Raw genomic sequence first — 72,089 nt, forward strand, 5'->3', positions numbered from 1 at the left:
TTGGCTCATCGAGTTCCCCTTTAACTCGCCGAGTTCATACGTGTCCAAGAATTGGGAGAAACCCTAGACGACTCGCCGAGTCTTCGAACGACTCGCCGAGTTCAAGGCATTCTTCAACGGACTCGCCGAGTTGTTCATCCAACTCGTCGAGTTCATGACCATCTTCAACGGGCTCGCCGAGTTGTTCATCCAACTCGCCGAGTCCTTGCAGACCTTTATCCATGCAGACGCTTTTTAAGCCATGGCAAGGTTCCAGATTACAGATCCAAGCTTCTAGGGCATGTTTATCACTTAAAGTCGCAAACTTTACATGCATGCAAAGCTTTAAGACCCTTAAATGGCAAAACTAAGCTTGCAATGAAGTCTCACACTTGAGGGAAGGCTCCTACTAGACAAAGCTGATGACTTTATGGATCCAGAGGTCAAAGGGAGTCCAGATCTGAAGTTACAACTTCAGATCTAAGCTTAAACATGGGGAGCCTTTCATAAAACCCATCCAAAAGAGGTTAAAAGAGAGATGAGCTAAAAGAACAACTTAATACCTTCCAGAGAGTGACAACTGATGAATCTCTTAGCTCCCCACGAGTTCCTAGCCTTGATTTCCTTGCTTCCCCAAGTGTTTCCTTCTCCAAAGTTCTTCCTCCAAGCTTGAACACACCAAAGAACACACACACACACGATTTAGGGTTTGAGAGGGACAAGGGGCAGTAAAGGGGAGGCTGGGGGAGGCCAATGATCCTTTAAATAGGGTGCAAAACCCCGAGATTTAGGGTTTCATCTGCCAGCTCCTACTTGTCGAGTCCCTTCTTGGACTCGGCGAGTAGGTCATTAAAATACGTGGACCATCCCGCTGCTACTCGACGAGTAGGGCAATCAACTCGTCGAGTAGCCCTTGAAATCAAGAACTCACACATTAAATCAATACCTGAGAATCGGGGCGTTACAACTATACGCCACATCATCATTCCAGAAAATAAACAATGCATCAACACAACCATTAGATCAAAACAAATATTCCATTAGAAGATATAAGTTGAATTCTTGTTAACAATGATTCAGAACGTCTAAAAGACAGAGTATTTTTTCAAAACGCTAACATAAACCAAATTTATGTTTAAACAACCGAAAACAAAAAGTTCAAATACTTTCATGTCAATATGTATCTTCAAAAAACCAAACTACCACTTCAAATGCTTACCGGCGACCCTTTGCTTTTCTCTTTTTCTTCCTATTTTCACCTGACTCTTGAAGAAGCATAGTTTGTTCCAAAATATCAAGCTTACGAAACGCTTCAAAATCTTTAACTACCATACTCTTATACTTGTTGAAGTCAGGTGTCAACATTCTTGCCATGTATTTCGTTCTTAATTTACCTATAGCACTCACATCGCCAGGCATTTTACCTGTAAGACCACACTCCCAACGCCCTTCATTTTCCCCCATGTAAATTTCCATATGCCTCATAAGGTAGACTCCACAATCTGTTCCAGGTTTTTCTACTTGCCAATATATGTTCATCACACGACCTGCCTTAAAACTTAATGCTTTTGCCATTGGATAATGTTGTGATGTTAAGTAGTTGCAAAAAAGTTTTTTCTGTCATCTAATACAACAAATACATCAAACATAGTTTTATAACAAATTTTAGAATGAAAACCGAATTTTCAGAATTATATTGATTATCTTACCACCAAATTTGGTATCATGCCATATTTCCTATCCAAAGGTCCTGTTCGCTTCACATGATCTACTATGTAGTATAAATTTGATCTCATATCAAATATTAGTAAGTAATACTTCGCATCATCGACTATTGGAAAGAATACCTTGTATACATTAAAAAACAAAGATAATTTGATAATAAGTGATGCAACAATTAATGCATTTACTCATTATACTTACAAGCACAACATCTCTGAAACTTGGTTTGACATCAAATTTCTTAATGTAGATTCGCAATAGAGCAGCAAAAAGCCTACATTTCAGATCTTCCGTAGTTAATTCATTCAACATCTCTTATGTCTGTAAAAACCCACATCACCATCAATATTAATTCTAAAAAAATAAAATGGAAGTTAAACTTAATTTTAAAAAAAAAAATCATACCACAATAGTTGTATCGAAGAAAAATCTTGAAAGCGATGATTCATCCTTGTAGTTCTCCATTTTATTTAAAAACCCAGCCCAACAATGAATTACTTTAGAATGTATAAACATTCCTCCATTAAATTGATATGCAAAACCTTGGTGCAATACTTCACCTGTTCCAATGTCCCAAATCTCATCACTGTAACAAAAATTATATTTAAAATCAATCTATATACATTTACATTGGTATTTAAAAAAAATACTAAGCGAATCACATATACTTACCCATCATCTCTATTAGATGCAAAAACTGAATTATTCCAATTTCATCCTTACTCAGTTTATCCCCAACCTTAATAATTCTTTCAATGTAGGGGGAATGAAATATTTTTGCCTTTTTAGGGATACGTTTTTCTCTTTTATCATTATCATCATCTTCTGCAGCATTATCAACATCTTTTTCCTAGATTTCTTCCAACCACATTATCCTCATTGAATCCTGACATTAAGTTTTTCCTTCTATACACTTGTAACTCTGTTTCATCCAACAACTTAACCATTTCATCATTCACCGCCGGAAGTGCATGAAACTGACTCATTGTTAAAGAATTAATATCAACAGGTGTACTATAATTGACATCTTCATGTACATTAACTTCATTAATTATCAATCCTCTAACAGGTGAACTATTTCCTTCAATACCATCACCTATATCATTCAGATTTAACTCATTATAACCCTGCGGCTCATGCACGATTTCGTTGTTTGCCCCTTCATGCACTTCAATAAAAAGCTCATTCATCTTTTCCATCCACTCCTTCAGCACCATACTAACAGGGAATTTTTCCAAACCATCCTTCAACGCAACTTCCATAGTATGTTTTTATGTTACAATTAACCCATAATTATGCTCTAAAATAGCAGCGTACGCCTGCAATACACATAATTAATTATTAATTACATTACAAGAATATTTCAACAACTTTTATATGAGAAATATATAGTCAGTTAAATATTCTTCCAGAATGTTTAATATATATTCTAAAAGAATATTCATTAAATTATTAATTACAATTAATACAAATTAGCAAAGTATGCAAAAAAAATTATACTATTACCTCCTCATCTCCAAAATCCCTCTTAAAACTGACCAATTGTTCCTCTTCACCTCCTGTTTCATCCTTCATATCAACATTCTCATGGTCATCCCGAAATTGCCTCCTGAACCCTCCCAAACTAATCTCCAAGCGTTGAATCTCTAATAAATTAGCACCAGTAATATGCCCAATAAAAGGAAGCCTTTTATCTAACTTTATAGCATCCTTCATGTTATACACATACACCAACTACAAAAAAAACAATAAGTTAATCAATACACCAATAATATATTACTACGAAAATTATATTTTCGTATAACACCATTTCACACTTAATATTAGGAGTGTAATAGGACCACTGTAGTAGCTTGATTTGTCATCCCTTTTCCATAGTTTCTTCCTTGATCCCAAACAGTCAAGCAAATATTTACACCAGTTTAACTTTGAAAAGTCATCTACCAACACCAACTTCCTTACCACTTTGATTTGATTCATCCCCATCAACATTGATTCTATGAAGTTGTTAATGAAAAGGGTCAGAAAATTAAGCCTAAACATCAAACTATCTTCTGTTGTAGCCTGAATCCTTCTTAAATACTCTTCACCATTGAACTTATCACCAGTATATTGTCCTTTCCATTCTTATAGAATTTGATTCCCCTTATCACACAACGGAAACTCATTGATGTCTTCTCCACCAATTGGCAACCCCATCATATCATGCATTGTCTCTTATGTGATCTCAATAACAGAGTTTTGTAAGACAAGACTTCTACTATCTGGATCATAAACATCTAAAAGATAGTAGCTTAGTTGTCCCGGATAACTTGTTATATTCACTTGCAGAATTGATCCAAAACCCATTCTTAAGATCGCTTGTTTTTGTTCCGGTGACATCCCCTTAACAGCTGCAGTGATGTTATCACATTTCATTCTTGTTGGAAGGTTTCTTAAACCATGTGGATACTCCTTACTTGTTTTTCTAACCTTATCTTCTTGTTCTTCCTTCACAGATTCTTTAATTCCCTTATTCTTTAAATTATTTACAATTGGAACTTTCTCATTTTTTCTCTTTGACCTTATCTCTCTTTCCATGAAAAGTACATTCAAAGGTTTAGGAGTGTTCTTTTCTGGAACTGATTTATCAAAAAATTTCTTCGACCTTATTTCTCTTTTCACGTGTTGTTCTTGTTCTTGTACTTTTCCTGCTATAACACAGACTACATATTAGAATGTCTAGTATAATATATATTCAATTCATCACTAAAACAAAATATGTTAACTAATGTTTTAAAATAAAAGAAATTATTTTTATTCCAGCTGAATAAAAATATATTACAATAAAATAAACATACTATACATATAATTGCAATTCTAACAGAATTAAAATATACTAACAGAATAAACATACTATACACATAGTTGCAATTCTAACAGAATAAAAAGATACTACCGGAATATCATACATGTCAATTTGATACCTAATCCACTAACCATTGAAATACTCACATTCATATATATAGTTGCATTCTACCATCATATCCTACATATAAAGTCTATCATTCTACAATAATTTTAAATGTTTCAATTTAATTTATTATTCTAACAGTGAAAAATATACTACATAAAGTAAACATACTATACACATAGTTGCAATTCTAACATAATTAAAAAGATACTAACATAAAACGAGCATGCTTATACAACATTTAATTCTACTAGAATATCATACATGTCAATTTTAAACATAAGCCACTAACCATTGAAATACTAAAATTCATATACATAGTTGCATTCTACCAGAATATCAACGTATAAAGTCTATCATTCTATAAGAATTGTAAACGTTTCACTTTAATTCGTTAATCATATACAGATTTTGATTCCAACAGAATCTCAAATCATTATACCCTGCTACATAACTCTTTATTTACAGAAAATTTCATTATAATCTTAGCGCATACATCAACACAATTTATTCTAACAGAATATCAAACACTTTACTTTTACATGCATCAAATATTCTAGCAGAACAAGATCCATAACTAGTTGATTCTATCAGATTATTAGGTTTTTTTTGTAAACGTCACAGCAGAATCTCATAACTAGTTAATTTTCTTAAGGAATTAAACCAAAATCACACCTTCTGGTTGCAAAACACAAATCCTACATGCATAAATCAGTCTAAATACATTTATTACAGTATAATCATCATTCTTAATGAATACATACACAAATCCGTACCTTCAGGTTTCGAACAGAAATCATTATCGTCATCATCAAGATTCAACACCAACTCTGTTGTGTTCTTGAACTTGGACTTGAATGAAGTCGATCTTGTACTCCTCATTCTTCAAGAATAAAGTTCACAGAAAACCCCCAATGCCTTCTCCGTGTTCTAGGGTTTAATGTCGATATTTATATTAAATACCTTCACAGAATCTTTCGATTTTGAAGATTGATTACACAAAATCAGAATATGTTTTGATCTCCGAAAGCAATGGGTTTTTGATTTTGATTGTTTCCGAGATATTTGGGATGATCGGGTGAATCAGTTCCAAAATAAATGAAGGTTTCCTATTAAAATGACGAATGTAATGTACGATACTACCCTTCCATGCCTCGTCATTTAATGAATTCCTATTAATTTCATGTTTTTCTATTTAATTTTAAAGGAAAATAATTTTCTTAATTTAGCACAAATGATTGGTCTAGAATCATTTACACATGCACACAATACTTAGCAAAAACAAAATAACTTAACCATATATATATATATATATATATATATATATATATATATATATATATATATGTGTACACATATATATATATATATATATATATATATATATATATATATATATATACATATATATATATGTATATATAATGACGAATGTAATGTACGATACTACCCTTCCATGCCCGATCATTTAATGAATTCCTATTAATTTGATTTTTTTCTATTTAATTTTAAAGGAAAATAATTTTCTTAATTTAACACAAATGATTGGTCTATAATTATTTACACATGCACACAATACTTAGCAAAAACAAAATAACCTAACCATATATATATATATATATATATATATATATATATTGTAACATCCCAACCGTCAGGTATTATTAATTTTTTTTCCATTTAGACTTCATGTCAAAGGTCCACTCGACGAGTTGGCGCTTGACTCGTCGAGTAGCAGCGGGCCAGGACACGTCAATTAATGAGTGACTCGTCGAGTCGACATGAAGACTCGACGAGTAGGAGCTGGCAGTGGAAACCCTAATTCACAGGGTTTTGCACCCTCTATATTGGACCATTAGCGCCTCCCACTGTCCTCTATCACCCTCTTGAGACCCAGAAACCCTAATTTCCATGAGTGAGAGCTTGGAGAGTGTTTTGGAGCTTTGGGAAGTGACTTTTGTGAAGGAAATTTGTAGATCAAGATGCTAGCATCAAGATTTATGTGTGGATTCAGAGTCTACTTCAGTTTGGGCACGTTTTGGATGTAACCAGCTGTTACCTTAACCTCTTTTTCTTCTAGAATCATTCATATGTGGAAACTAGGGCTTTCTTTAGTTATTCATGAAGGGATTTTGGTGTGCGAGCTAGATCTGAAGTTGAAACTTCAGATCTAATCTCTTTTGAGTCCTAAGTCCATAAAGTTTCCAGCTTTTGCAAGGATGAGACTCTCCTATGGTGCAAAGCTCCATTGGAAGCTTAGATTGGTCATTTAGAGCCTTTAGGGCCTTGCATGCGTGTAAAGTTTGCAACATTACGTGATAAACATGCCTTAGAAGCTTGGATCTATAATCTGGAACCTTGGCATGGCTTGAAAAGTATCTGCATGGATGAAGGTCTGCAAGGACTCGGCGAGTTGCATAGTTAACTCGGCGAGTCATATGAAGATGTTCATGAACTCGTCGAGTTGATGAACAAACTCGGCGAGTCCGTTGAAGATTGTCTTGAACTCAGCGAGTCGTTCGAAGACTCGGCGAGTCAGCTAGGGTTTCTCCCAATTCTTGGACACGTATGAACTCGGCGAGTTAAAGGGGAACTCGATGAGCCAATCAAGGATTTCACGACTTCTCGAGTTCAGGAAGGACTGTTGACTAGTTCATACATAACGCTGGACGAGTTGAATCAACATGGACTGTTGACTTTGACTGTGGACTTTGACTTTGACCAAGAATTGACCAGTTGACTTCTGAAGGTATTCTGGTAATTTTGAAATTTATGAAAAAGGGTTTTATGGTAACTATAGGTGGTGGAGTTCGTGTTGGTGATCCGGGAGTTGAGCTTTCTAGTTTCAGACGTCAGTTGCAAGGTGAGTTATCCTCACAATATCAACAGGGTCTAAGGCACCAAGGCCGGCCATTATGGATTTGTATTTGGATTATTACATAATATGTGCATTGTTTCGCATCCTGTTAGTTAGGATGGTGATATGCTTATGCTTAGTGACCGGGTTCGGTTGATATCCTAGTTACAGGATTATGCTATGATATGACCTGGGTAGGTCGGTGTCCTAGTTTAGGACGTTGCTATGCTATTTGATCTGTTAGATCGGTTTGTTTGTTATTATGATAGCCTATAAATGTATATGCACATGTTGTTTGATTTGGGTGTTGGGTTGAGGTGGTCCTGCTTTGTTCTAAAGGCCAACATACCCAAGGCGGTCCGGATAGACTACAAAACCCAAGAGGGTATGATAGTCAGACCGAAGGCCCGGCGAGCGGTCCGGATAGGCTGAAGGCCCCGCGAGGCGGTCCAGACGCGCCGAAGGCTCGGAGAGCGGTCCAGATAGATTGAAGGCCTGCGAGGCGGTCCAGTCAGGCTGAAGGCTCATTATGCTTGCTGTTTGGTTATATGTTTATATGGCATGGTTATGTGGTTGGTATTTTGGGGGATAGCTCACTAAGCTTTCAGGCTTACAGTTTCAGTTGTTGTTTCAGGTACCTCTGGTGATCGCGGGAAGGCGAAGGCATGATCGTACCGCTCCTCTCGCTGTTATGACTTTTATGATTTGATATTGGGATACTCTGATAACTGTATTTTGAAAACAAACTATGTAATGACTTAATGGATTAAAATGTTTTAAAAAGTTTAAATTGGCTTGAATTTTTGGGTGTCATAAGTTGGTATCAGAGCCTTGGTTTGAGTGAATTGGAGGAACATGCGTGTGAATCCAGTCTCAAATCAAGGAAAGGTTTTCAAAATGATTTCTAAACGATTTTCAAAATAAGCGAATGCGGATGCAGGATGTACGATCAGCCGGAGCCAGTAAGTATCCCCAAAATACCATATAGTTATTTGATTATGTGATATGTTAAAACAGCATGTTAGTACTAGGCTAGGGATCTTCAGGAATTGCATGATAGAATTTCCTGATTACATGATGCCTGCTAGCCTAGGGTTATCTTTATATGGGATTGACATCATTACTGTAGTTGCTTAGTGTATGCATCACGGCTATACATAACTAAGATCTTATAGCCTGAGAATGTTTGATTTGGCCTTATGTTCTGTTCTTGTTTGATTGGGAGCTTAGGGTAGAATTGGATATTCGAAAGTCTATAGGGTCCAGCGTTATGTATGACTAGCATACACTAGTGCTGCAGGTTTGGTGGAAGTTCCATGGACGGGTGGGTTGTGTGAGGTCGGGAGGCCAGTTATGAGATATTTAGCATTTCCTCTAAGAGTGAGGATTGAGCGCTTGCCATGTTGAGTATTCAGTTAGGGCATTGTGGTGATGCTTGAGGCAAATATGGGTAGGTGTGGAAGGTAGTATGGGCCCATACTACTGAAAGCACAGGACCCATACGCGTGTCAAGTAAGTCACAATCCCTAGGGATTAGTAGGGAGTTGACTCCCAGTTATTTATATGGATTATCTGATATCTTGTGCTATGTTTCAGAATGGTGATGACAAGGCGCTTTGTGGCTGGATCCGGTTCGGGATCAGGATCAGGGGACGGAGGCTAGGAGGGGCCAACAGCACCTGAGCCGGTGGTACAGATGGGTACTGACGAGTTGGATGCCAGGATTCGGGAGATTCTGCATGATGAGATGGCTGCTATGTTCCGGGCACAGCTGCCGGAGATGTTCGGGTCGATTAAGACCGCCATGGTTGAGTACTTTGATGAGCGCTATGCGGCTCTTGCAGAGACAGCTGCCGCAGCAGCTGCTTCAGCTGTATCCGCGGCAGGGGGAGGAGTCAGTAGGGGTTTCCAGTACCGGGACTTCGATAACACGAAGCCCCCAACATTCGACGGTACACAGGACCCTATTGAAGCCATGAGGTGGTTATCCGACGTGGATGGTTGTTTCTTCACGTGTTCATGTCCTACTGACCAGAAGGTCAGGTGCGCCCTAAACATGCTGAGGCTCGGGGCCAAGGACTGGTGGAGACTGACGACAGGGTCATACACGGATGAGCAGAGAGTTGCGGTTACTTGGGAGTAGTTCCGGGACATGTTCCGCGCCCGTTACATTCCGCGGGTCGAGCGGGAACGTTTGGCACAGGAATTTTTGACTCTGAGACAGGATGGAGAGACGGTGACGGAGATCACCCGCATGTTCACTGATAGGGCGATGTTCTGCCCTGAGTTCGCGTCTGAGCAGGCCCAGATGACACGTTATCTGAGCATGCTCAAGACTGATATTCGACAGTTTGTTGCCACACAGCGATGTGATACTCTATTGGAGTTACAGGAGGCCGCTAGGCGGCGTGAGTTGGATATCGAGCTGCAGTTGAGGGAGCAACGGTTGGCCCCGGTGCAGTTGCAGCCGGCGCCGAAGCGGTCTAAGACCGCTGATTCTAGGACCGGGGGTCAGCAGCGCCGCACTTGTGGAAAGTGCGGCAAGGGTCATACTGGAGCTTGTCGATCTAGTAGCGGGTGCCACAGGTGTGGCAAGGAGGGGCATTTTGCTAGGGACTGCCGTCAGTCTGCCCCTGCCTCGGATATGAGGATATGCTATCATTATCATCAGGTTGGTCACGTGAAGACCAACTGTCCACAGCTGGCAGCCAAGCCGGAGCAGGCTCCAGCGCCGGCTACACTGAGGATTACCGATGGGAGACAGGGTACGGCAGAGCCCCCGAAGGCTCAGGGGCGCGCCTTTCAGCTTACGGCCGAGGAGGCCAAGGCAGCACCGAACGTGGTTGCTGGTATGTTTCTGTCCTTTATCTCATTTACTATATTTGTTGTATGCTTATCTGTTGTACCTGTGATTAGGTACGTTTTTAGTGAACTCTTTTCCTGCTTTGGTCTTATTCGACTCGGGGGCGAGTCGGTCCTTCGTATCTCAGTCATTTAGTAGGGAGTTCAGTGTGCCAGTAGGTGAGTTAGAGTGTCCGTTGCGAGTGTCTATCGCCAACGAACACGGGGTTTCTGCTTCTTCAGTTTATCGAGGGTGTGATTAGAGATTTTTAGGGTGTCCTTTCCGATATATTTGATTCCGATCACCATGGGGGAGGTGTGCGTGATTGTAGGCATGGATTGGCTCAGTCGGTTCGGTGCTATGATTGATTGCGAGGGCCAGCGAGTGGTAATTCGAACCCCAAGTGGGGGAGAACTGATTGTATATGGAGACGGCACCACAGTGGGATCAGGGTTTTGTTCAGCTGCCAGGGCTCGGCAGTACATTCAGCACGGGTGTGCGGGTTATCTAGCGTATGTGGTAGATACGCGGGTCAGGGATCAGATTTCGGTTTCCGATGTATCGGTGGTCAGGGAGTTTGCAGATGTGTTTCCGGAGGAGTTGCTAGGGATACCTCCGGAGAGGCAGGTCGAGTTCAGGATCGACCTGGTGCTAGGTGCGGCCCCTATCGCTAAGGCGTCGTACCGATTGGCACCACCAGAGATGCAGGAGCTGTCGTCGCAGCTACAGGAACTGTTGGGCAAGCAGTTCATTCGACCTAGCAGTTCCCCATGGGGAGCGCCGATTCTTTTTGTCCGGAAGAAAGACGGTGCGCACCTGATGTGCATTGATTACCAGGAGTTAAATAAGTTAACGGTGAAGAACCGTTACCCACTCCCGAGGATAGACGATCTCTTCGATCAGTTGCAGGGTGCATCTTGGTTTTCCAAGATAGACTTGAGGTCTGGGTATCATCAGGCCAGGGTCAGAGAGGAGGACATGGAGAAGACCTCGTTTCGGACTCGTTATGGACATTACGAGTTCGTGGTGATGCCGTTTGGGCACACCAACGCGCCAGCAGTGTTCATGGACCTGATGAATCGGGTCTGCAGACTGATGCTCGATCGCTTGGTCATAGTGTTTATAGATGATATCTTGGTGTATTCCAAGACCTGAGAGCAGCATGAGGAGCATCTGCGGGAGTTATTGGGAGTTCTGAGACGATAACGGATGTACGCCAGATTCTCGAAGTGTGAGTTTTGGCTACGAGAGGTCCAGTTCCTCGGACATCTCGTTAACCAAGAGGGGATTTTGGTCGATCCGGCCAAAATCGAGGCGATTATGCAATGGGAGGTTCCGAAATCTCCCTCGGACATCAGGAGCTTTTTGGGATTGGCAGGGTACTACCGGAGATTCATACAGGACTTCTCCAAGATTGCGGTACCCCTCACTCGTCTGACGAGGAAGGGGGTGGATTTCCGGTGGGGCCCTGAGCAGCAGAGGGCGTTTGAGACACTCCGACAGCGGTTGTGCGAGGCCCCAGTCTTGACACTCCCGGAGGGAGTTGAGGATTTTGTGGTGTTTTGTGATGCATCCATCACAGGGTTAGGGGCGGTCCTCATGCAGAGAGGACGAGTGATAGCTTATGCGTCGCGGCAATTGAAGCCGCATGAGACAAGATACCCTACGCATGACTTGAAGCTGGGGGCGGTGGTGTTCGCCTTCAAGATATGGATACATTACCTTTACGGGGTCTGTTGCACCATATACACGGACCACAAGAGCTTGAGACATATCATGGATCAGCCAAACCTGAACATGAGGCAGCGCAGGTAGCTGGATGTAGTCAAGGACTACGACTGCAAGATCCTTTACCACCCTGGTAAAGCGAATATGGTTGCGGATGCTCTGAGCCGCAAGTCAGCTGGGTCTTCCACCCCAGCGGTATGTATGAGGATAGCAGTAGACTCTCCGCTTGTGAGTTTGATCAGGGATGCCCAGGTTGAGGGCATGCGACCGGAGAATTGGAAGCTGGAGAGGATCAAGGGTGAGAATGCCCGGTTTATGCAGGATAGCCAGGGATTATTGACCCGATGCGGTCGGGTCTGGGTTCCGATGTCTGGTGGGGTCAGGCAGACGGTCATGGAGGAGGCTCATAAGTCTCATTTTTCTATTCACCCGGGGGCCACCAAGATGTACCAAGATTTGAGTTTGAGCTATTGGTGGCCGTGCATGAAGCGAGAAATCGCTTGGTACGTCGAGAGGTGCTTGACCTATAGGATGGTCAAGGCCGAGCATCAGAAGCCGCATGGCAAGATGCAGCCCCTAGAGATTCCCATGTGGAAATGGGAACAGATCACGATGGATTTTATTACCAAGTTGTCGAGGACGGCGAAGGGGTTTGATACTATATGGGTCATTGTGGATCAATTGACCAAGAGTGCCCATTTCTTGGCCATACGGGAGAGCTCATCGGCCGAGAAATTGGCCGACGTGTACGTTCGCGAGATCGTGTCTCGCCATGGGGTTCCCGTTTCTATTGTCTCTGATCGGGATGTCAGGTTTACCTCCCGCTTCTGGCAGAAGTTTCACGAGGAGCTGGGCACACGGTTACACTTCAGCACAGCATTCCATCCGCAGACTGATGGTCAGAGCGATAGGACCATTCAGACCCTCGAGGATATGTTGAGGGTGTGTGTCATTGATTTCGGTGGGAGCTGGGATTCCCACCTACCGCTTACAGAGTTCGCCTACAACAACAGCTATCATTCCAGCATTGGCGCCCCGCCATTCGAGCTGTTGTATGGGCGGAAATGTCACACCCCGGTCTGTTGGGGTGAGGTTGGTCACAGGGTGATGGGTCGGACGGAGGTGGTCTTGCATACTACCGAGAAGATTCAGCAAGTTAGACAGCGGCTGCAAACCGCTCAGAGTCGGCAGAAGAGTTACGCTGACCGACGCCGATCCGAGTTAGAGTTTTAGGTCGGTGACATGGTACTCCTGAAGGTCTCGCCCTGGAAAGGCGTGATCCGCTTCAGGAAGAGGGAAAAATTGGGTCCCCGATATATTGGGGCGTTCAGGATCATTGCCAGGGTTGGCAAGGTGGCTTAAAGACTAGATCTGCCGGAGGAGCTTAGTCGGATCCACAGTACTTTCCACATTTCGCAGTTGCGAAAGTGCATTGTGGACCCGGAGGCAGTGGTGCCACTGGATGACATTCAGATTGATGAGCGCCTGAATTATATTGAGAGGCTGATTGTCGTTTTGGAAAGGAAATTGAAAGTCCTGCACAACAAGGAGGTTCCGTTGGTAAAGATACAATGGGAGCATCGGATCGGATCCGAGTGGACATGGGAGTCGGAGGCTGAGATGCGGGAGCATTACCCGGAGTTATTCGCAACAGCAGACTTCGAGGACGAAGTCTAAGTCAAGTGGGGGAGAATTGTAACATCCCAACCGTCAGGTATTATTAATTTTTTTTCCATTTAGACTTCATGTCTAAGGTCTACTCGACGAGTTGGCGCTTGACTCGTCGAGTAGCAGCGGGCCAGGACACGTCAATTAATGAGTGACTCGTCGAGTCAACATGAAGAATCGACGAGTAGGAGCTGGCAGTGGAAACCCTAATTCACAGGGTTTTGCACCCTATATATTGGACCATTAGCGCCTCCCACTGTCCTCTATCACCCTCTTGAGACCCAGAAACCCTAATTTCCGTGAGTGAGAGCTTGTAGAGTGTTTTGGAGCTTTGGGAAGTGACTTTTGTGAAGGAAATTTGTAGATCAAGAGGCTAGCATCAAGATTTCTGTGTAGATTCAGAGTCTACTTCAGTTTGGGCACGTTTTGGAGGTAACCAGCTGTTACCTTAACCTCTTTTTCTTTTAGAATCATTCATATGTGGAAACTAGGGCTTTCTTTAGTTATTCATGAAGGGATTTCGGTATGGGAGCTAGATCTGAAGTTGAAACTTCAGATCTAAACCTCTTTTGAGTCCTAAGTCCATAAAGTTTCCAGCTTTTGCAAGGATGAGACTCTCCTATGGTGTAAAGCTCCATTAGAAGCTTAGATTGGTCATTTAGAGCCTTTAGGGTCTTGCATGCGTGTAAAGTTTGCAACTTTACGTGATAAACATGCCTTAGAAGCTTGGATCTGTAATCTGGAACCTTGGCATGGCTTGAAAAGTGTCTGCATGGATGAAGGTCTGCAAGGACTCGGCGAGTCATATGAAGATGGTCATGAACTCGTCGAGTTGATGAACAAACTCGGCGAGTCCGTTGAAGACTGCCTTGAACTCGGCGAGTCGTTCGAAGACTCGGCGAGTCGGCTAGGGTTTCTCCCAATTCTTGGACACGTATGAACTCGGCGAGTTAAAGGGGAACTCGACGAGCCAATCAAGGATTTCACGACTTCTCGAGTTCAGGAAGGACTCGACGAGTCGGTAAACTACACTCGATGAGTTGAGTCAACATGGACTGTTGACTTTGACTGTGGACTTTGACTTTGACCAAGAATTGACCAGTTGAATTCTGAGGGTATTCTGGTAATTTTGAAATTTATGAAAAAGGTTTTTATGGTAACTATAGGTGGTGGAGTTCGTGTTGGTGATCCGGGAGTTGAGCTCTCTTGTTTCAGACGTCAGTTGCAAGGTGAGTTATCCTCACTATATCAACAGGGTCTAAGGCACCAAGGCCGACCCTTATGGATTTGTATTTGGATTATTACATAATATGTGCATTGTTTCGCATCCTGTTAGTTAGGATGGTGATATGCTTATGCTTAGTGATCGGGTTCGGTCGATATCCTAGTTACAGGATTATGCTATGATATGACCTGGGTAGGTCGGTGTCCTGGTTTAGGACGTTGCTATGCTATTTGAAATGTTAGATCGGTTTGTTTGTTATTATGATAGCCTATGAATGTATATGCACATGTTGTTTGATTTGGGTGTTGGGTTGAGGTGGTCCTGCTTTGTGCTGAAGGTCAACATACCCAGGGCGGTCCGGATAGACTACAAAACCCAAGAGGGTATGATAGTCAGACCGAAGGCCCGGCGAGCGGTCCGGATAGGCTGAAGGCCCCGCGAGGCGGTCCAGACGCGCCGAAGGCTCGGAGAGCGGTCCAGATAGATTGAAGGCCTGCGAGACGGTCCAGTCAGGCTGAAGGCTCATTATGCTTGCTGTTTGGTTATATGTTTATATGGCATGGTTATGTGGTTGGTATTTTGGGGGATAGCTCACTAAGCTTTCAGGCTTACAGTTTCAATTGTTGTTTCAGGTACCTCTGGTGATCGCGGGAAGGCGAAGGCATGATCGTACCGCTCCTCTCGCTGTTATGACTTTTATGATTTGATAATGGGATACTCTGATAACTGTATTTTGAAAACAAACTATGTAATGACTTAATGGATTAAAATGTTTTAAAAAGCTTAAATTGGCTTGAATTTTTGGGTGTCATATATATATATATATATATATATATATATATATATATATATATATATATATATATATATATATATATATATATATATATATATATATATCCATTTTAGAATATTTAAATCTAAGATGATTTGTGCAAAGCTGGGAAAAGGACCAAACTACAATGATCCATTTTGCAAATTTTGTTAATTATAATTCAAGAACAAACAATAATCATTCTTGCACATTTGTAGATATGCTAATTTCAATTAATATACTTTTCAAATTGCTAATATTTTTGTATTTCTTTTTTAAATTTGTACTTTTAATAGTTTAATATTATACACTTTACTAAATTTTGTTAAGATAACTTCAATATCAAATTATATATAACTAATGACTTAAATGAGATTATTCTTAAATATACAATAACTAAAAGTATAAGAAAAAGTAGTCGGCTAATATATATATATATATATATATATATATATATATATATAATAACCTTATAGATGATTTAATTTGTAAGAACGTGTGATAATGACAATAGTTATGTAAGTTTGAACGTATTCACATTATCAAACAACATATTTTATTTGTCATTCTCACAGAATAACATTGTCCACACGTCCGAACAATAGATGTCAATCCACATTTGAACTTAGCTCCCTCTCTCCCTCTCTCTCTCTCTCTCTCTCACTTTCTCTCTCTCTCTCTCTCTCTCTCTATATATATATATATATATATATATATATATATATATATATATATATATATATATATATATATATATATATATATATATATATATATATATATATATATATGGTAAAGTTCAATATAGAACCATAGTTAACAAGGAACCAAGGAACCAATCGTGAACGTCGGAAAGCATAATGATCAACAGCCAAGAAAATAGATGTACACTTGTACATTGGACGCACACGCACCACATTTTTTATCGAAAAAAAACCGAATATACTGTTGTTCATGATTTTTCGTCTTCTTTCCATAAAGATCCATGTTGATATATAAAAAAAACTTTTTTTTCGAAAAGAAACCCACTTCATTTTGTTATTTTTTCCAATATTTAAGTTTATTTTTATCCAAAAAAACTAATTATACCAAAAATATTAATTTTTTGTACTGTATTAATAAATATCAAACACCGATTAAAAAAAACTTGATTTGTTCAGATTCACACTGTGAATCTAAACTTTAAATATTTCAATTTGTAATATTCACAATGTGATTTGACTTACCATTTCAACTATTTGATCATTTACAAGTTAACTTAGTGAAATTTACATATGAATCGAAATATATTCGATGTAGTTTTAATAATATTTTAACGTTTTCATTACTTATAAATTAGTTTTGTAAAATCAACAAATGGATTTATTCACATTGTGAATCTGACTTACTATTATTCACACTGTGAATCTGAGCAGGTTCATAATGCGAATCTGAGCAGGTTCACAATGTGAATCTGAACAGGTTCACAATGTGAATTTGCACTGAAATTTCGTTTTTTTTTTAATCATCAATATGAATCTATGTTTAAAGAGTACAAAAAATATGAATTTTGATATATTTATTAATTTTTTTCTACAAAAAATAGACCTTAACTTTTCAACATAAAAAATGAAGTGGGTTTTTTGAAAAAATTAAAGTTCATTTTTTATATATCAATATGGATCTGTATGGAAAGATGATGAAAAATCACGAACAATGGTATATTCGGTTTTTTTTTCGATAAAAAACATGGCCTAAAAAAAGGAAGTAGGTTTTGTTATAATCTGGTGCATGTGCGTCCATTGTAAAAGTCTACAACTCTTTCTTTTGTCGTTGATCGCTTTAAATTTCGAAGCTTTTGATTGGTTCCTTGGTTCATTGATTAATAATTAGGTTGGAATTGGTACAATACCAATTCATTTTTCTCTAAACCGTGTATCGTACCAACTATAATTGGTATAAAAAAATTGTTACCGGTACCGTACCAAGTATACTTGGTACCAATATATTTGGCTACCAACAAGTTTGGTTGGTACAAATTGGTAATGTTATATACCAACTTCTTTTAATTTTCTATTGGAAGATTTAAAAATAAGCAAAGACATAGGGTAATTTTGATGTTTAGTATAGAAAGTAGTTATGTAGTTCTTTTAGTTTACAAAAGAATTTTATTGATGTAACGCTAAAGCAATGTTCTAATTTAGTGCTTTAATGTGGTAATAATTGTTGACTAATGCGACCAAATGACTTATATAATGTTCCTAAATCTGTACACAATAAACACAATTAACAGTTGAAATATACGATTTCGTTTATATATATATATATATATATATATATATATATATATATATATATATATATATAGGGCTAGGTTATAATGTGGATGGACAACTATTGTGCGGACATGTGGACAATGCTATTTTATGAGATTTATTAAAAAAATAAGTTGTTTAGTAATGTGAATACGTTCAACCTCACATAATTATTGTCATTTCCATGCATTCTCACTAATTCTTATTCATTTTTGTTCTCATGCATCATTTTACACTCATTTTCATTCTTACAGAATACGACTTAATAAACATCCTCATAACATTCTGACAGAATGAGAATAATAAAAAAAAGTCTATAATAACCTTATAGACGATTTAATTGTTAAGAATACGTGATAATGACAATAGTTATGTAAGATTGAACGTATTCACATTATCAAACAACATATTTTCTTTGTCATTCTCATAGAATAGCATTGTCCACACGTCCACACAATAGATGTCAATCCACATTTGAACCTAGCTCTCTCTCTCTCTCTCTATCTCTCTCTCTCTCTCTCTCTCTATATATATATATATATATATATATATATATATATATATATATAATAAATGAATTGGTTGGTACGGTATTACCATGGTATTCATACTTTTGTACCATTACCGTACCAACATTGCTCAATTGGTACGATACTACCAACCGAACATGTTGGCTACCAAGTATATTGGCTACCAACTTTCTTGGTTCGGTTGGTAAAATGTTGGTTGGTTTTTGTGGTACAATTTTTCCAGCCCTATTAATAATGGTTCTCTATTAAACTTATATATATATATATATATATATATATATATATATATATATATATATATATATATACAGAGAGAGAGAGAGAGATAGGTTCAAATGTTTCTCACATTTATTGTGTGGTAGAATGCACCAATAAGAATTTGGTAAATGATATCCATAATTATATATATATATATATATATATATATATATATATATATATATATATATATATATATATATATATATATATATATTAAATGATATCCATAATTATAATTCTTTTTTATAAAAACTAATTAAATTCGTCATTAATGTCAGCAATAATATTCTTTCGGAATGAATTCGTATATAGAATAATGACATTGTATTCTAGTAAAATGAGATTGTATTCTAGTAGAATACACTCTCGGTTTTCATATTCTATGCAACTTTATTGTATTTTAAGTGAGTGTGTCGTGAAACCAAAACACGAATCCATATATAAAAACCTAGATGTGAATTAATTTTAAAAGAATGTTATTTTTGACGAATGTAATTAGTTTCAATAAAAAGAGAATTATAATTATTGATATCATTTGATATATATACAATTATGGAAATCATTTAATATCTATCTTTATTTAAGTAAATAATTATTTAATTTACTAAATTGCTATTGGTGCATTTTGGTACACAATATATGTAAGAAACATATTAACCTAGCCTTATATATATATATATATGTGTGTGTGTGAATGATCATTTGAGAACTTATAGTTTCCCGAGAACCCGAGAACTAAACAATATCCATTAGATTAAAACAATAGAGGGTTAGGATGTTTTGTGCATTTTCGTAAATATCTGAAAATAAAATGGTGCGGGGGCATCTTATTGAAATAAATCAGGGACATTTAATCACGTCAACTCTCTATTCCATCTCTCTCTCGATCCTGCCTCTCTCTACCCTTCATAACACCTCTGATCTAAAATCGTCAGATCTCAAATCCAGAAATCATCGTCGAAGTGTGAGAGGATGTGAAGAACTGCATCGTCTAGTTGATCGGAACCTACACTGATCATCTACAAAGAAACATTAGGTCAATCGCTTTCTTCTGAATCTGATCTTGACTTGTCGATTTGGAGAGGACAATCCTATCAAATGTCCAGTTGGAGTGGAATCGGCCGTATAGAGATCCAATCGAATGTCCGGTTGGAGAAGACGATCCTCTGTCGATCGAGTATTACAGCTCCTCCGATGGATCGATTTTTTGACGCCTTCTGATCTCACCAAAAACATACTCAACTACAAATCTTAAATCGACTGTAGCCAAAGATCTCTCCTTCCAGTGAAATACCTCGTTCTTATGTCTTCTTCCTCGATTGATCAAGTCGCCGAAGATTTATCCTTCCTGTGGTATAAATCTATTTTATTCTATTTATTTTAATCGATTGATTGAGTCACAGAGTCTTCATTAAGACAATTACTCAAATGTAATTGCAATTACAAGGTATTTTGAACTGATAGAAACATACATCTAATGAGACCTTGAAAGTCTCACAATTTCGCTAAGTTGAAATAGTAAGTTCTTCGTTATAAAGTTTGAGGCTTTTATTCATTATTATCTGTCATAGCATGAACTTTTGAAACAATTAGGTCAACAATGTATTAAGCAAGTACAACTGCCACTGTCAGGCTATTTACTTGGTTATACACTTTTTGTTGCTTGTAATAATAATACATGATTTGATTGATTCAAGAGCATCCGCAAAGGGTCTCATCCATTTGATTCGTCATTTTTTATGCTGAATTTGATAGTAACTCAATGATTTTTGTTCCTGGCAGTGCCTTTAAAAAAATAATGAACTATTTCTTTTTTTCACTTAATGTGTTTAAAAAAATACATGATCGTTTCTTTTTTATTACTTATGATATCCATAGTGAATGTATTAAGCAAGTTCTAGACCACATGTGCACTTTAAATTCAATGAAATGAATAGTGAAAGTTTGTAGAAATGACATCGTCTATGTGACAGTGAGAGTATAAGTTACATATGATCAAAACTCACCATCTGAAATACTGCAAAAATAGTTAATTCAAATCTGAATGCTACATCTTAGTTACTATTTGGTCTTTAAAGTTGCATATGAGATGCTTCTTTTGTTTAAATCATTAATGGTTTCTTTCTCTTTGTGTAGGAGTACAAAGCTTTGAAAAAAAGATTTTCAGGACAGGATAGGAACTTGTTCCAGTGCTTCTGTCTTGTTGCTGTAAGCCTTTTGAAAATCCACTTTAAATTTTTTTTCTAAATTAATGACAATTTGGTCCAAAACCAAACCAAATGTTTGACCGAACAACAATCCAATCTATTTCCTATTGATTTTTGCTTTGATTCACTTAATTTTTATAATACAATCTCTAAAACATCCTAATATGATTTCCTACCATACTTGGGCAACTAATGAAATGATTAGCCCCAGGCCCATCAACGAAAACCTAATTTTTTAATATATATATATATATATATATATATATATATATATATATATATATATATATATATATATATATATTCCTTTTGCAAAATTAGAACATAACTTTAGTCAAAGAAATTATATTTCTATCTTATGATATCACAAAATACATGAAGAAAACAAGTTTGGAATTCATATTGATGCATTTGGTGATTTTATACCATGCCCTTCATCAAATCAAAACAAAAATTTACATTGCCTCTAGAATGGATAAATAGACAACATCTTATGTTTTTTTATTTGTTTATCTTGTTTTTATTTCTACAAATTAAAATCTCAAACAAAAAGGAATGAATTCAAATGGCTTCTCACCAACAAATCAATATCCCCAATGATCAGATCTGATTTCATCATCAAACTTCTTCTTCAACTCTGCGTGTTTCTCAAAGTATTCATTTGTTATCATGGTGCTAAGTTTTTTTTCTGTTACAATCATCACATCACAAATTGCCATAAATTTACGAATAAACCCTTGATAAGGATCTCTAGAGGTCAAAGTCAAATATTTTAGTAATTAATGGGAAACAGGACTATAAGTGTGTAGTGATTCACATGTAAATCACAAGTGAATCACATATGAATTACATGTGATTCACATGTAAATATCATGTAATTCACATATGAATCACATGTAATTCACATGTATATCACAAGTGAATCACATATGAATTACATGTGATTCACATGTAAATATCATGTAATTCACATATGAATAACATGTAATTCACATGTAAATCACAAGTGAATCACATATGAATTACATGTGATTCACATGTAAATCTCATATAATTCACATATAAATCACGTGTAATTCACATGTAAATCATAAGTGAATCACATATGAATTACATGTGATTCAAATGTAAATATCATGTAATTCACATCTGAATCACATGTAATTCACATGTAAATCACAAGTGAATCACATAGAATTACATGTGATTCACATGTAATTCACATATTAATCACATGTAAATCACAAATGAATCACATATGAATTATATGTGATTCACATGTAAATCACATATTAATCACATGTAATTCACATGTAAATCACAAGTGAATCACATATCAATTACATGTTATTCACATGTAAATTACAAGTGAATAACATATGAATTACATGTGATTCATATGTAAATCACAAGTGAATCACATATGAATTACGTCTATATGCACACATGCATTTTGTGTATGTGTGTGTTCTTCGTTAATTATTTTTTAAAATTTTTTCTTGTGAGTTTCACATTTGAATCTTAAAATATACAATTACATGTGAATATCACATTATATAATCACATGTGAATTTTACATGATATAATCATATGTGAACCTTACATAATATATATATATATATATATATATATATATATATATATATATATATATATATATATTTGTGAGTGTTCTTGCATTAATCAATTTGTTTTAATTTTACTGTAGATTTTGAAAATTTTGTGGAAAATACTGAAGAGGTGAAAGTGAAAAATTGAAGAAAAAATATGGAAATCTTGATATGAAGAAATGACAACACTGTGAATCTTTGTAACATTTTTTATTTTTTATATTTTATTTTGTATCGAATAAAATACTTGTACTATTATGTTTATATATTGGTTAATAAAAATGAGATATTTTATTATTTACTTACGAATATTATAGTATAACAAATATTCATATATGCATTTGAAAAAATATGCATATATACACCTAAAACGTTGATTTTTTTTGTTAAAAAAATTAGAGTTTTTTTTTTAAAATTTACTGATTTTTAAAAATTTATTTTTTAAAAAAATGCAGTTTTTTCTTAAAAAATGCAATTTTTTTGAAAAAAGTTGCAGTTTTTTTTAAATGCAGTTTTTTTTTTTTTGAAAAAATTGTAGTTTTTTTAAAAAATTGCAGTTTTTTTGAAAAAAAAACTGCAGTTTTTTTTAAAAACACTGTAGTTTTTTTAGAAAATTGCAGGTTTTTAAAAAAATATTTTTTTCAATTTTTTTTTAAAATATCATGTTTTCTTAAAAAAGTAGAAAATCTTCATTTTAAAAAAAAACTAAAATTTGATTTATTATTTTAACTTTTAGAACATTTTATTAATATTTTCAATAACAAAAAAAATTAAACATTAAATGAGATCGGTAAGATGATAATCATGCCCTTAATGAATTAATTTTGAGTTGTCAACCGATCTCACCCTCTATATATATATATATATATATATATATATATATATATATATATATATATATATATATATATATATATATATATATAATCCCTTCCATTTTAGAATATTTAAATCTAAGATGATCATCAATGGAACTAATTAGAAGTGCGCAGTTCGTGCAAAGCTGAGAAAGGGACCAAACTACAATGATTCATTTTGCAAATTTCGTTAATTATAATTCAAGAACAAACAATAATCATTCTTGCACATTTGTAAATATGCTAATTTCAATTAATATACTTTTCAAATTGCTAATATTTTTGTATTTCTTTTTTAAGTTTGTACTTTTAATAGTTTAATATTATACACCGTACCAAATTTTGTTAAGATAACTTCAAAATCAAATTATTTATACCTAATGATTTAAATGAGATTATTCTTAAATATACAATAACTAAATGTATAATAAAAAGTAGTCGGCTAAACAAGAAAGAAGAAACATTTACAATATATATATATATATATATATATATATATATATATATATATATATATAAACACTTTAACTGAATGAGAATAATAATAATAAAAGTCTATAATAACCTTATAGACGATTTAATTAGTGAGCATATGTGATAATGACAATAGTTATGTAAGATTAAACGTATTCACATTATCAAACAACATATTTTCTTTGTTATTTTCACAGAATAACATTATCCACACGTTCGCACAATAAATAACGATCCACATTTGAACCTATATATATATATAAGTTTATAAACTTTCCCTTAAAGCTGTCGCTATATATATATATATATATATATATATATATATATATATATATATATATATATATATATATATATATATATATATATATATAAAAGGTCAGTAAAATTAGACAAATTAAAGGTATATTATTATTTTATAAAACTACTATGATTTATCTTTTAATCATTTTTAAATTTAATACCCTTTTAAATTTTAGCTTTTGGGTTTTAACCAAAAAGTGTTGTATTATATGGTGTGAATGTTCCATGTAGGTGCATGTAGTTTCCTTTTTCATTTGAGGCCAGATTCATTGCATTCATTTCCAAAAATGCCGTTCTAATGAATAAATAAATTCTTTTTTTTTCCCCAAAAGTCAAGGCCTTCCACAATCGATTCAATTTTCTTTTTGGTATCATGGTTACATGTAATGTTGATATTTTGGATCATCTTAATCAACTTGGGTCATCCTGATAAACGTGATGTATGTAAGACGACCACAATCAACTATTTATATTAAATTTCTCTTTATGATTATCTTTCAAGCATCTCCAACCCATTCCAATTTTCCATTATTTTTCTAATTTGTTTCTCTATTTTTTACAACCCTATCCAATTTATTATCCAATTTTAAGAGAAATGAATAGTATAACACCATATTATTTATTTCTTTCAAATAGAATTAACTTTGAGTTGTCGGTTTTAGTCCATATATTTATATATTTATATATTTCTAGTTTATTTTTATCTACTAATTATAATTTAAATGTAATATTTAATACTTATAATATTTTGTTATATATTAATTAATTATAAGTATAAAGTTTGTTTTTTGTTTATCAAATTCATATAAAAATATAAATACATATTCAAATTTTAAAATACGATAACGTATTTTACAAAAGCTTATAATTAAGTGTTATAAATATATTTTATTTATTTAGTATTATTGTAATATATATATATATATATATATATATATATATATATATATATATATATATATATATATATTTGTTAAAACCAAATTATTAAAAAGGGTGTGTTTGACAATTTATGTAAGTTGGAAGAATTTGATATATAAGGAATATATTTTTTGAAGGTAAAAATAAGGTAAAAAATAGAATAAGGTTGGATATGAAACACTATTTATCTCATTTTTACTCAATTTTTAGGGAAAAAAATAAAAGTGGGTTGGAGATGATCTTATATGTATTTTACTTGCATTTAAATCTGGTATAATTACAAAATTTTCCAATAAGAATAAAATCATTGACAAAATACTATTTTATTATATGTTTGACACCAAATTTTTTAGACTTTTATATATTTTATTTTTAGTAAATAATTTCAAAGTAAATAAATTCTTTTGACTGGAAGTAGAAGTACAAACTAAAAAAATTATTTTAAACAAAATTCTTCTAATCATAAAGCTGTTTAAAATTGTATTTTATAGTTTATTATTTTCATTTTTTGATATTTTATGTCATTTTATATATTTCAAAAGATTGAAATTATTTTTATTGAATATTTATACACAAATGAAAGTTATAGTTTCAAGCTACCAATTAATTTTAACAAATATAGATCTTATGGTTTCAAGCTACCAATTAAGTTTAACAAATATAGATCTTAATATATAATGACCTCATTACGAATTACAAAATTTTGTTTTAATAGCCCCTACCATAAAAACCTTCAAAAGATATATTGATAAGAATATCAAATATTTCATAATTATAAATATGTATTTCGCAATCGATGAATATATTAGATTATATGAATGTGTATTGCATAATATATCATTGTATTTCGTAATTTCTATTTTTTAAAAACTAGTTATTATGTTTTTATTTTTAAGATTGTTGTTTCACGGGCCATTAAACCCGTTGCGAGATTAGTAATAATTAGGTATTATAGAGTAACAAGTGATCATTTTATTAAAACACATCATCTCTTTTGGTCATCACTAATTCTTTTTCTAATACCATGAACGTATTTAAAGTATGTTAAAGGAATCAATCTTTATGAATTCAATGATAGACACGCATACTAAAAAGTTAAAAATAGATAATTGAAACTTTCTTAACTATCCATTATATCCTTAAGAGTATGCGGTACGGGTCCAAACGAGAAGAAACGCGGATGAGGTGGCACCCCTCAACGGCGTTACGACGAGCTGCACACCGCCCCCCATCTTGTTGTTGCTCGTTGCGTTGATTCTCGTTGCCATGGAAACGAAGTGTAACGCCCAAAAAAATAACCGTTGTCACTTTAGACCGTTTGAAAACGGTCAAATTCAAAAAAAAAAAAATTTACCTTTTTACCTATATATATATATATATATATATATATATATATATATATATATATATATATATATATATATATATATATATATATATATATATATATATATATATATATATATATATATATATATATACTCATTTTATTTCAAAATTTTATAAACATTTCTCTCATTCTCTCTATATCTTATACACATATTTTCTTAAAATTTTAAAAAATGGAGCAAAACCCAAACACCCCCCCTCCATCATCAAACCCAAACACAACCTCGCCTCTCAGATTTGCGGGGTATGAAAATTATTTCAACCTTTTATCGTCTCAAGGTTCACCACAAATCCAATACCAAGACGCCGCTTTCAATCCCGCTTCACCGCCACTGCAATTTCCCAACTCACCTTACGTTCAACAAAATCAATTTGGGGGGCGGTGCTCGACAAGTTTCACGCTATTTTAAAGAAAAATCCGTATCGCAACAATGACATGTTGAGCAGCAAATGGGGTATGATAACTAAGCGGTGCAGCAAATTCAACGGTATTTACAACCGGCTTGAGGCGCAACAACAAAGCGGAACCAACGACTTCGATTTGTTCAAATCTGCTAAGGAACAATATCGGGTTGAAATGGGTCATGTTTTCGACTTTGAAAAATCATGGGAATTGTTGCGAGCGGATCCAAAGTGGAATAAAACGCCTACATCGTCGGAGGTTCAATCCAAAAGGTCTCGCAATTCTAGCTCGGTCGACGTGTCGGACGCACGGACTAACATCGACCTAAACGCCGACGACGATGAGATCCCGGATGATATCCAAGAGATATCCCCACCACGACGACCGCCCGGACGCGACAAAGCGAGGCGCGCTGCAAGACATGCGGCGGAGGTGGAGACAAGAGCAAAAGATGCGGCGGAAATGAGAGCGAAATTCGACGAGCACAATTTATTAATAAAAGAAAAAAATGAGTTGAAACGTCGTCATTTGGAGTTCCTGGAAAGGCAGGCACGGGAGAAGCAGGAGCAAAAAGAGAGGGAACTAATGACATATCAGTTGTCAATTCTTCGGACGAGCGAGGAGGGTTTGGCGCCTGCTGATCTAGCGGTGCTACAAGCGATGAAGAAACAAATTAGGAAGAAATATTTGGGTTAATTATGATTGTTATGTGGTTTTAGTAGTAATCTGAATGATATTTTAGTTATAATATTAGGTTTAAAATTATGTTTTTTTTAATTGTAATCGTAATTTTATATTTTAAATATTATGTCTTTTTTTTTTTGTTTTTAAAATTTTATTTTTTATAAAAAATATATTCATGTTAGTGATTAAAAAAATGCAAAACGAAAAAGTAAAAAAAAAGCGAAAAAGTAAAAAAAAAAAAAAACCCAATTTCGGAAAAAAAAATAAAAAAGAAAACATATTTATTTTCAAAAAGTTAGTGTTGTATCTTGTTGCTCATTTCCCCACTTGGTGTTATAACACCACTTGCTTATGTGGCATGTGAGGTGGCACAACTTGGTGTTGCACCTTGTTGCCCACACCTAATGTTCTAAGATTGACATTGACACGTTATAACTAGTTTATTGTTTTTTTAGTTTTTTTTAAGTTGTTATGGTTAGAAGCTAAAAATTAGCTTATAAGTTATTATTACAAAAAAAAAAAAAAAAAAAAAAAAAAAAAACTAGTTATACTAACTTTTCAAAAACTTTTTTTAAATATTTCAAATATATTCTTAATTAATTATAGAAAATTTATTATCCTATATGTATTTTTATGTCATTTTATTTCTAGCTAACTTATAAATTAGTTTTTTTTTACCAAACGTTATTTTGTAAAAAATAAATTATTAGAAACAAACAAGTAACAATCATTCACAAAATAAAATCTTCATTTTCTACGATTATTATGTGCAATTTTGAATAATCTAAATAAATACAATGACAACTTAATATATAACATACGAGCCTTCGTTTGGTAAACAATTTCACACTAATGGGTGCAATATATGTATGATATCCCTATCCTAATAAAAGAATAAGTTTATTCTCCTTTTGACATGTGTCACACTATTACAACTTTTCATTAATATTATCTATTCAAATTAAAAAATCATATCTTTATTTTGAATTTAAATTACCATTATTATCTAATAAAACCTACTTAATTTAAAACGTCTAATTTGAGATTAACTCCCAATAAATCACACCTATAAAATTGTCCATAGTTTTATATCTTTATAAAGCGTATTGGATATCAATATTTATTCCATTGTCTTTTTTATTCTACTCTCACCATTTTTGCTTTGCTTACACATCTTACATCACAACGAAGACATAAACAAAAACATCAAAGAACATCAGGTTAGTACTTCTTATTTAGTTTTTCATAACAGTAATCTACTTTTATTTGAATAATTTTTAATAACATTGTTATAATGTACATTTGTATAGTTTACTGTTTAATCATTATCAAATACAGTGTGAGTTTAGAAAGATTTACTGATTCATTTTTTATCATATGATTACAAGATTTAGTTGAAAAGAAACGGTAAGAAAAACTCATAAAATTTATTACGAAGTTTCCAAATTTCCTAACCCTAATGTTCTCATTCCCATAATATTAAACTAATGTTTCATGTGTTGAATCTATGTTGTGAAGTAACAAATTACAGAGTTTGATAGTTATAAATAATATGCTAAAGTAAAATATGGATAGTTCTAAGGTTGGAGAATTTTATCCTTTATATCATTATAAACCATGAGTTGTTAGTTTTACTGTTGGATCTAGAAAAGACCATATAATATACATTAAATGGCAACATACTTTGAAAGTACCCTGCCATTTTGTGTTTATTACATGCTGATGACAAGGTAGTTTCATAACAATCAAAATTTCTATGAATTTTGAAATACCAAGACCATTTATGTCAAATATATTTTCAGTGAATTTTTAACTTTATACCCTAAAATAACAAGTAATTTTTGTTACTTTTGAAAAACTAGGAACCATTTCTAAATATTGTTGTCATTTATTTAAAAAAACAGTTTTACAACTTATAGCAATGTACTTTCAAAGTACATTGCTATAAATTATAAAAAAAATGTTTTTTTTAAGTAAAAGACAATTTTCCCCTTTCATTCATTACAAAACAGGGACCATTTACTTTGTTTAGCAAATAAATGCAACCTACTTTGAAAGTAGGTTGTTATAAGGAAAAGTTAATTAAAGTTCCCAACAACAAAATACTTTTTTATCTGTTAATAACAGCAAAAAACTTATCTCTCTATATTTTTTTAATAATTATTAAAAACATAAGTTGTTAGTTTTACTGTTGGATCTAGAAAAGACCATGTAATATAGATTAAACGACAACATACGTTAATATATTAGATTGGTTTATGTGTGAAGGATTTCAAGGATATGGAACATATCTAATATTTTAAAAAATTATAAATAGACAATATCTTCAAACATAATAAAATTTTAAGAATAAAATAATAAGTCTAATAAATCTATTGGTGTGAAAACTCTTATTTATTTATTTATGAATTGTGGGTCACCTTTCTAAAGAGTTTATTTAAAAATATTTTTTAAGTTTTTTAAATATTCATTCTAAAAAGAGTTTATTTTAAAATATTTTAGTTTCAAAAGTCGGTTTTTCGGTTATATTACTAATGGTTATGTTACTAAAAAACATCCATTAGAAAATGGCTTATGTAATGAGACTAGATTTCAGGTGATATCATTAGGCAATCGAGTCATTGAAACAGTGGTCATTACTACAAGCAATATTGGACATCACTGTTTTATTTTAAGATTATCTTTAACACCTTCGGACATAAAATTTCCATTCAAATTCAAAAGAAGACAATTTCCCCTAACAGTTTATTTTGCTATGACTATAAATAAAAGTCAAGGTCAATCATTATCAAATGTTGGGTTGTTTTTGCCAATGTTCACACACGGCCAATTATACGTTTCTTTATAGTAAAGAACAGAGAATAATCGAAGTGGTTGATTTTAGATAATGATAGTAATTTGACCAATAAAACTTCTAATATAGTATAAAAAGATGTGTTTCAGAAGTTATGTTAAACTATTATGTTTATTTGGCTTTTCACATTATTGCATGTTTTCTTACCATCAAAGTAACACTATTTTTTGTTGTTGATGTTTTATATTATTTTTTGTTTATATAATAATTATAAAAATAACAACCATGGTTTCCACGGGTTATAACTTAGTTAAGGATACGTTTGGTTTGGTTCGAATATTATACCTTTAGGTGGAATATTTCCACGTTGTTAATAGGATGTTAGGTTCTAGATACTAATTTCTTCAGGCCTGGTTTAGGGCAGGTGCCAAATGGGCAATGGAACAGGGCCCAAAATTTAAGGGGCCCAATTTTTTTTTTGTGTAATCCGTCAGCCCCAAGCAATCCAACACCATTCGAATCTCAAATTGGGAAATCGGCGTCAAACAGAAAGCGAACAACAGCGAATCAGCGATCGATCGATTGGTCTTGCTCGTTATCCTTCAAAAAAAAAAGTCGATTGCAGCAATCGACAATCGTGGAAGACTGGAATCAGGGCAGGGAAACGATCAAACGAAGGGCAGTGGCGCAGTGCATCAGCGGACAGCGATCCATCAGGTTAGCGACATCGACAGCAATCAACAAGACAACAATTATCATTCATCATCCTCCATCAGTCCAAATCGATACAGCATACAACACTACAGCAGTTTCTAACTTTCTATTTTCTAGGTGAGGGTATTAGAGTCTTAGACAATTAGAATATTAGAATTTATCTATCATGTATTCCTATTCCTGTTATCAATTTATCAATGACCCAATTATCCATTCATGATTTATCCTGTATATTCCTGCTAATGTAATAGATTATGAGAAATTAAGGAATTAGAAATAAGGAATTAATGATTATGAGTTTGTAAATTATAATTCTCAATTCAATTGCATACTTGAATGAGTTGAATGTATTATCAAATTTTCAGATTCTTGTGTAATTGTTTAGATAAACAACTGTTTAATTTTCAGATTCTTGAATGTGATTCATGAATTTTTAATTGTTTATCACTATGTCGTATTGTCATTATGTCATATTATCATATTGAAATCTGATTGAATGATTCACAATGTTGAATGAAATCAATGAATGATTTTGAAATAGATTATTAGAAACATAAATTAAATTATGAGATTATGTTTATTGTATAATTGTTTATCAGAAATTTGGAATTCAGAAACCATAGTGTTTAAAGAATCAAATTATGTTTATTGTTTGAAAAATTGTAGAGATGAAGTCTAAACAACCATCCGGTAGTCAAAACGTAAAAAAAAGAAAACTAGATGAAGAAAAGAGAAAGGCTGACGCCGGTGCTCTAGATAAGTTTATCCATAGACAACCTATTGAAGAGCATGTTGAAGAGCACATTGAAGAGCACATTGAAGAGCATGTTGAAGAGCACATTGAAGAGCACATTGAAGAGAATGTTGAAGAGCATGTTGAAGATAAAGAGCATATAGAAGTAGAAGAGTCAAAAGAGCAAGAGCCCGTTAAAGAGCTTGTTGATATATATGATCCAAGAAGGTGGGAAAAACTTAATTCTGAGGAGATTAAACTTTTGGTCCAGAAAGGCCCTAAAAGAGATAATAGTATTATGTATGGTCCCTACGGTAAATTTGATAGACGGTTTTCTGCAGCTTTATATACAAGAACTTTACCAAATTTGGAAATGTGTGATAGAGAATGGCTAGTATATTCAAAAGAGCTAGACAAAGTATTTTGTTTCTGTTGTAAAGTGTTTAGAAAAGGGAGTTCAAAAGGTAAATTGGATGGTGAAGGTTATGCAGATTGGCACCATGTTACCACTAGGGTTAAAGAACACGAAATTTCATTGGATCATCTTACAAATAGGAATAAGTGGTTTGATATGCGTAAAAGATTGAACTTGAATGAAACAATTGATAAAGTTCAATACGAGCAATTCAAGAAAGAAAGAGATTACTGGAAACAAGTCCTTTTGAGAATCATTGCAGTAGTGAAGTTTCTTGCTAAACATAATTTAGCATTTCGTGGATCCAATGAAAAGTTGTATAAAAAGGTAACTATAAATTATACTTTTTTTGTTCTAATTCCACCAAATACCTTTTTGTTAATTATTATGACTGATTTCACTTCTTTTTTGTTAATTGTATGTAATAGGTAACGGAAATTTTTTGGGTGTCATTGAAATGTTGGAAGAGTTTGACCCGGTTATTAAAGAGCATGTGCGGCGGATCACAAGTGATGGGCTTCATGTGCATTATCTTGGCCACTTAATCCAAAACGAACTAATATCTTTGCTAGCTCAAGAAATTAAAAAAGAACTTATCAAGAAGATAAAGAAAGCAAAGTACTACTCAATCATACTTGATTGTACTCCCGATTCAAGTCACCAGGAACAAATGACTATAATAGTGAGGTATTTAACATTATCATATAATTTTGTTACTGTCGAGGAGTCCTTTTTAGGTTTTTTGAATGTTGATGATACCTCTGGAAAAGGACTATTTGATATTACACTTGAGGAGTTAAAGTCTCTTGGTCTTGAAATTGATGATATGTGTGGTCAAGGCTATGATAATGGAGCAAACATGAAAGGAAAACACCAAGGAGTGCAAAAGAGATTTTTAGATATAAATCCTAGAGAATTTTACACTCCTTGTGGTTGCCATTCTCTTAATCTAACATTATGTGATATGGCTAACAAGTGTGTTAAAGGAAAGAACTTTTTTGGATTCATTCAACGCATTTATACTATCTTTGCAAATTCTACTAAGAGGTGGGAAATTTTGAAAGATAATGTTAAAGCTTGGAGTCTTAAGTCATTGTGTCAAACTCGTTGGGAAAGCCGGGTTGACAGTGTAAAGGCTATTAAACTTCAACTTGTGGATGTATGGGAAGCTTTACTTCAAGTTGGAGAAAAAGATAATGATGCTGCAATTGCAAGTGAAGCAACTTCACTAGCAGAAAAAGAACTTGGTGACTTTGAATTTTTGGTATCAACTGTTATTTGGTATGAAGTACTAAACCATGTGAATATTGTGAGTAAGAAGTTACAATCAAATGATATGCATCTTGATAATGCTATTACAGAAATAAACAAATTGATTGGGTACTTCAAGAATTATAGAGAAACTGATTTTTCAAAAGCGATTGTTGAAGCTAAGGAGATTGCTATTGAAATGGGTATTGATCCAATATTTCCACAAAAGCGTTTGATTGAAAGGAAAAGAAGGTTTGATGAGAGTTCAACTAGCGAAGAAGTTTCATTTACACCTGAAGAGAATTTTAGAGTCAATTATTTCTTATTCATTGTTGATCAAACTATTTCTTCTCTTGAGACAAGATTTGAACAATTCAAAGAGTATGACAAAGTATTTGGTTTTTTATTTCCACATAATTTAAGGGGAATTGAAGATAAAGATCTTAAGTCGTATTCTCATCGTCTTGAAAAAGCACTCAAGTTTGAAGAAAGATCGGATATTGATGCCGATGAACTTTATACGGAGTTGAAATTATTTGAGACATTGGAAACCAATGAATTTAGCAACCCTATAGATGTTTTGAAGTTTTTGAAAGAACTTGATTATTTCCCAAAATGCAAGCATTGCATATAGAATATTGTTGACTATTCCAGTAACGGTTGCATCTGCAGAAATGAGTTTTTCTAAATTGAAGTTTGTGAAATCTTACTTACGCTCCACAATGACACAAGAAAGACTTAGCGGTTTGGCAATGATATCTATCGAGAACGAAATCTTAAAGAGTGTAGACTATGAAGAGTTGATCAACCAATTTGCAATCAAGAATGCTAGGAGAGCTTCACGGATCGTCGGTTAGTTGTTAGGATATGTAATTACTCTTTAAAATACTATGATTTTGCTTTGTTTATTGCTATAAAGTTTATCGTCATTTTAATAAAAATATTAGTTTATGTAAGTTAATTTATTACATGTTAAGGCCTAAGGGTCTTTTTTTATCCATCTCGTCCTGGGCATTTGAATCCTCAGAACCGGCCCTGAATTTCTTTCACATATTTTTAGATGATATGATTCTTTGTTAGGTTGAAAACTATTTATAGTCGTTTTATCAAGTTGATTTTTTTTCCTATAGTAATATTAAAGAATTCAAAGGTTCGTACTAAAAAAATTCCATGGCTAGAAAACTAATAAAGCAAGTTTGTTTTTAGGAGATAATCATAAGGGACTCTTCTATATGGTGTCCCACAATGACACCGACAACGTCTGACTTCCCGTGTATACAGTATAAAAAGTTTTGAATTTTTTTTTTCTACTGTTGTAGCACTACTAATTTTTCCTGTGCATCACCTAGTATGAAATCTTGTGTCCGCATCTGATAGTCTTACGTTGTGGAACAACTTTGTCCCATTTAACTTCAATGTTTTGGCTTGAAAATACGACTTAATGAAGTATCCACTAGAGTGTAGATGTGTAGGGGTGACAATTGATGACACAACATGACAAAAATACACGACACGAAACGGAATTATGACGAAACTGAAATTCGTGTTCGTGTCGTGCTCGTGTCAAGTATAAAGCCACAATGTCGTGTCTTGTTTGTATCCAAAATTCGACACGAAATTAAGACGATTTAACACTTATTTGTCATGTTATGTATGATTAAATATTAATTAAATAAACTAACTGTTATTTTATGTTATCTTCGTTGTGTCATGTCATTTTTTTAATTAGTTCATTATCGTGTTAGTTAAAGAAAACACGACATTTTATCGTGACGTGACAAACAAAAACATTGTCCGATTTGAAAAATGTGCCAATGTGGATTCTTTTGTTATGTCCAATTTGTGATACACAAGTAGAGTCTGTGAATCAATTGGTGTGTTGTTGCTCTGTGATATGTTCTATCCGGAACCAAATCCTAGATTGGTTGATCTTCTATATATTTTTTTTGGGCTTTTATAGGAGCAATAATGTTAAAATTAAGTGGCTTCATTGGCTACACAACTCGATAACTACTATTGCGTTTGTGTAATGAATTTTTTTTCTAACATTTTCCTAGCGTTTAATAAACAAAATCCTTTGTTCCAAAGAAAAATATTATGGATTTATAATAACAGGTTCTAAAACACTACAGGAATATTTGTGTGTGTGTTTTTTTTTTCTGAAATAATGGATTAAATACAAAAATAACAATATATTTTTATTGATTTGCATATTGTCGTAGGATCCTATTTTAATTTTTGTCTATTATGATATTATAATTGAAAATCAATCTAATTATAGCCATATTATCTGGATACAAAATACTTTTTGTTATTACTATCGAATTAAGTTTTTAAATTATAATTTTTTTAATCCATAAAAATAAAGAGAAATTCTATCATTCAATTCAGATGGTTTTCTAAAATACCATATTATCCAGATACAAAATAATTTTAATTCAATAATAAACATCAAAGATGTATTACAATAAAAAACATTGAAGATATAACATGAAAATATATAAATAAATAACAATATATTTATTATTTCATACGTTTGGAATTAAAATAAAAAGGTGTTAATGGTGCTAGTGGGCCTTGATCGTGATATTTCTTCGGGCCCAAGCTTTTCATGGTTTAGCCTTGTCATGTGATTTTACATGTGTTTTCTGCCGCAACCAAACAAATGTACAAAGACTTTTGACACAAAAAGGTGTTTTTGAAAAAAAAAGATTGGGCAATTTTTGTCCTTGACGACGACATATTTGATATTCCTTTTAATTTTGTCGCATACGGGATTTAAAATTATGATTTACAAGTCCAGGTCACGGAAATCGTATGATTCGGTTAAATTAAACGTTTTGTTCACTATATATATATATATATATATATATATATATATATATATATATATATATATATATATATATATATATATATATATATATATATATATATATATATAGGAGAGGATAAAATGAGAACACTTAAAAGGTTGAGAACGCGAAAACAGTTATAGACCAATCATTTTATAAGGGTATATTAGTAACTTTATATAAATATTAATTAATGATTTCCTAAAATCTAGGGATAATGATTTTAATTATCTAACAAAATTAATATTTTCTTTTAGTTAATGAAATATATATAAATATTTTTTTTTATGATTTTTCCCAAAAATTATTTATGACCGTTTCAAAAAAATCACCTAAAAAAATTAATATTTCCTTTTATTTTAAATCTGAAAAGAAAATCTTAAAAAAAATATTATTTTCTATTATTTCATGTTTTTGTTTTTCAAAAAAAAAATGAATAGAAATCAAATCCCAAATCAATACACTTCCAATCATAAATGAAAATACATCAAATTACAAATAATTCAATGCATTTTTCATAAATTGAAAATAAAAAAAAAGTGTAAAAATTATCATTTTTTCATAAAATGAATACCTCTAATCATAAATAAATACACTCATTCACATGAATACACTAATATTCATAAATAAATACAATCATTCACACATGAATACATTGCAATTCACAAATGAATACACTGTTATTTATAAATTAATACACATTCTATCATAAATGAATACACGTGCTATTCATAAATAAATACAACTATTCACACATAACTACAATGTTATTCATAAATGAATACACGTGCTATTCATAAATAAATACAACCATTCAAACACCCCCTTCAAGAAATTATTACCAAAAAATTCGAAAATTAGGACTGTGTTTCTTTCTTTGCCTCTGTTCTTCAGAAATTTTTCCAGTTGGTCCTTCCATTGCAACCATTCTACCTCCTGAACACTCAAGCAAAGATTAACACTCAAACAAAATCAACACTCCACGGTAAAACCAATATGTATAATTATAAAATCTTTTTGTGAGATATGGATGATCAAGAAACAAAAACTCACCGATTCACTGTAAAATATCAACACCCAAATATCCATACCTTTATCAGTTTCTATCAAAACAAACAAAGAAAAAGGAATTTTCGTTATTCTTCTTTTCATCTCTATCAATTTCTGTCAAACAACCAAACCCAAACACCCATCTAAACCTATTGATTAAACTTCATTGATTTACAGTCAAAATAAAAAGAAAGAAAGACAAAATAGCAGAAACCTTGTGGTTTTGAGTAGACGTTTTCACGATAAGATCTTGTGGTTTAGCATTGGATACAAAGATCAAAAGAATTTGGACTAAGAAAACTAGTGTAATCTTTAAAGAAAAAGTTAAGGCCGGAGAAACTGTCATTTTTTTGGAGAGGGATTCAAGGAGAGTAGATTCACGTATGAATAGAAAGAAAGACGAGTAAAGAAATGGAAATTACCAATAAGGTCACTGGTTAGCAATCCATTGGTACACCTCCCTGTCGCTTTTTGGTTTGCAAAATCTCTCCCATAAGGTGGGAAATTGCCCTTGAAAGGGGTCAGAATGTAGTTGTTGTTTCCAGGATCAGAAGTGGAGTCTCCGAACACCAAAATAGCAGAAACCTTGTGGTTTTGAGTAGACGTTTTCACGATAAGATCTTGTGGTTCATAAAACTTAATTCCATAGCTAGATTCACGTATGAATAGAAAGAAAGACGAGTAAAGAAATGCAGTTGATTAAACTTCATTGATTTACAGTCAAAATAAAAAGAAAAGAGAAGAGAATCATTACCGATCGAAGCAACTGCCCCATCGAGACCCCTTCCATCATTCCAGTCGAAAATGCTCTTCTCACAGACATTTTATCGAGCACCTTATGTGCACAGTTCATCGCCTTTTTTTAAAAAAAAAACACATATGTTAGATCCATCTCTCCTGCGCTCAATCATCCAATGCAGTGAATAGTGAATAGAGAAGAAACATTTTGAGATGGAGAAATGGAATTAAAGAAACAAAGTCGAAATTGAAATTACATGTTTTTTAAGTATGTCATTGGACACCTTCTGTGCACAGCCCATCGTACCCCTAGATCTCATCCGGACCTAAATTTTTCAGTTCCGATATGGTGTATGGTGGTGACGGCTCAATTAGGATTTAAAGGTTTGAAATTTGTATTTAGATAGAGAGAGGAAGAAGGATACGTGAGTGAGAGAGAGGGGGGGGGGGACAGAGAGATATTCCAGCAACTTACAAAAATAGGTTAACATGTAATGACCATATTACCCTTTAGACTATTAAAAATTTACAATCTCATACCATGACTTTTAGAAATTTACAATTTCATCTCATGACTTTTATAAATTATTTTAGCCTTAGATCGTAATATTTGAAGAGCTCAGATCTGTTCTCGCATTCTCAACCTTTTTGGTGTTCTCATTTGATCCTACTCCTATATATATATATATATATATATATATATATATATATATATATATATAGAATAATGAGTGAAAGTGTAATGTACCTTTTGATTTGTTTGATCATTAGGTTTTTATTTTTTTGTCTATATTTGACCATTTAATTTGTTTTTTTATCAACATTCAGTCCTTATTATAACCGGCTACTTCAGGTTAAACCTTAACCGGAAAAATGAGTTAATAGGATAATATAATTTTCAGTTTGTACACATTTAGTCTTTAATGTTTTTGTACACATTTAGTCCTTATGAATGGTTTCTTCAGATTTTGCTCATTACATCCTACGTGAGACAATCATTAATGAGGTGTTCTCATACGTGACTCGTCCTTTACTTATATCAGTAACTTAATTCACGAATCGGTCAAATAATGTTGGTGCCCTAGTTTTCTCCAAGCAGAAGACAGTGGCGAATCCATGAGTCAAACTCACGGGTGTCCAATTTAAATGCAGACAAAACTAAATGATCAAAAAAGTTATATTTATCGGGCGTTTTGTCAAAACTACGAAATATAGTTCTAATCAGCGACGAACACATGAATGTCTAACCTATTTTACAATTTTATATTTCATTTGGGAAAACTAATTGTTTAACAATAATAGACTTTCAAATATCGATAGATTAATGATAAAAGAAACTATAAAGAAACTATAAAGAAACTACATAATGTTTTCTACATAATAATAATTAAAATAGATAGGTAATGGTTGATGTATATAGGAATAGGTAATATGTAAATTGGTATAAGTAAAAGTAAGGTTAGTATACCTTACTTGTGGCCTTACCTTTTCAGATTATGAGATAGCATGCAAAAATTAACAATTTCTCTAGCTTTTCGATTAGTAAGAGAAATCATAAAACTCCTTGGGCCACTTTTCAAGATCAGCGACCGGAGAAGGGAGAAGAATTGGAGAAGTAGTTGTCATTATTAAGTACAAAAGGTATGGTGATAGCAGATAAACCAATAAAGCATGATTTATTGTTCCGAAAACTCCAAATCAATGAATAGGGGATAACGACGGCCGCCGGATCCAAAGAGCAACCAAAGGAATAACATATTCTTCTTGTTCTTGTTTGGGTTTTTGGCTTTCTTTTTAAACTTCGTTTTTCCTTTTTTATCTCAGAATTTTGTGATAAATGTTGTGGATCTAAGTTTGATCCGAAAATTATGAGAATGGTTTCTTCTGTTACCGGGCTTTCTTAACTTATATACTTCCTTCACTATTCCTTTTTTCACTTTTGATTCAATCCAAAATTAGAAAGGTTGTCCGTGTAAAAATTTGAAGGGTGTCCATTTGATATATCTAATATAATCTCTAAAACAAATTTCAAATTAAGGGGTGTCCATGGACACCCTTGATTACACTGTAGAGTCGCCCCTGGCAGAAGATGTCTTCGACTTCGGTTTCATCTATCTCAATAACAGACAACGATATATTCTTTGTGATTGATTCCCCCAACTCAAATTTGTACTTCCAAGACAAAAGAACACTTTGGTAAAAAGTTTCATCTATCTCTATAGCAGCCAACAAGATTCTTTGTGATTGCTTCCTCATAACTCAAATTTGCACTTCCAAGACGAAGAATCTCATTGTCTGCTATGGAGATAGATCAAATTGAAGTCGAAGACATCTTCTGCTTGGAGAACCTAGGGCACCAACATTATTTGACTGATTCGTAAATTATGTTACTGAGATAAGCGATGAAGGAGCTACTTATGAGAACACCTCATTAATGATTGTCCCACGTAGGATGTCTAAGAAAAAATCTAAAGAAACCGGTCATAAAGACTAAATGTATACAAAAACATTAAAGACTAAATGTGTACAAACTGAAAAACAATATTACCATATTAAGTTATATTTCCAACTTAACCTGGAGTAGCCAGTCATAAAGACTGAATGTTGACAAAAAAAAAAAAAAACTCAGTGATCAACTGTATACAAATCAAAAAATATATTATCCTTTTAAGTTATTATCCATTTTTTTTTGTATTATAAACTTCTCTGTTAGTTTTTAATGATTTTTTTCTATGCCAGACATGAAAATACTAATAGGCTTTACTAGATATTTTTATGTATTTTTTTTTTGTTAATTTTGATTATTTATATATTTATTTATTACTATAAAATTGATAAACGTTTCACCAAATACAACTATTTTAAACTTAGTTACAACTATTGTCACCTGTTTTTCTATCTCATCTTCTTCTTCTTCAAACATCACCAACCTCTGCCATCAACCTCCACCATCAAACACAAATGCCAATAAAATTAAACCAAAAAAAAAATACCAATTTTAGATGCTAAACCCACCACATCTTCCAATGACCAAACAATCCACCACCTTCAATGCTCAAACTTGCATAAAACACATAACAAACATCTAAATTCATTGATCCAGATGCAAACACTTTGCCATGAACAAAAAATGCAAAAAAAAACACAAACCCTAAATCTAGTTATTCTGGAACAAAATTAGTTTTCTCAAACCCAAAACCAAGTTGCTCAAATCTAATCAGAAAAAAACAAACCTAAAATCAGAGCTTTCATCTATGTCTTTGTTTTTGCCTGTCAGGTTGCATATGGGTCTTCGTTTTTTTATATCGATAAGGATGAACGCGAATGGTTCCTTTGGTGGGTTTATTTTGAACGGAGAAAAGAGATAAGGTTGTGGCAATGTCATATATATGTAAGAGACAAGAAGGCTGACAACGATGGTGTTGTTAGGACTTAAGAGTAGCGAAGGGAAAAGGTTGACAACGACAATTTAGTTAGGTTATTGACATTGTTGGTGGTAGTTTTCGGAAGTGGTGATGATGGTAGATGTCGATGGAAGTGGAGGTGACAAATATTGTTGGTTTTTAATGGTGGTTGTGATGGTTGATGTCGATGACAATGGTTGTGATGGTGGTCAAATGCACCGGTGTTTGCCGACATTTTGTTGTTTGTTGAAGTTCTATGTTGGCTAGTATTACTAAGGCTAAGGGGTATGGTCACTACATGCCTACTAGAAAAATGACCTCATTTCAGTGACACATTATCTTCACCACATCCCTACTACTACACCACAAACCCTTAGAAATCGGTACCACTCCACCTCATCTATTTTATTTATTTGTTATTTTGATATTAGATTAAATAAAAAACATACTTTTTAAAAACCAAATAAAAATTTTACTAATAAAAGTAAAAAAATTACATTAAAGAAAATTAAAACATAGAAATTCAAACCAACATTACAAATAAAAAAATACAAATCAAAACCTACATAGATAGATAAAAAACAGAGAAACTAATCGCCGTATTTTTCGCAAACATTGTGTTGAATTTTTAAAATTGTTGCTAGATTTTTCGGCACGATACACGGTTGGGGTTGTGTGTTCAAAAATTTAAGATCGTTAAGTGTTAATTATTTTTTTTTGGATAAGAGCTTCATCTATTTTTTCGATTTTTGTTCGAGAAAAATTAGATGCTTGTCTATTTTTCCCAAAAGTACTTCTTCGGTACTCATTTTCCAGATGACGATGCCGCCCATTTAGCTTTGTTTCTTCCCGTCGGTCGACGAAGGAGGAATTTCAGTGGAACCTCCCTCTCGATGTCGTCAAAGTTATCATTGAGGTCGATGCTAAAACCCACATCCGACTCGGATGTTCTCGACATTTTGTTGGAGCCGACGGTCGATTCCGAATGTGCTTCCGGATTAAGGACCTATTTTGGATCCTACGATAAACTAGCTACGTTTTTTGGTGACCGAACGATTTACCGTCGTTGTTAAGCTTGAATTGGTAGCATGCGTTGATAAAATATTGAAATTGTTGCTGCCACTTTTGTGTATATTTTTAATATTTTCAAATATGCAATTAAACTTATTGCAAGCCGTTAGTAGGTCACGTCATTTTCCGTTGATCGCGTCGGACGTATGGCATGGGCTCTTTTCTTTTTTCCATGTGAATGTTGTATAAAACACGATTCGGAAAACTTTCTCTCAATTGCACATTGCATGTTTGTTTTTCTTCCGATATAGACATCCACAATTTCGGTAACGCTGCTTCCTCTTCTTCGGTCCAACCCCGACTACCTTTATTTTTAGCATTTCCTTTCTTTTGTCTTCTTCTAGGTGGTGGTTAAGTTTCTTGGACCCTTTATTCGTTGTCATCATCGAGGTTTCTAGGTTGGGTTTGAGAAAATGAGACTTGAGTTTGGGGTTGAGATGGTTATGCTTGAAATTATTCAGGTTGAGAAGGTTGTTAAAAACCTTATAATTGGGAATGATGCAGTTGTGGACGGTGGATTTGAAGTGAAAATCATGGTTACTTGACATTCCAGCGACGAAAGGTGGTAGATAGTAGTTTGTGGTATATGGATGGTTGGTGAATAGAGGTTGTTGTTGAATTAGCTAGGTTAACATATGCATATGCGCAAAAGGATCATTCCCGCAGAGCTCCGCGGAATTTATTGTAGCTCCGCGGAATAGCAAAATCATAAATAAATTAGTGTAAAAAAAACTCATGATCCATTCCGCGGAGCTACCTCCGAGGAATGAACTCATTCCGCGGAGGTAGCTCCGAGGAATGGATCTTCAGATTTTTTTTTCCACATCGATTCTTCGGGGTTTATATTAATTCCACAACTAATTACTTTCAAGAAAAGATTATGATAATATGATAATCTTTTCTTGAAAATAATTAGTTGGGAAATGAATATAAACCCCGAAGAATCTTTGCAAAAAAAAAAAAAAAAACAAAACTGAAGATCCATTCCTCGGAGCTACCTCCGCGGAATGAGTTCATTCCTCGGAGGTAGCTCCGCGGAATGGATCTTGAGTTTTTTTTAATACACTGATTTATTTACGATTTTGCCATTCCGCGGAGCTACAGTAGATTCCACGGAGCTCCACGGAGCTACCTCCGCGGAATTCATGTCTATATCCGGAAATCTAATTTTTTGTGTCTATATTTTGAAAATACCCCATATTTTTTTTACTATTACCGGTATTTTCCCTGATAAGAATGAGGGGATGTGTAGTTAGGACCCATTTCATTAATTAATAATATAAATAAGTAATTCTAAAAAAAATAAATTAATGAAAGAAAAAATAGCCAATGACACTATAGTCTTTTTCATGTCTCACATAGATGAAAGAAGTAACAAGAATTACATAAAGATGGTCTAAATGCCAAAAAAAAAAGATAAAACTACCAAATCATATAAATGATTTCAATAATTTATTCTAAGACCAATGACGAGGCTTCTTTTGATATGATGTATATAAGGTTACAAACCCGCATACTACACAAATGAAATATAAAAATAATATTATATATTAAATTGTTTGATTTTGAATATTATTTTGAATATGTTTAAATAGTTTTGTGAAGAATATCAAGAATAAATTGTTATTCAACTATAAACTCCTTAAATTAAGAGTTTTATATTAAACGAATTAAAAAACATGACAAAAATAGTAAGAAAATAAAACGTTTTTATGAAGATTATCCGGGAAAAAAAATTAAAATTCAATTTTGAACTTCTTAAAATTTAGGATTTATATCAAATAAAAAAAAATGCTAAAAATATATGACATGACAATAAATGTACATAAAAATATAACATGTGTCAATCAAAAAATTTATTTTATTATAATAGGGATTATCGTAACACAAAAATGTTAGGACGCATTATAATGTATTTTTCTTCTTTTTATTATTCCACATGATATTAATGTATATGGGATTGATTAACTGATGATGTAGTCACCTTGTATTTACATTCCTTCGATGACCATTTGAATACAACACCAACAAAATAGCACACAGAAAATGCTCTATAAATCAATAATTCCATTACTCGTAACTTAAAACGACAAATTACTACTATTCGCAAACATGTACACTACATACATAGATTTAGATTTCAAACATGAAGTATTTAGTACGATGTACTTCTCAAACAGTATAGGATTGTTGGATGGTATCGATATCGATGTTCTTTAATTTTACAACCGATTCCACATGACCCTTCAACGTAAGCAATTCTCTCAACCTACAACAAAAATTAATAAAACAAATAACCAATAGTTTCACATATTCCATAATAGGGCTTAATTAATTATTAATTAATCCTTTACCTTGTCATCTCAGCTCTACGAATTGCATCTTCAGCCATTTGATTAAGCTCATTATGGTTGTTTCGTTCAACATATTGGGTTTCGGGTGGGTCGAGTCCATGTAGAGTTCTTTGGGCTTGAGCCCATTTAAGCTCACGATCTTCTTTCCCGAAGTTTCTTTTTCTTGTGAAAGCAACCTGAAAAAAAAAATGAAATTCAAATTCAAAAAGTTAATTGAAATTCATTTGTTGAATTGAAGTTTTTACCCTTTGATCGATGACTAGATCCCAAGCTCTTCCACTTAAAGCGTATCTTGTGAAGAATTTAATGAAATCGAGAGGAATGTAGAAGACGATGTTGTAAAGCCATATAACTCCCGCCCAACCCCATCCGATTCCTTCGATTGCAGCGAAACTCCAGTTTGCATAAACGGCAATTAATGTTGCAATCTGATAAAACAAAAAAAAATAAATAAATAAATAATTTTTTTATCGAATTGGGTATTTAGTTTTGTATCTCATTTTGGTGAATTTACGAAATAACCCTTGAGTTTTAACTTTTAACTTACCAGTTGAGCAATTAAGAAAGCCCCCATAAGAAGAGCTCCGGGTCGTTCATAAAATGACCAACTTCTAGATCGAGTAACGAATATGAGAGCCTGACTGATTGTACTGACTTGTAGGTATATAGCTGAAGCTAGCTTTCTGAAATCGTCACGTGCTCCTTTTTTAAGGCTTGACACTCCAAACACTCGCTAAAATTACCAAAATGGGTCAAATGGAAACTCATTAGCACTTGTTTAGCTAAAAAAAAGTAAACCGTAAATTTGGTTTGCTAAAAACTATTTTTGATAAGTCCAAATTTTTTTAACTCACCATCCAAAACACAAAAACTTTTTATGGATTTGGCCCATTTCTTAATAATAAAGTAAATATTAGAAAAATGTAAAAATATAACTTAAAGGGCGTAAAAGTTATTTCATGTTCTGGACCGATGGTGTAAATAGAAATTTTTTTGGACCTTATCCACAGTTTTCATCAGAACAAAATAATTAATTTGTTACCGGAAAAAAGTTGGTTTCGTATGCAGCCCAAAAGAAGATGACTGTCATCATAGCTAAGTAGCTACCAAGAATGATTCCGGTAGCAAAAATCTCTGACAACTTCCAGCTGTCAGGTAACGGAGAGGGTTTTACTCTATCTTTGGAGATCGTCATAATTGTACCTGTAAATCAAATATAAAAAAGATTTACAAAAAAAAAAAAAACCTTTTAGTTTAGACTTTAGAATTTAGATAGTATTGTTAATTAATATTTAGATTTCATGAAGTGTTTTTTTTTGCCTATATAGATAATAAGAATTAAAGAAAGGTGTAACTAAAAACTCTAACCATCATTAAGAATAGCAATGATAAGCACCATAAAGGGTGGAAAGTCGAACTTCCATATAAGGGCAAGCAGCATGAAACCAAGCTGTTGTAAACATTTATTACCAAAATAAATTAGTTGTGTATAACTAATATGTATCATAGATTAAACAAGCTCGAAACATAAAAAATTAATTTGTATTACAAATATTAAAAAAGTTGGAAACATAAAGATTAAATTTAATATATAATTGTAACGTACCACAATACGGATAGTAATGGAAACCGCATAAATCTGCATAAAATAACACAAACATTAAAAAAAAAAAATACAAAAACTTTACTAAAGTATTTGAGACTATAAAATATAAACTTACAGTGTAATTTTTCATCCTTTGAAAAATAGCACGACTAGTTAAAACAGCGCTGATAATAACACTAAGACCAGGCTCAGTCAACACAATATCAGACGCGCTACGAGCCGCGTCAGTTGCATCAGCAACCGCTATTCCAATGTCTGCTTTTTTAAGTGCAGGTGCATCATTCACTCCATCACCAGTCATTCCACATATATGTTTTCTCGCTTGTAGACGTTTCACAATCTCATATTTATGCTCTGTATGTATGTACGTGTTAGAATGTAAATAGAGAAAATTACAAAAATAGTCTAATATCATAATTACTTTGTAGAAAATAGCCAAAAAAAACCCAAATTACAAAATAAGCCACCAAAATCGCAGATGGACTCAGTCCATCTGTGATTTTGCGTCCATCCGTGATTTCCCCTTTTTCAGGGGTATAAAAACGTAATTTTTTTTCCTTCTTTCATTTTTCAAACTTTTTTTTTGGAGAACTCTCTCTAGAGGCACTAAGGACGATTTTATTTTTCAAAGTTTTTGTTGAAGAATTCATTTTATTAGAGATGTTTTAAACAAATGTTCCAAAAAAATAAGAACTAAATTTATAATTTTTTGTAAAACTTTATATATAATAAGGTTGTTTCGTAGTTAAACCCTATTAATTTTGTAGTCAAAATTTAAAAAAAAAAAAAAAAAAAATTGAAAAGAAAAACGCAAAATCGCAGGTGGGATGAGAGGAAATCGCAGATGAACTTAGTTCATCTGCGATTTCAGTCAAAGATTGGGGTATTTATACAGAAAAAATAAAAAAAAACTAAAAAAAAAACCACCTGCGAACGTACAAGTCGCTAAAGCACGACTGTGCTTTAGCGACTTGTATGTTCGCAGATGGAATGCTAAAATCGCAGATGGGCTTAATCCATCTGCGATTTTCATGGCTATATTTGTAATTTGGGTTTTTTTTTGGCTATTTTCCACAAAGTAATTAAAGAATTTGGTTAAATTTACAATTTTCTCATGTAAATATTACATATATTGTTAATTGAATTATTGGAAAACTATAATGATTTTTGAGGATTTGAATTTACCAGGGAAAACGCCAGCAAAACCATCTGCTTTCTCAATCAACTCATCAACAGGCAATGCAACGATGGATTCGTCTCTGTTTTGTCCAAGTAATGCAGAGGAAGGATACATGTTTGTTCCCATTCCAAGACGTCTTCCTGTTTCTTTTCCTATTGCTAATTGATCACCTATTGAAGGTAATCATATACATAAAAGAGTTTATTATAGGAATGTTTTAATTAGTGAAAATGTTTAATTAATAATACCTGTGATCATTTTAACGCTTACTCCAAGATTCAAGGCTCTCCTAATTGTATCTGCACTGTCATGTCGTGGAGGATCAAAGAGAGGCATGAGGCCGATGAATTCCCATGGACCTCCTGGGCTTTCCTTCTTTCCCTCTGGAACTTCCTATTTTAAAAATTGTTTTATTTAAAAAAAACTGTAAGGTTTTCCCTAGTAATGAAATTCTTTTTTTAACAAAATCTGTACCTAATTATACAATGTCATCCAAATATATAACAATTTACACTGCTATAAATGGGTAGATTTTTCAAATTACAATGATTTAATAAAAAAAAAGTTGAAAGTATAATATTGTAGTAAAAAGAAAGAGAAAAGTAGAATAGTATAGTACTCGATTAAATGAAAGTGCATTGTTATTGTTCACATTTAGCCGAAAAAGATTTAAATAAAATATATAGCAACGTACTTCCATTAAATTATTTATTATACATTCCACTTTTATTTCTTCCATCAAATTATTTATTAATTTTCACTGTAGATTGTTCGATGAAAAGAAAAAAACAATTAAGAGTATAATGTTGTAATAAATAAAAAAATGGAAGTATGATGCTATAACAAACAAATAAATAAAAATACATTGCTAATTTTTTCATCTAGCCAAAGGAAAAAAAGATTTCAAACCTGATATGCAACTGCAAGGGATCGCAAACCACGCTCAGCAAATTTATCGATCACAGTATGAACTCTTTTCTCAATGTTTGATTTATTATGTGCAAGATTCAGGATCTGAGAACAATAAAACAAAAATAATAAGTTAATAAATAATGACTTTAAAAAAAAATGTATGTGTGTCACTTGCTTTACCTGTTCAGGGGCACCTTTACTGACACGATGCATTTTATTTTCATCATCAAGATATGTCAATGCTGTTCGTTTATCAGTTGGGTTGAATGGTAGGAAATGAATCTCTTTAATTCCAGCTCTTGCCTGAATTAAATTAAATATATTATATTATTTAAAATAATATTAAAAAATCCAGGTCAATAGAGTAGTGTGTTTTTTATTATTTGAAAAGTTGTACCTCTTTTGGGTCAGCTAACATTCCTACTATCGCAGCATCTATTGCATCTTGATTTTCAACTCTAGATGCTCTTGCAGCCATTAATACCACCATGTCAGCATCCACTCCTTTAGCAAATATCTACAAGAGAAAAAAAAAATAAATCAAAAATGTTAAAATAAAATAGCTTTGAAGCCTAGTGAATGTTCAAAGGAATAATCAAACCTCTATTAAATTTTTGTCAACAGTAAGTTTGTTTAGTGTTAAAGTCCCTGTTTTATCACTGCAAAGAACATCCATGCCTGCCATTTCTTCTATTGCTGTCATTCTTTTCGTGATAGCCCCCTGTAGTTTCACATATTTACATATTAAGTCCTTTAGATAACAAAACATCATTCATTAAAGAGCAAATTACAAAGAAAACCATTATATTTTGAACAATTTTACGATTTAATAACTAACACTTTACTTTTTCCAATCAAATCATACAAGTTTCAAACATTTTTTCAAATTAATCATTTTGACCTGTTATGACAGGTTTTCACCGGTACTTTTTCAAATTAACAATTTTGACTTGTAATATGCATTCAAAAAGTTTCAAACATTTTTCCAAATTAACCATTTTGACATTTTTGACCGGTTATCAAATCAAACAAGTTTCAGACATTTTTCCAAATTAACCATTTTGACCGGTTATAACAGGTTTTCACTTGTATCTTTCCAAATTAACAATTTTGACTTGTAATATCCATTCAAAAAAGTTAAAAACATTGAACAATATTTGAAATTTCTACGGTTTGAAAAGAAAAAAAATAAAGTACAATAACAAAATCTCCCAAAATAGAACTAAAAAGAATTTATAATCAACCTGTTGAGATAAACGATGGGAACCAATTGCCATTGTGACAGATAAAACTGTAGGCATGGCAATAGGAATTCCACCAATGAGAAGAACTAACAAATTGTCAATTCCAGGGCGATATTTCCTATGTTGAATTGGATACATCACAATGATTTCTATTATCATTCCAACCGCAATTGAGCATATACAGAAGTTTCCAATTGCTGTCAAAACCTACAAGATATGATAACATCTTTATTATTATTACCAAAATACACTTTTATAAAATCAAAAAAAGGTAGATGTGTATGTGGTTTTGTACCTTTTGAAAATGGCCTACTTGGTTTGTAGAGTCTACAAGATGTGCAGCCTTTCCAAAAAAAGTATGCACTCCTGTGGCAATGACTACTGCTTCAATCTCTCCTTGTTTGCATGTGGAGCCTGAATAAACTCCCTCCCCTGGGTGCTTTGTTACGGGAAGGGACTCGCCTGTTAGTGCAGACTGTAGTATCAACCAATTGGAGTTAATTAAAAGATGGAAGGAATCGGAATCAGTGTCTGTTTGGTTGGATGGAATGGAATGACAAATGAATGGATTGGGGAATGGAATGCGTCATTACATTCCATAATTATGTTTGGTTGGCGGTAGGAATGGAATGGATGTTTACTTGATGTTAAAATACAGTGTAGAATTTTTATCTCTACTCCGTTAAATTTTTTAATACTAATAATGAACTTTCATGGGTTGATCTCATAAAAGACCTTATATTTTGTGTTTTTTTTGGATTAAACGTAAAATTTATTTTTTTTCGTGAAAAAAACCTTGCATTTTTTTCATTTTGTTTTTTTTTTCCGATCTGGCCCTTTCAGTCATTTTTTTCCCGAAAAAATATGTAAAATGTGAGGGTTTTTTCGAAAAAAATAAAAATAGTTGAGGGTTTTTTCGGAAAAAACGAAAAAAAACAAGGTCTTTTTTCAGGAAAAAAAATAAAATTGAGGTTTAATCTGGAAAAAACACAAACATATAAGATATTTTATGAGATTAACCCAATTTTTATTAACAAAAGTAAAAAGAAAAGTTGAAATTGGCCAATCAACAATTTGTATTTTCCCATAATGGTCACTAAATGTTTCTTTTTATTTTTTATTTTTTATTTTTTACACTTAAACAAAGAAAATTTGTCCTCTTTATAACTTCTGGGAAAAGAGGACAATTTTTTTTTTGTATTTTTTATACCATTAAGGTATTAATAGGGAAAAAAAACTGGTTAGGGATCCTAGATGGATAAAATAAAGTTTAGTGACTATTATGGGAAAATACAAAATTTCAACTTTAACCCAAAATAAAAACTTAAACATGATAGAAGTAACATTAAAATTTAAAACCCAAATAAGTTATAACAAAATAAACTATTATTTAACTTAAAAAAAATTAATTTTAATAAAACAACGACTATTATGATAACAAAAAACAACCTGATCAATCTTTAATGGATCACCCTCAAGAAGTCGAGCATCAGCTGGAACAATATCCCCAAGTTTAATACTGATTATATCACCTGGAACAAGAATCGCTGCATCTTCTTCATTCCATTTTCCATTACGAAGCACCTAAATTTTCATTTTCTTAATTGATTAATCTAATAAATAAAAAAAGAAAAATTATATGATTTAAAAAATATACAAAAAGAAAATGTTAATTACCTTTGCTTTGGGTGCAAGGCGTGCCATGAGAGCTGCTGCAGCATTACCAGCATTATTCTCTTCTATAAAACTTATTGTTGAATTGATCACAAGCAGTGTGATGATTCCAACAAAATCCTGCCAATCTGGTGGTTTACCCTGCAAAATAAATAAATAAATAAATAAATTATGAACTTATTTACAAAGAAACATCATGAACCTAATATTATCATATTATTTAATGTAGCTTTTGGAAAATTGCAAGAAAACCATTATATAGTTTCGCAGTTTAACCACTTATACTATATTTTTTCCAATTGAACCAAAAAAGATCCAAACATTTTTTTTTTCAAATTAACCATTTTGACATGATATAAATGATTACATAATTAAGGTGGTGAAACTTGATATAATATGTTAAAAATGGTTAATTTTGAAAATGTCTTTGAATTTTGATGGGTTGATGTAAAAAAGTCCTTATATTTTGTGTTTTTTCAGGATTAAACCTCAAATTTATTTTTTGCCTAAAAAAGACCTTGTATTTTTTAATTTTTTCTGATCTGACCCTTTTAGTCATTTTTTTCCAAAAAAAAATTGTAAAATATGAGGGGGTTTTCGAGAAAAACTAAAAATGTTGAGGGTTTATTTGGAAACATTTAGAAGGTTGAGGGTTTTTTGGAAAAATACAAAGTTGATGGGATTTTTCGGAAAAAATGAAAAAAAAAATACAAGGTGTTTTTCAGGCAAAACATAAATTTGAGGTTTAATCCATAAAATACACAAAATATAAGGTTTTTTTTTCAGATTAACCCAATTTTGATTGGATAAATTTTGTACAAAGGGTTAAAGCGGGTTAATATCATAAAAAATCTTATATATTGGGTTTTTCCACATTAAACCTCAACTTTATTTTTATTTTTTTTCTGAAAAAAACCTTGCATTTATTCATGTTTTTTCAAAAAAAAACCCTCCATTGTTTATTTTTTCCAAAACACCATAAACTTAATTTTTCCGAAAAAACCCTCAACTTTTTATTTATTTTTTCCAAAAAAAACCCTCACATTAAACAAGTTTTTTCGAAAAAAAATCCTACTAAAATGGTCAAATAGAAAAAATGGAAAAACATAAGTTTTTTTATAAAAAAAAGTTCGAGATTTAATCTGAAAAAAACAAAATATATAAAGTCTTTTATAATATTAACATTAAAATTTTTCAAAATACAAAAGTTTTTCTGTAAATTTTTGCAGTCTGCTTTCAACATAGTACTATGTATTATAAATGCATTTAGATTGCTTACTCCTCCATTGGCAAGTGCAATGGCCATAATTGCTGCAACTTCCATAACCCATGACAGAGGATTCCACATGAACCCTAAAAACTTCAAGAACTTGCTCTCCTGAAAATTATAATTTTCAATCAATCCAAAATCATCTTAACAGACATTTACATTTTACAAGCCTAAAACCCTGAAAAAAAACAAACAATTAACCTTCTTCTCTTCAAGTTTGTTGTATCCAAAAATTTCTAATCTCTTCTCAGCATCCTCTGATGATAACCCGTCTTTAGAACATCTCAAATTTTCATAAACTTCCTCAATTGGAATCGTTTCCTATAATCCAAATTTAGATTCGTTATCAAACTGTAGAAATAATTCACGTTCCTTTTAAGTAAAAAAACAACAAAGTGATTCTGTAAAAGTCGCCATTAACATCGAAATTAACTCTTACCAAATCAACTGCTTCCATCCTCACAGCTTCCATGATATCATCTGTCTCCCCCATTCTCTTGATTTCTAGGTCTTACACTGCAAAGAAGAAAAATTAACAAAAAATCAACAGTTATTATTTACGAATCATTCAAATACAACTATTAGAATAAGTAATTCAAATACAGAACACGAATTGAGAAATTATCATTGCTTCACGTATTTTGAAATCGATTACATATACAGCTAATTAAATATGCGTGTAGTAAAATCATAATCACCTTCAACAATAGCTTTATACACTATTCAACCAACCATATCTCAAAACACGGATTAATTAACCAATACTTCGAAGAAGCTGATGAAATTGAAATCCAAATAGAAGAAGATGAAACGATTATTGAAATGAAACTGGAGGATCATCAATATACCTACCAATAATGAACGATGACGTATTGACGTAAGACCCCTTGATTTCCGCAGAGAAGACTGTTCGCTTTTGGTTTTATATATAAATGATGGAAGTGATAAGTAGTAGTAAACTGCTAAATGCTAACAAAGTGTGGGAAACTTGATTGGTTGAATCTTTAGTTTGTGAGTGTAAATGGTGTTGTTTGTAGGGACAAAATTGTCTTTTCACTTGCGATTGCGATGATTTTGGCGGGCACCACTAATTAGACTTTCAATAGCAATTTTGTTGGTGACCGGAAGATGGATTTATCTTGTAATTACTTGTCAAAGTGAGAAAGATGTTTGGTGGATGACAGGGATGTTATTGGAATGGTTTGATGACTATTTTGTCGATTTATGGAGTATTTGATAGAATTGTGTAACCACTAGTTATATGTTGGAAAAAATAATCAAATTTGTACAAAGGTAAAGTTCATATATTGGTAAAATATGTTTTAATTTGTAAAATTTGAAGATGTATTTTTTTAGATAAAATAGGTATATATTTATAACCAATTCTTATTTTAATAATGTACTTTCAAATAGAACAGAGATATGATCTAATTAAGGTTGTGTTTGGCACGCCACAGCTAGCTGATAAACTAGCTTATTTTTCGAGCTTTTTTATGTTGTCGTGTTTAGTAAGTTAAAAAGTAGCTTATAAGCTAACTTAAAAGCTAACGTTTTGAAAAGCTACTTAGACTAGCTTTTTAGAAGTTTTTTTAAAAATTTCCAAATACACCCCTTAATTAATTATAGAAACACATACTCTTACATGTCTTTTTATCTAATTTTATATATTTCAGTTAGCTTTATCAAACGTTATTTTTTATCAGCTAGCTTTTCAGCTATCAGCTAGTTTTTTGTTTAACAACTAGCTTTTCAGCTATCAGCTAGCTTTTCAGCTAACAACTAGCTTTTCAATTGGTACGCCAAACATAGCCTAAGAGCGTGTTTTACAAAACTAGTTGGTGACCGGAAGCTAGAAACTGTAAGTTTTATTTGTTATATGAGTGTTTGACAAAAGTAGATAGAAACTTTTGAGATATATAAAATTATATAAAAAGACAATTGTTTATAAAAGATAAATATATTTTTAAGGGCAATTATGGAAATTGATTAAAAACTCAATAATTTTTTCTTAAACGCTACATTAAGTAGCTTTTAGATTTGAAGTTTTTGCTTAAACTAAAAACTAAATGTTCGTACTATCAAAAATAGCTTTTTGTTTAAATCAATTTTTTTGTTAAAAACTAAAAGCTAAAGCTCTCAAACGCTCGTTGCCAAACACGCCGAATTCTTATCTTAATTAGACAATGTATCATGATATGCAAAAACAAGAGTTTTTAATGTGCTATCTGCAATAGATTTACTATGCTTTCACTTTCTATCAATTATTTATTGTATTTTATAATCATTTAATATACCAAACTTACTAGATAGAAACATCTTAGATATTATAAAACTTTTGGCAGATTGAATAGATGGTAAAAGATAGTTTGTTTCATCAAATGATAAAATGTATGGGCAATCACAAGCCACAAGGTTGACTTAAAATGTGCAAAATAAATATAACTTAACTTTGTAAAAATATTTTACATATTTTACAAGAATGTTGGGTTCGTTTTACTCTATATATTTTGCGATGAAGGGTTTTCTTCGGAAAATAAATTGCATCACAAACAAGTGATACAGTGATTTTGTTGATTAGAGGTTGAAGGGCTTGTTGCTAATGTATGCCTGTATGGTGTTCCGACTTCCAAGGCTTTCATTATGGGCGGGACAGACTTGCACGTTGATTTTTGATAACTGGCTTATGATCCTTTTGAAAATATTGCCCTTTCCACATGCATGCAGTGTGTATTAACACATGAAATTTGGATGTTAGTTAGGAATCAAGGAAAACTAAGGTTAATGGGGTCGTGTACATGAGAGTAGTGCTCCATCTTATTACAACTTTTAATGATGATGAGAATAATATTTGCATGGAGAAAAATGTTAAACTAGGTCCGGATGCAAAAGGTAAATGATTTATTTTATGATAATGGGTGATTCTAATGGAGATTATATTCATGATATGTCGGTGATGGGTTATTGGTTGACGTAGCGGGTAAACTGACAACAAACTGCGTCGTTAACATTTTTTGGATTACAGAAACCAATTTTTTATAAAATTACATTCATAAATTTTGGAGTAATAACATTACTATGTATGGACCGGTGGATGTGACGGCGGAGGAGTGGGGGCTGCGGCAGTGGTTTTGGTTGTGGCAGCGGGGTGGTGGTGGCAATGATGGCAGTAGAGGTGGTAGTAGTGGCGGCGGTAGTGGTGACAGTGGCGGAGCCAAGAATTTTAATATGGGGGTACAAACATTGTCAATATGTTCTATGTAGTAATCCTATCACGGGAATTAAAAAACATGATACAATCTTTTTAGTTGGAGGTACAATAACATAAAGTATGTTTACATATAATTTTTTAATATATAAAACATTTTTTTTGGGGATGCTGTAGTATCCTCAACGCCCAATGTAGCTCCGCCACTGAGTGGTGGCGGCGGTGGCGGTGACGATGACGGTTGTATGGTGGTGGTGTAAACAATCTTTCTTTAGATGTCTTTTGGGAAAAGAAGTCAAAAAATAGATTTTATGTCTTCGGAAAAACAAACAATTTTTTCCTCAAATGTCTTTAGTCCATGTATGTTCAAAAAATATTTTGCCAAAAACCAAACATTAGAAAGCTACAACCATATGCCTAATGTTTTAGATTTGGTTCTTCAATCGAGCGGATGTTCAAAACTGTTGTGTAGTTGTGTTATAAAGATGATGTTACCCATTTGTTTGTACTTTCGGTTGGAGTTGGTAGGCCAACTATAGGCTGTAAGAAGTTGTTGCATAATGCCTCATTGCCTTGAACAAACTGGTTAGGGATGGTTTGGTGGATGTGGGTCACACGACTCAAGAGGAAGGAACATTGTTGGCCGAGAACACGGTTATCATATACTTTTCCTAGTATAGTTCATGTGAGTATCCAACATGAATCATTAAAGGAAATATTGGTTACAAATAAAAAAATTTCCCAAGACTTATATATTGAAAAACGAAGTAATTAAATGGTAAGTGTACAAAAGATGCCTAATAACAACAAATTGTAAACCTATTTTTTTGTTATAAAGCCACCTCCAAAAAGTGTTGGGTGTGGTAACTCGCAGCCAATTTTCCCATGTAACGATATTCGACTTATTCTAATATTCGACAAAGAATAAGGAGTTTTATGGTAATGAATGACGAAAAATACAAGAGATAGCGGGATGACATTCTGATCTAGGTAATTTAAAAGGTGATATAAAAATATTGTGTACCTTTAACATCATTAGATAGTTGTGGTATCAAAATACATTAGAGCATTGAGTGTGGGCAACAAGGTGCAACACCAAGTTGTGCCACCTCACATGCCACATAAGCAAATGTGTTATAACACCAAGTGGGGAAATGGGCAACAAGATGCAACACCAACTTTTTAAAAATAAATATTTTTATTTTTGTATTTTTTTTTACTATTTCGTTTTTTTTTTACTTCTTTTTTTGGCTTTCGATTTTTTTTTTGGCTTTCGTTTTTTTTACTATTCCGAAGAATTGACAACTGATGTGTCATTAGTTCCCTCTCTTTTTGTTCCTGCTTCTCCCGTGCCTGCCTTTCCAGGAACTCCAAATGACGACGTTTCAAGTCATTTTTTTCTTTTATTAATAAATTGTGCTCGTCGAATTTCGCTCTCATTTCCGCCGCATCTTTTGCTCTCGTCTCCACCTCCTCCGCATGTCTTGCAGCGCGTCTCGCTTTGTCGCGTCCGGGTGGTCATCGTGGTGGGGATATCTCTTGGATATCATCCGGGATCTCATCGTCATCGGCGTTTAGGTCAATGTTAGTCCGTGCGTCCGACACGTCGACCGAGCTAGAATTGCGAGACCTTTTGGATTGAACCTCCGACGATGTAGGCGTTTTATTCCACTTTGGATCCGCTCGCAAAAATTCCCATGATTTTTCAAAGTCGAAAACATGACCCATTTCGACCCGATATTGTTCCTTAGCAGATTTGAACAAATCGAAGTCGTTGGTTCCGCTTTGTTGTTGCGCCTCAAGCCGGTTGTAAATACCGTTGAATTTGCTGCACCGCTTAGTTATCATACCCCATTTGCTGCTCAATATGTCATTGTTGCGATACGGATTTTTCTTTAAAATAACGTGAAACTTGTCGAGCACCGCCCCCCAATAAGCTCCTTTTTTCATTCCATTTCCGCGAAATTCGTTTTTCGAAGTAGCACACCAAGCCGCCGTCAAAGCGTATTCCTCCTTCGGTGTCCACCATTGTGGAACGTCTGCATTTTCTGTTTCTACTGCTATTGATTTCCCTTTTGATTTTCCTTTCCCTTTCCCTTTCTTGTTCATACTACCTCCCGCTTCCGCTTCACCCGATTGTTGTGTCGTAGGCGATGGTTGGTTGCTTTGTTGTTGCATCGAAGCAAAAGAAGGGAAAAGATTTTGTTGTAAATTTGGGTTTTGACCGCCTTGATTTTGTTGAAAGTAAGGTGAGTTGGGAAACTGTAGTGGCGGTGAAGCGGGGTTGAAATCTACGCCTTGGTATGAGATCTGTGGTGAGCCTTGAGTCGATAAAAGGTTGAAATAACCTTCATAACCGGCAAACCCGACAAACGAGGTTGTGTTTGGTTGTGTGTTTGGGTTTGATGATGGGGAGGTGTTTTGGTTTTGCTCTATTTTTTTAGAAAGAAATAAAAATGTAGATAGAAAGAAGTGTAAGGTTTGAAATGAAATGAGTATATATATATATATATATATATATATATATATATATATATATATATATATATATATATATATATATAGGGGACAGCTCAAATAAAAACAGTAAATAGTGTGAGAACGTAAAAACACTTTTTTATGTTATTATTCTGCAATGAATTTTGTATCGACAACTTTATGTCATTATTCAGCAAAGAATAAATGAATAGTTAAAGGTTAAAATTAAAATTAGAATTTACTACAAAATGCACATATATAAGTTTATAATAGAATAATAACATTGTAATGAATATATGACTAATCGAAAGTTAATATTTATATTAGAATTACTTCAACAATACACATATACAAAATTCATTACAGAATAATAACATAAACATAGTGTTTTTACGTTCTCACACTATTTGCTGTTTTTATTTGAACTTACTTCTATATATATATATATATATATATATATATATATATATATATATATATATATATATATATATAGGTAAAAAGGTAATTTTTTTTAATTAATGTGAATTTGACCGTTTTCAAACGGTAAGTTTACAACGGCTCAATTTTTGGCCGTTTCATCTCGTTTCCGTGGCCACGAGAATCGCATGACGAGAAGCAACGAGTTGGGGGGGGGGGTGTTCCCCCCGTTACGACGCCGTCGCGATGCGCCAAGTCACCGGCGTTACATCTCGTTTGGACCCATACCGTGTGGTCTTATATTTTTGACACGTCAATGTCACATCATTTTCTCCCCGACTTCCCTTCAACGGTTCCACCCACCAAACAAATATAAAATGGTACCAGGCAACCAAACTTTTGATTTTTTTTTAATTAAATTTAATAGTTATATAATTTTTTAGAAAACATATTTATAATAATAAAAGAGAAATATTTTATTAATTTAATTAAAAACGATTAAAAAGCTAAAAACAATAATTTAATAAACTAAAAACATTTACAAAAAACATAATCGAAACCTAGTAAAATAGTATGTGACGCCTAATCACCGTCGCTCATAACGTCATCGTAATCCTCTCCTAAATCATCTTCAAAATCGTTAACAACGAGATTCACTTGAGCATTGAAGATCTTTCATCAAATCGGCGCGAAGGTTGTGGTGTCCAATTCGGTCGTATATTTCCCCTATTTTCGTTGCGTACGTCGGCGTTCCAATACATACTCCTTCGACATTTGGTAAATTCTTATTTTCATTGTAGTGACAAGTCATCATTCTCTCGTCTTCTGTAATCATATTATGTAATATGATGCATGCGTACTGATGAGTTTTATATATTACAAAAAACTTATTTTGGCGGAAAAACATAAACCCTAAGTTCACATGCACCCTAAAGGATCTATGTTATTCGTAAAGATGACTTTTGGCTTGACCAGGATTTTGACTAGGGTTTGACCTAGGGGTATTTTAGGTGTTTGAGTGGTAGTCTGAGTTTTGGTTACTATTATTCGTAAAGGTGACTAGTAGTGTGGGTTTCAAAGCAACGTGTTTTCCAGCTTTTCGTCTGTCTGTGAGGCGAGTCTTCTTACTACCTTAAGTGGTTCGAAGTCACCAAGGTCGGCCCACTATATTGTATAAGTAGAATGTATGCTATTGTATGAATTTGACTGATTTGATTTCATGATTTATGTATGGAGCTAATTTGGGCTCGGAGTCATACGGACTCGGGGTTGATACAAACATGGGGGTTGATACGAACCTGACACAGCTAATTGCTGTTATTTGGGTTGATACGGACCCGAGGGTTGATACGGACCTGACACAACCACATGTTGTTATATGAATATGTTTATTGTATGTGGTATTTTGGGAAGCTCACTAAGCTTTATGCTTACAGTTTATATTTATGGTTTCAGGTACTTCCAGTTCAAAAGGGAAGGGCCTGACGTGATGGCACAACATCCTCCCTATATGATTTCCGAACTTGATATATTTGTACTCTGATGTTTTAAAATACCGTGATGATTGATAGTTTTTGCTATAATCAATGAATGAAGTTAATATTTTTTAAACGAAAAATTTTAGTGTTGTTTTTGGGTTGTTACAAGTTGGTATCAGAGCCTTGGTTTGAGGGATTCGGGCATACTCTCGGGTGTGTCAGAACTCAAACTGAGGAAATGATAGTTTTTTCTTAAATAAACATGAATTTAAACATTTAAAGAGGATTCTATTTAAGAAGAAGGGGTGCAATGCATGCGATCATCCGAGCTCAAGTAAGTGGTTCCCAAAGTACCCATACTTATGTATTATGAGTAGTATGCTTTTTATGAGAATTGTATGCTGGATTAGGGCTAAGGATACCTTCAAGAATCATATGAAAAAAATTCCCTGATTTGCAAGATGCCTTATTGCCTAGTGGAACTTGATACTATATATTACTTGGAATTGATATCGGCTCAGTTATTTGCTAATTGTATGCTTTCAAAGTTGTATACGATTTGGATTGTATAGCCCTAAAATGATCAATTTGGCCTCATTTCCTATTCCTTGTTTGGTTGTGGACTTAGGGTAGAATTATCATTCGACAATCTATGTGATCCTATTTTGTGTATAACTTGCATGCATAGGGCAACCAACAGTGTTGATTGAGATTCTTGGTATTGCGAGTGGTGGGATTTGAGGACTCCTAGGAGAGTCTAGGATATGTATGCCGTATGACATGTGATTAGTTTATGGTTTTAGTATGGTAACTTAGAGGAATCAGGACCGACCTTGAGGAAGGTATAAGTAGGTGTGAAAGGTCGTATTAGGCCCATACTACTAGAAGCACATGACTTGTACCTAAGACAAGAGTAGACATAACAACTCTAAGGAGGTATTTGTGATGGGAAGTTTCCCTCGATTCATAACTGATTGTTTATATGTTGTGTTTCAGTTTAAGGATGGTGATGACTACTCGAGGAGGTTCAAGTTCAGGTTCTGGTTCATGCTCTGGTTCAGGTGCTAAACCAATTGATGAGAGGTTGCGTGAGTTCATTTCGGCTGAGGTTACTCGCAGTATCGTGGATGCTACCCTGGTGTTGTTCGGTACCATCAAGGAGGGGATTTTCGAGCTGATGGATGAGAGGATCAGGACTTTTCGAGCAGATATTGTTGCGGGTCATATTGGAGCTCGAACTCCCTCGTTTCAGGAGTTCAAGGCTTGTAGAGCTCCTAAGTTCTTCGGGGTTAAGGACCCCATCACTATCCGTCACTGGATCGCTGACATGGAGAATGTTCAGCGGACGAGCTTTTGCCCTGGGGGGGAATGTGGGATTTGCATCCTGCCTGCTGAGGGACAGAGCACGAGACTGGTGAGATGAGGTTACTCGAGCTATTGGGACAGCGATAGTGGCAATGATGACTTGGGAGGATTTTGTCCAGAGATTCCAGAGGGAGTTTGCACCGTCTATCGAGGTGCAACAGCTGGAGAGGGAGTTCCAGAACCTTCGCCAGACTACCGAGACTGTGGTGGAGATCACCGCCAAGTTTCGAGATAAAGCTCTGTTGATTCCGTAGTATGCTGCGGGTGAGGAGATGAAGAAGACAAGGTACCATGACATGTTGAGAGATGATATTGGGGAGTTTGTGAGCTAGTCGGGTGAAAGACCATGAATGATATGATTGAGAGGGGCCGTGAGCGGGAGATTGAGCTGGAGCTTCGGTCGAAGTGCAAGCCGAAGCAGGTGCAGACTATTGTGGCCAGGCCAAGAAGCCCAATGTTTCCGATTCACATTCTAAGGGCCAGCAGGACCGAGGTCGTTGCAGCAACTATGGCAAGCATCGTAGTAGGGCATGTCGTTCAGCGGGTTCGGGTAGTTACAGGTGTAGGCAGACTGGTCATATGAGTGAGGATTGCCCCCGGAGTGCCTTGATTTGTTTCCATTGCAACCAGGCCAGCCACAAAAGGCTGATTGTCCGAGATTGTCAGGAGGAGCTGTGATAGTGCCTGTGCCAGGCACATTGAGGATCACTGATGGCCGCCAGGGCAAGGCAGAAGCTCCTATGGTGAACAGTAGGGCATTTTTACTGACCACCGATGAGGCTCGTGCATCATCAGATGTGGTTACGGGTATGTGTCTTACCTCTATATTTTATTGCTTTTTTTATTTCATGCTCATATTTATGCTTGATTTTGTATAAGGACCTTTTTGGTCAATGGTATGTCTGCTCATGTTTTGTTTGATTTAGGGGCTACCCGATCCTTTGTATCTCTTGCATTCAGCAAGAAATTTTGCGATGCTTCCGGGACTCTGGATTGCCCTCTAGAGGTTGAGATTGCCGATGACCGTACTATGAGTGCTGCAAGGGTTTTCTGTGGGTGTGTCCTGAATCTGTTTAGCGAGAGATTCTTAATCGATTTGGTGTCGATTCCCTTGAGAGGATCGAAGGTTATCATCAGGATGGATTGGTTGGGCCCTAATAGAGCCATGATTGATTGCGAGCGGCAGCTAGTGAGAGATCGAAACCTAAGTGGTGGAGAACTGGTTATTCCTGGAGAGAGAGCTTTGCATGGGCCATCTCTCTGTTCGGCTACAAGGGTCAGGAGATATCTATAGGACGGTTGTTCTGGGTTCCTAGATTATGTTTCAGACATGCGGGTTGAGGGTGCATCAGAGTTGAGCAGGGTGCCCATTGTGCGGGATTTCCCCAAGGATTTAGGTTGCGTTTCAGATTGATTTGGTACCCGACGCGACACCGACAACCAAGGCGTCATATCACCTGGTGCCACCTGTAAGATCATGTTTCAGATTGTCTGTGTTTAGGGTTCGTGGGCTGCAAACCGGGCATGAGGAGGTCTCGGGGTTGCGACGAGTTGCTAGAAGCTTAGGGCATCTCGTCACCTTTCCGTGGGTTTGAGGTTCATGGGAATCGGGGTTATATCGAGGAAGCAATGGAAGTTTGAAGTTATGGCAGGATAAGTCCCTTATTTGAGAAAGGTGGCAGCTGAGTACGCTGGGTGTACATATGTGTACGCTTAGCGTACTCATGTGCGTGATTTTCAAGCGGAGCCACATAGTATGCTGGGCGTACCATAGGGTACGCTGGGCGTACTAGGCTCATAGTGAAAACCCTAATTTAGGGTGAGTCCCCTATATAAAGGATATGATGGCCTCATTTTTGGCCACCATTCTCAGACATCAAACCCTAAGTGTGCCCTAACCCCCGTTTTAGAGCTTGTGAGTGCATTTATGACCCTTTGAGAGTGTTTGTGTGTTCTTGAAGAGAAGAGAAAGATTTGGAGAAGAAGGAGTGGGAGTCCAAGCTCTTGGATCTGAGCAAATCTGAGTTGGGAGCTTCATATAAAGGTATAAAGCTTCAAACTTTACCACTCTTTTGTTATGTGCATCATAGATGAGACTTTTAGGGTTTTGTCCCAAAAAGGTGGAGACTTTATGAGATCTTGAGTTCCAGAGACTAGGACCAACCCCTTTTGAGTATATTAGTGGTGTAATGTCATAAAAATCCAATCTTAGTCATTGGAATCAAGCCATGCATGTGTTATGAGCTTTTTGAGATAAGGGAGTGAGTGTTTTGGGTGTTTGTGACCTTCCCAGCCATGAAAAGGCTTAAAGTCACTAACTTTATGGAGTAAGAGCCATTAGGGAGTCCAGATCTGGGATTTGAGTCAATGTCTTAACTGATTAAGACCAAAGGAGTAGAAAGAGTGAATTTGGGGAGTACGATGAGCGTAATTCCTGTACGCCCCGTGTACTGCCCCAGTGTCCCCGGTGGCCAAATCTAGATTGTGAGTACGTTGAGCGTAACAAGGGAGGTACGCCCCACGTAACCTCACTGTGGACTTTTGGGCTAAGTCTCATTTTGGGCCTTGAGTGTTGGGCCTGGAGTTTGGGCTTGTTGCAATAGAGTATTGGACCAGAGGAATATATATTCGTGCTTGAGCCCTTAAGTTGGGCTTGCCATTTAGTATTGAGAGTGGGCCTCGGTGAGCCTGTTGGGTATTTTATGTTGCGTCATGGGCTTAGTTTTGTATACCCGGATTGAGCCTGTCCATCCGTGATTGTTATGTAGGGTTAAGCTATAAATAGTGCATGCATGTATGCATTAGAGTCTGTCGTGATTATTATTATTGTTGCTTTGTAACCCTAAACACCTCTACAGTCGAAGTTCTTAATCGAGCTCTTCTAAGGTGTTGAAGCTTAATCATTCGACATCAGTTAAACCATTCCTGTGTTCTTCATTACGTCATTTATTGTTTTTCTGCTTAGAATCTATCGATCCTACTAGAACTTTGTTCTAACAATTGGTATCAGAGCAGGAGACTGTGTGATTAATACACATTCCTTCTGTTTGAAGAATTCTTTAGGGTTTCCGCTTTTATCGAATATAAAGAAGTCGTCTTCTTCTTGTTGACGGTAACTCTTGTGTTTGATAAAACCCTAATCTCAGGTTTACAGGTCTGATTCTAGCAGTTTTAAGGAAAGGCTCACCATGTCTCACGACGACTCTCATTCTAATCCCATCAACATCTCCAACAGCATTGGATCCACTACAAGGGTTCCCATTCTATACACTCAAGACTATGAAGTGTGGGCGCATCACTTTGAAGATTACGTAGTTGGATATGAAGATAATTGTTATCTTATCTGGGAAGCTATCACGCTTGGGCCGTTTGTTCACTCTGGAACGAACAGGACAGTGAAAACTCAAAAAGAATATAATCAGCTTGTGGCAAACGTAGATAAGATGCCACAGGATGAAAAGGACAAGGTGCTATGTAATGTGAAAGCCATGAGAATGATCAGATTCGCACTGCAATCTGACACTTTTCAGTTAGTTGGTTCATGCACGACGGCTAAAGAAATCTGGGATAGGTTGAAAGAACTCTACTCAACCGATGAGGATCTAGAACACTAAATTCAAACCTTGTTGCTCTCATAATTTGGAGTTTTCGAACAGAAACCAGAAGAGAAACTGATACAAACCTTCGATCGCTTCAATCATCTCCTTAGCAAGATGATCAAGCATGGTATTGAAAGAAAATTGATCGAGCAAAAAGTAACCTTCATGAATGGTTTAAGACCAGAATGGATGGCAGTGGTTTCAACAGTGAAAGCTCACGAACAATTTAAATCTTACTCGCTAGCGAAACTGGTGGGTATACTTAAATCCCATGAAAGTGTGGTAACCAAGGAGGCGAAGATAGTTTCGGGTGTGGGATCGTTGGCCCTTGTCTCAAAAGGCAAAAGTGTTGCAGAAGAAGAGGAGGATTCATATATGTCTGAGTGTGACCTTACAGGCGAAGAATACGCAATGATGGTCACCAACCCAAAGAAGTTTGCACGAAAGAAGTTCCCTGTCAATAAGAACAGAAACTGGAAAGGAAGTTACAGTTCTGAGAAGGTGAAAGAAGAAACGAAGAATACCTCTCAAAAAGATGACGACAAGAAGGAAAGCAAGCTTGCAGGAGACTCTGGATTCGACTGCAATTACTGGCATGGCAAGAACCACTTTGCCAAAGATTGCATGTTGAGAAAGATGGCTGAGAAAAGGGACGGTAAAGATGATGAGGCGTATTACATGCGAAAGTTGGAAGAAATCAAGAAAAAGAAGGCTACTAACAGTTCAATGAATGCCTTGATTGTGCAGGAAAATGTGGAGGAGGATGAGTTCGGTGGCGTTGAAGTCTGGTCAACCGATTCTGAGGATGAAGAAGTGAGAAAACCCACACATGGAAGAGCTTATGTGGCGAGAGAGACTGGTTCGGCTGGATAATGCTTGATGGTTACAACTGGAAGACCAACCGAAAGTGAGCCTAAGGAGCCGAACCTGACTGAGGACAAGTGCTTTGTAGCCAAGCCCGTGAGTGAGAAGATCAACGACTGTGATCGGCTGATCAAAAAGGTACAATCCATCCTTGAATCACTTAAAGTTTCGGTAACGAATTATGAGGAAGAATTAAATGAACTAAAATTTAAATTTTCTAACTTAAGTGGTAGTCTCATGCAAACTCGCTTAGCGAACTCTAACCTAACTGACCAACTCAGCAGGTGTCTTCGAAGAGTGAGGAGAGAAGGATGTGGATTGAGCTGAAGGAGACGGAGTTAAATAGGGCTAGGGATGAGATATTTATTTGCAACGAGACAATTTAAAGTTTTTGAAACAACGGAATGTTTTTTGCTTAATTGCTAAACGCTTATATACGAATATTACTCAGTTGCATTTAAATTGTCAAATAGGGAAAAAGATACACAAGATGATCTTACCCTTCCTTGAATTTAAGGAGGATGAGGTCATCGCTGAGTGTGAATCCATATTGTCCTCAGAAGAAACAACCATCACTTATAAAATCAGACTAGACAAGATAGAGACCTTTATTGACTCTAAGGAACATAAGTGTATGCTCAAAAATATTTTAGATGAAAATGATAGGTTGAAAATTAAGTCTGAGACCATTCAATCATTTGACTCGTCTAACGCCAAATTAATTTCAGAACATAAAATGAATATAGAAAACACGTCTGAATTTGATGAGGAAAGTGAGATGAGCGAAATCTCGGTAGAAGATGTGGTTGATTGCTCTGAATTTATGAAGAGCGAAACCGAGAATGAAAAACCCCTCATAATACGCTCGCCTGTCAAAGGACAAGCCACAAAAACTCAAAGAGAAAGCAATGGTTTATCAGAAAGTTCAAACTGTGCCAAATCAGGTATATGCTGTTACAGGGGTCACTGAAAAACAAACAGCAGAATTGAAAATCTTGGTCGACACAGACAATGCTGAAGGGTGCGATAATTACTTTTGGTCAGCCCCTATTGATAATGCAGACGAAACCATCGGCTTATCGGAGCGAACTTCATGGAGGGTAAAAGGTAGATACGTTGCTGAACCCATTAACAAACCCTCAAGTTTTGATAAACCAAGCACGAGTGGAACAAAAGAAATACCAGAAGAACCAAAGAAAACACCAAATGTTCCTTCCAAGACAACCGAAACTCAAAAAGAGAAGCCAAAATCAAGCTTCAATATTCATAAAACTCAAAAGCAGTTAGATGAACAGAAACGCTAAAGAAATCAGAGATACATGAAGAATCTGAATGAGCGAAAATGGTATTGGCAGTCTCAGAACCCTAATTACGTTCCTTCCAAGAGAGAGTCAAACGTCAAGAAAAACGACGAGCCAAACCGAAAGGAAAATTTTAGTCCAAACTCCTATTATTCCAAAGCTCAGAACCGAACATCCAGTTTCGGTTCCAATTCCAAAGCTCAGAACCGAACATCCAGTTTCGGTTCCAACACCAGAGCACAAAACCGAACATCAAGTTTAAGTCACAACGTCAAGACTAACAACCGAAAGTATAGTTTCGGTCCTTCATGCTCCCAACAAAAGCCAAATTTAATGAAGGACATCAAAGGAAAGGGAAAGCTTGATTCGAATACTGATATCAACAATAAGAAAAAGTCAACTAACCCTAGGATTCAAAAGAATATTCCAAAACCATCTAACAACACACCATCTACTACACCACAACTTAAACAAGATAAAAACAAAATCAAGGTGTATACCATCAAAAGAAAAGACAAAACACTCTAATCAAAAGAACTTATTTGGTTGATATTTCTGCTGCTATTCCTTTTTCTGTAAAAGACTCACCAGGGCCCAAGAGACTTTGGGTTCCTAAATTTGCTTGAATTTGCAGGTTATAAGCGACGAGCAGTTCGATGACAAATGGTACATAGACAGTGGCTGCTCGCGTCACATGATAGGAAGGAGGGAAGAGCTATGGGAGTTTCGGTCCCTTAAGGATGGTGGATGTGTGAAGTATGGAAATAACTCTTATGGCACAATCAAAGGATATGGAATGATAACCAACAGAGACTTCTCGATTCGAAAAGTAGCTTATGTGGAAGGGTTGCAGCACAACCTCATCAGTGTATCTCAATTGGTTGTGGGAACTGGTTTGAAGGTTTCATTCGATGATGAGGGATCATAAATTATTGAGAAGCAATCCAAAAGAGTTATGTTGAAGTCTGAACGCAAGGGAGAGATGTATCCTTTAAATCTCAACCCAATTCGAGGAAAACCAGCTATGCCTGCTGTCAAAGGTGAACACTGATGAAAGCTGGTTATGGCATCGACGCCTATCGCACCTGAACTTCAAAGACATTAATAAATTGGTGCTGGGTGATCATGTTCGAGGCCTTCCTCTTCTCAAGTTTGATAAGGAACCCCTATGTGCAGCGTGCGAGATGGGCAAACAAAGCAGAAAGAGCCATCCTACACGTATCAATACAAAGATTGTTGAAGCTCTTGAACTTCTGCATATTGACTTATGTGGACCTTCGGCTATCGAAAGCTTCGGTGGTAGTAAGTTCATTCTTGTCATAGTAGATGATTTTTCACGCTTCACCTGGGTTTTCTTTCTTAAATAGAAATCAGAAGCGACTCCCAAGTTGAAGACGTTTATCAAGCAAGTGGAAGTGCAGCTGCGAAAGCTGGTGAGGAATATTAGAAGCGAAAATGGGCTTGAATTCAAGAATAAAGATTTCGAGGATTTTCTGGCTGAAAAGGGGATATCTCACAACTTCTCGGCCCCCTATACACCACAACATAATGGAATTGTTGAAAGACGAAACCGGTCTTTATGTGAGGCAACCCGAACCATGCTAAGCTTCGCTTCTCTTCCGCTATACTTCTGGGCCGATGCAGTTGCAACCGCGTGCTATACTCAGAACCGATCCTTACTTAACAAACGATTCTCAATCACTCCGTATGAGATTCTGAACAATCGAAAGCCCAACGTTAAGTTTTTCCACGTGTTCGGTTCAAGGTGCTTCATTTTCAATTCCAAAGAGAACCGAAACAAGTTTGACGTCAAAGCCGATGAGGGAATTTTTCTTGGCTATTCACTCACTTCAAAGGCATACAGAGTTTTGAACAAACGCTTGAAACGCATTGAAGAAACATACTATGTAACCTTTGATGACAACTACATGAAGAAAGTTCAAAGAAGCGAAAGTACCTTGGGGGAAATATTTCCTGAATCAGGATAAGTCTCGGTTCCCATTTCCAACTTGTTTGAAGAGTACATAAGGCTATTTGATGAACCAACTAAGAGACTACAGACTGAGTATGAAGAAAATACCTCTCTATTGTGACTGAGAAAGCACGATAAGAATATGTCACAATCCAGTGCAACACTCAAAGACAAAGCATATTGCACTGAGATACCATTTCATCAAGGACCATGTAGAAGATGGGAACGTGGAAGTACATTTCGTTCGGTCCTCTGATCAACTGGATGACATCATCACGAAAGCCTTACCAGAAGCTAGCTTCAATAAAATTTTACAAGGTTTGGGAATGATGGAAGCAGAGTCGGTACCGAACCCTCAAACCTCACTCTAAAAATTAGACAAGCGAAATAGAGCGACCGCTCGGTCTATTTCGGTTCCAGATTTTTCGGGAACCGAAATGAACCGAACGCTCGGTCTATTTTGGCTCCGGAATTTTAGGGAACCGAAATGAACCGAACGCTCGGTCTATTTCGGCTCCGGAATTTTAGGGAACCGAAATGAACCGAACGCTCGGCTTATTTCGCTTCATTCTTTTAAGGTTTGGTTTCGGCTGTATAGTTTGTAAACTCTCTTTTAAAACTTTTTCTTACTCTATTTTCTCTTTTATTTCAAGAATGTTTAGTATTAATTTCATTTTGTTTATTTTTTCTGTTTTTATTATTTTTCAGAAACTTCAAAAATCCAAAAATATTTTTCTGTTTTTATTATTTTTCAGAAACTTCAAAAATCCAAAAATATATATATTTTTTTCATTTTTCTTTATTATTTCTCAGCAAATTCCAAATTCCAAAAGATTTTTTCTTTTATTTTTTCTCTTAATTATTTTGTATGGTTTGTTTGTTTGCTAATTCTCTTTGCTAGGTACCAAGTACATCATTGCTACATAAATTGGAGGTAGTAGAGGTATGATTATTTTGATATGCACTAGTTAAGTGTCCCTAGAAGCATGCTGTTGCATGTAGACCGAAGCCTCTAAGAGTAGGAGCAAGGCCTTAATGATTCGATCTATACCTATCGTTTCTTCCCAATCAGGCTGATAAATCCACTCAAGTCATGAGCTACCTTACTCTTCTCAAATGAGTTAAGAGTTTACTGCTTTGTCACGTTTATATAGCAGAGGTACTTTCGGTTCTTAAACCACCTCCTTTACGTTCTCCATCTACTTTCGTTTCAACAAGGTAACCCTTGAGACTCTCAGATATTACCACTGAGGTTTATGGTTACACAAAATATGTGTTTATGATCTTAGATGCGTATACCACGTGCTAAGTGAGACCCAAAATCCAATACCAATAATGAATTGACGGTGAATATTAAATATTCAAGATCTCACTTGTTACCTAACGAAATCTCATTTTATTTTTTATTTTTTATGGTCTTTTATGAAATTGGCTAACACCAAGGCATTTCTTCCCAAAAAGATCCAGTTTGTTTTTGTTTTTGAGATTTTTATAACATCTTTAGTCACAACAAATTATATCCAACCTACTTGTTCAACAGACCACATCGGTCTCACAAGTACTTCATCCAACGTTCGGTCTTATGTTATGAATCGATGTTCGGTAGAAGGTAAGCCACCCTTTAAACTATTATTTAAAAGAAGCCTTTCGGTGTTTCTTTTCAAACACTCGATCGTATTTTCTCGGGGAACCACGCAAGCACTTCAAGTCTTTCTTGAATTTGAAGGAAGAGATTCTTGCCCGGAATCATCTGCTTTATGTCTTATTAAAGACATCACTCACATCCTATACACATTTTGCTTTATTTCTTTATTTTTGGCACACTCTTACACGAAAATACTTTGTGATTTTCCAAAATTCTGGTTGATGTTCCTTATGGCTCGTTTAAAGTTTCTTTTAGGCGCGAAAATGGTTCTTATAACATCTGGAGCGAAAGTGAATTTGAAAAGACGATATGTGGATAAGATTTTGGGCGCGTGAATTTGAACAGTTCCTAAACCCACGCTTGATGACGTCTATCTGGGGTAACCAACCTGTCACATCGCGCTTTTTCAGGCGACGTTTCAGTGATCATATCATCATAACGAAGATACTTTCTCTCTCCTGGCAACGGTATATAAAGGGTTTCTCACACCAATTGTACCTTCTTAACTTCTTCAAACTCTCTCAAATACACAAGGCGATCTGCAACTGTTCATCTTCTTTCTTACATTAGCAATGGCAGAATCATCATCTTACATTAGCAATGGCGGAATCATCTCTTCTTGCCAGAAGGCTACAACTGAAGTTGCAGAACTTATTCACAGTTCCAAGATTTTTCTTGAATCCCTCAAGAGTCATGCTGATAAGAATGCAGCTAAAGTGAACGCTTCAGTTGACTCTTTATCAAACTCACTTCAAGAGGAGCAAGCCAAATTTGAG

At 34.4% G+C, this 72,089-nt stretch overlaps 1 protein-coding gene and 1 pseudogene across 3 annotated transcripts; one reads left to right on the forward strand and one right to left on the reverse strand.

Annotated features, from left to right (window-relative positions):
- The first annotated feature begins 27,070 nt into the window (after window positions 1-27,070).
- Window positions 27,071-34,485, forward strand: LOC145164523 (uncharacterized; annotated as a pseudogene).
- A 10,221-nt stretch (window positions 34,486-44,706) lies between these two features.
- Window positions 44,707-53,993, reverse strand: LOC145167113 (plasma membrane ATPase 3-like). Of its 3 annotated transcripts, none has more exons than XM_079086206.1 (22): window positions 53,839-53,993; window positions 53,426-53,502; window positions 53,188-53,307; window positions 52,996-53,094; window positions 51,720-51,857; window positions 51,492-51,626; window positions 50,338-50,517; window positions 50,043-50,249; window positions 49,400-49,519; window positions 49,196-49,315; window positions 48,979-49,101; window positions 48,796-48,900; window positions 48,135-48,279; window positions 47,892-48,056; window positions 46,822-47,060; window positions 46,707-46,739; window positions 46,469-46,550; window positions 46,143-46,303; window positions 45,648-45,833; window positions 45,346-45,528; window positions 45,101-45,276; window positions 44,707-45,015 (listed from the first exon to the last, which is right to left on the reverse strand). In XM_079086206.1, the coding sequence occupies exons 2-22, from the start codon at window positions 53,477-53,479 to the stop codon at window positions 44,919-44,921; spliced, it is 2,868 nt and encodes a 955-aa protein (XP_078942332.1). In that variant the 5' UTR covers window positions 53,480-53,502; window positions 53,839-53,993; the 3' UTR covers window positions 44,707-44,918. The 3 variants fall into 3 exon arrangements, with proteins under 3 accessions (XP_078942332.1, XP_078942334.1, XP_078942333.1); XM_079086208.1 differs by having other exon boundaries at window positions 53,835-53,980; XM_079086207.1 differs by lacking the exon at window positions 53,839-53,993 and adding an exon at window positions 53,685-53,821.
- Window positions 53,994-72,089: the final 18,096 nt, after the last annotated feature.

The sequence above is a fragment of the Lactuca virosa genome, chromosome 3 (genome assembly GCF_052849685.1).
Source record: "Lactuca virosa cultivar CGN04683 chromosome 3, Lactuca_virosa_CGN04683_v6, whole genome shotgun sequence".
In the NCBI taxonomy this organism is placed as follows: Eukaryota; Viridiplantae; Streptophyta; class Magnoliopsida; order Asterales; family Asteraceae; genus Lactuca; species Lactuca virosa.

What these genes read in the sequence shown, in the direction of transcription:
- LOC145167113 (XM_079086206.1), bottom strand. Translation starts at nt 53,479, where the DNA reads ATGGGGGAGACAGATGATATCATGGAAGCTGTGAGGATGGAAGCAGTT. An exon ending in TTGCACTTGCCAATGGAGGA is followed by an intron (nt 51,858 to 52,995) that starts GTAAGCAATCTA and finishes TTTATTTTGCAG; the next exon opens with GGTAAACCACCAGATTGGCA. An exon ending in AAAGGATGAAAAATTACACT is followed by an intron (nt 46,740 to 46,821) that starts GTAAGTTTATAT and finishes TATTTTATGCAG; the next exon opens with ATTTATGCGGTTTCCATTAC.